Source organism: Silene latifolia, chromosome Y (assembly GCF_048544455.1).
Source record: "Silene latifolia isolate original U9 population chromosome Y, ASM4854445v1, whole genome shotgun sequence".
Taxonomy (NCBI): domain Eukaryota; kingdom Viridiplantae; phylum Streptophyta; class Magnoliopsida; order Caryophyllales; family Caryophyllaceae; genus Silene; species Silene latifolia.
The window spans coordinates 217897950-217970038 of record NC_133538.1 but is presented as its reverse complement, the minus strand read 5'-3'; the positions used below and the strand labels follow the sequence as shown (position 1 = coordinate 217970038).

The 72089-nt window shown below is 31.4% G+C and overlaps 1 protein-coding gene and 1 long non-coding RNA gene across 2 annotated transcripts; one reads left to right on the top strand and one right to left on the bottom strand.

Moving 5' to 3' along the window:
* Nucleotides 1-17233: 17233 nt before the first annotated feature.
* LOC141633470 (uncharacterized) lies at nucleotides 17234-19455 on the top strand. The gene is made up of 3 exons (XR_012538236.1): nucleotides 17234-17289; nucleotides 17403-17475; nucleotides 19283-19455. It is a non-coding gene; the product is annotated as an uncharacterized LOC141633470 (long non-coding RNA).
* Nucleotides 19456-21702: 2247 nt separating this feature from the next.
* On the bottom strand, nucleotides 21703-22194 carry LOC141630079 (uncharacterized). Its single transcript, XM_074442958.1, has one exon. The coding sequence runs from the start codon at nucleotides 22192-22194 to the stop codon at nucleotides 21703-21705; it is 492 nt and encodes a 163-aa protein (XP_074299059.1).
* Nucleotides 22195-72089: the final 49895 nt, after the last annotated feature.

Here is a 72089-nt window from a genome sequence, read left to right as displayed (position 1 = left end):
ACGAGCAACATGGGTCACAAAACCGACTTTGTAAAAAGATACCCATTTCGAAAATTCAACAAGAATAAGACTTTCTTACCTAGAAATGAGGAGGAAGAAGAGAGGAAGCTAAAGGTGCAAGAATTATGGAATTTGGTTAAGAAATAAGGGAGAGATCTTGGGTTGAATGTCACGCAAACAATGGAGTACGGAGGTGTGTGCTGTTGTGGTTGCTGCTATTTATTGTTGTTGTTTTACGCAGGAGAAAAGGAAGAAGAAAGGGGGGTGGGGACGGGTGATTTAAAGGTAGCCACACAACCTAATAATAATAATATATATATAGAAATAAGTATTAGTAATAATATATAATAATAATATATACATGTGGGGTGTGAGTGAGTAGTGTATGAGTGTTGTTGAATTTTGATTGGTCGAGGTTAAGGATAGTCTTACATACGAAAATGTGACGTTCTATAGCTAGACGGAATAAGGTCTCGAGTTTATTTTAACTTGAGACGGAAACTAATATTATTACTGTCACCATTATTATCCGACCAAAAATACGTATATATATATATTATTATATAAATCATGACTTAAAAATGTAATTTAATCGTACGTATTTTTATAAAAATGAGCTTTTATATAATACGTTTATAAAAATCGTGTTTGACATAAAATTAATTAAATCGAGTAATTCAAAAATATATAATAAAGTGATTAAACGGTTTAATAAATTTTAAATGTCAAAAAGGGAAATTCGCGGGTGTTACAATCACCCCACCTTTTAAAAAGTTTCGTCCTCGAAACTTGAAAGTAGAAATGAAAGGTTATATAAAACAAAACTGGAACTTTGGAATCGGTAACCAAAACATTTAAAAGGTTACTTATCGTAAGAATTTAAATTCTTTCAAAAGTTTCAAATAAAATTTTCCGACAGAACCAGATTCTCATCAAAGGAACGGAAGTGTTCTCGTTACGTATTCAAGAACATCACATTCCAAATCAAAGATAAGGTCAAAAAGGCAAATCATTTGTATAAATCAAAGATCAAAATACTTTCAAAAACATTAACGAAGGGTTTTCAAAAGTATAAGTCTCATTCATGGAACGAAATTGCCCTTGTCGTGCACACAAGAACGCTAACTTTCCAAGTCAAAGACAGATTTAAACCAAAAATCAATCGCCGACAAGCGTAGAACTAGTTATCAAACGTCTCCAATAACGAGTTCTAACATCCGATCAACGTCAAAATCAAAAGAAAAAGGCAATCCACTCAAATTTTCTCTTGTAAAAGCCAAAATAGAAATGAAGATTTCTCATTTAAACTCAGAAGGGAATCAAATTCCTGAAAATATAACATTATGCTTTGACAAAAATCATAAATAGATCAAAGTTTAACAGAAATTGGATAAAATTTTAAGAAATCACAAGTTTAGCAATTAAAGTCACGATAAATAAGTTTATACTCAAAGAACAAATCGGAATTAAATCAAATTTTCATTTTTTTCAATTTTTTTAAATAGGTAAAGTTTTGCAAAAGTAACATAAACCTCTAACAACGAATCAAGACTGGTAGCTTGGAAATTTAGAGGTTGTACAAAAGGAAGGTAACTTAGATAACATAGATACAAGGTACACTAAGAGGATTCAAACTTAACTAACAAAAGAGCTATGATGAATTTCATAGGGGTAAGAATTGAAGTAAGGTCAACAAGGATGTCAAACATAGAGCTCCACAGGTTACGAGTACCAAACTTAAAGAAGGAGCATGATGAAGCGAGAAGGAGAGGTATGAATGGCAACACTTATGATTAAGGAGAAAGAGAAATTAGGCAACAAGAAAACGCCAGATACTCGAATCTCAAACAACAACGCCATCCTAAACGGTTCCGAAAACTTCCTAACAACAAAACTCATAACCACATCACTCCCAAGGATTTCCTCAAAACTCTTATGTTACTTCATCCTAAGCTATTCCCTGAAACAAGGTACTCCACTATAAGTGCGATCTCATCACTCCAAACCCTCAAACATCTACAAACGACTTCCTTAAGATCCAGATCAAAACTACTAAAAGAGTTACACTCATAATCAATTATCGACCACTATGAGTTCTCACTATGGTAGAATCCTTAATCAAAGATCATAATCCCAAGCTCCTTATACTTCCTAATATTCCAAATAAAATCTTATTCACACTCGAATATACCATCACACTAGTCACATTCCCAAATTATAAAGACCACCAACCAAAAAGATAAATAGGTATTTCATACTACTTTTCCTACTCAACTTAACTCAAGTTCCATTAATCCAATTTCGACGAAAGCAAGGCTCACAAAGAATTCTCAAAGAGCATCTCACTCACTCTACAGTGTAGCCAACAATGCCATCACTCCACTAAGGAAACAAGAGTAATAACCAGGTCCGGAAATGGTAGGAAATTTCAAAGGGATACATGAACATGACGAGATGTGAGATTAAAGGAGTCAATTAATAAAGATATCTAGTTAACACCAGTAAGAGATATTAGAATTAGGGGGGTATTCAAGACAAGGAAATGGCAAGGGAACTTTTATACTTAAGAATTAAATCCAACCAAGATATGAATGAAGGGAAGGAAAACGATTAATGGTACGAAGGAGGATTTTAAGGCTTAAACTATACGCTTCCTAAGACTTAAGGTTCTCTCTAACAAGGTCACACTTATTAGGGTATTGTACCTTTACAACAAAACAACCAAATCCCAAAACAAGGGTCAAGGTAAAATTAACGCTCGCTTAAGGGTTGATAAATCGGTTAGATACCTCTTCCACCTATCTTATCACATATTAGGATTTCCCTAAAGCAAATCTACCACTCAAGTATAAAAGCATCTCTTTATCTCAAGTACTCGACACAACCTCAAGGTCTAAAAACCAAAGAATGAATTAACGAAGACTTCTCAACAAAATTCTTAAGGAACAACTAACATCAAATCACATCACCAATCTATACGGGATCATTAACATCTAAAAATGGGTTTTCTTCCAAATTCATATCCTAAACTTATCTCATGTTTACTCGTAAGGTAACGACGCTCAACCTACTAAGCTTTCAAATCCCAAACATAAACAGCAAGGCCAAGTTCTATAACTTTAATCACATAGGCAACTCATTCCTAACACAAAGAACCCACCCATCAATTATACTCACTTTGTCAAGGAACTAGGTATAAGAATCCCTAAGTGTGTCTCATCACATTACCTAAGTCTTTCTAACATCACGACCTCTCAAAACCAGGGTTAAGGGTCAAACACAAACAAACTCCACAAAAGTCAAATTATCCAGCTATGGTTAACATTCCACAAAGGAAAGAGTACTATAAAAAGGTGTTAAGGGAGGATAAACAAGGAACAAAGCACAAGTTAGGAGTACAAGAATAACTTTCAAAGTAGAATAGAAGAGAGTTTAGAAGAAGGATAAGCACCAAGAGATAAAGAATAAGGCAAGGTACACAAGGAATGAGAAACATCTTCGAGGAAGTAGAAGCATTCTTCAAAGTTGAACAAATCTTCAATTTCCGGCAATAGGCACCAAAACTTGATCTTCACGACGGTAGGTTTACGGTTATTGATCCAAGGCACAACAATTATTATATGACAATCAACAAACATGTTAGAACCTAACAAGGAGCGAACACACTACAGACTACCACCTTAGGTCCTTAAGTCTACCCATCTCTCATTCATTATTCAAGGTCAAGTTCAAATTTAAATTTGGGGTACACGTGTGTGCGTCGGGAGCAACATATGCTCTGATACCAACTGTGACACCCCGCGATAACGCGGAAATATAACTAATAAATTATAGCGGAAATTTGTGATATTTTAAAAACTTTTATTTTACTAGTTAAAGATTAACACGCGGGTGTCAAAAGCGAAATGAAACAGATACAATAATAGGCAACTTAGGTCATTACAACCCAAGTCTAGAAAGCGGGGAAAAGATATCCCACGAATAAACAAATTAAGGGTTTCTAAATTAGAAACTAAGGTCCAAGGGTTTAGTTCTCGCAAGCCCACACGTCTTCCCCACGTAAGCATCTTCACCACCTGTCATTCATGTAAACATGAACGCCACAGTCAGTGGGGAGTAACTCAAGGTTCTCCCAGCCACAATATGTCGAAAAGCAGATAACAAACAACACTTAATCAAACATATCAATCATGCAACATATGTAAGACATATACTTAGTATGAACTCAAACAAGACAACCCTCCTGACTCCAACCTCTTGGTAGGACGACGATCATAATACGGTCCTAGTCTAAACCTGGCCGACTCTCGGATGGACGACACCCGATTCGACACACGATACCAAATCGTATCCAAGACTCGAAACATGGTACACCTAACCGTGCCCGAAAGTCGAGTAACCTCAAATCGGAACCTTGTCACCTAACCGTGACCCCCGGTCCGAAGAGGCGGAAGGAAAAATAGCCCAACTCGGAAACAATGGCACCTAACCGTGACCCAATGTCCGAGGGCAAATAAATAAGGAATGTCAAGTAGTCACACAATGTAAAATGTCACACTTGAGTCACAATAGGAGTAAGAATGGTCATGCAAACATCATATGAAACGGGACCCTTAATGTCACATTCATACTCATGGCTTGCATCTCACCATGAGTACAGATGGGAACATTAATCCCAACGATCATATCGCAACTAGAGGGCTTATAGCTCACCCCTAGTATCCGATAGGACCAAGACTCTCACAATAGAACAATACAAGGCATTATCAAGAATATGACCCTTCACAAATGACTATTTAGTAATAATGACTCATACTTGTCTTATATTAAATATTTCATTTTATAAATCAACATGCCGGTTAAATAAAGTATAATAAGCGATAATGAATAATTTACGTTATATGAAATATACGGGATAAAAGGGTGAATCCAACAAGTGAAACATACCGAGTCTAATCAAATAAACCACACGAATCCAATTAATTTAACATAACCAAAATAGCGACTAATTTAACATGACAAACCCAATTAGATAAGCATTGCAAGCCCAACATTTCAAAACAAATGAGCCCACAAGAGAGGCCAAAGAAGCCCAACAAACCAAACTTAATGTATCCAACAATTAGAGCCAAAAGAGTCCATGTAGCCAAACCAAATGAACCCAACAACTAAATCAAGTGAGCACACAAAATAAATATGAGACGATTACATGAGCATATTTGAGACGGTAATTTAAACAATTAAATAATGGGATTTTATAAGTATAAACCATAAAAGGAAAGTATTCAAATGAACGGATTTAACGAATTGTTTTATAAAGACATGAGACGGAAACGGTATGATTTCGAATGGTCATCTTTTGCGCCAATGGCAAACTAAGGCCACGACACAGGGGTTGTTGCACAACCCCAAACCCGTCACCGACCAAATCACCCAAAAACATACGTGACTAGTCCCCGAGAGGCCCAACCAAACCATAGTTCGACCTCCATGAACGGCCTGGAACGCGACCACCAAACAGAGGCCAACCAATCCTTATCACGGTTCCCAAAACAGTCCCACAATCATCAATTCGACTCAAGATTTCGACGGGAACGAAAAACAAGGTTGAGACGGGAATGAACCTACTTAAAACCCAAAATACTCACACCCGAATCATTAGCAACAACACTCCAGAAATCAGAACATATGGTGACCATAGTACCCGCAAAAAGGACGCAAAGATACACGAAACTAAAGCATAGCCGAAATCTCTTAATGGCATTAAGCTATGAAAACAGTCAAATTAACATGTAAATTGCTTCCTAAACTCATGTAATCCACTATACTCAAGTAAAAGAACATAAAGGCTCAAACTTTACGACCAAAAGGGTGAAAACCGAATAAAAGGACGAAGATATCGACCCATTGTCGAGTAACCTATCACCGTTACCTTATCTCCTCGAATTCTCGGGTGAAAACGTCCAAGGCACGACCTTTACTTCAGTCTTCAACTAGAAATGAGGAAAAACGAGCAACATGGGTCACAAAACCGACTTTGTAAAAAGATACCCATTTCGAAAATTCAACAAGAATAAGACTTTCTTACCTAGAAATGAGGAGGAAGAAGAGAGGAAGCTAAAGGTGCAAGAATTATGGAATTTGGTTAAGAAATAAGGGAGAGATCTTGGGTTGAATGTCACGCAAACAATGGAGTACGGAGGTGTGTGCTGTTGTGGTTGCTGCTGTTTATTGTTGTTGTTTTACGCAGGAGAAAAGGAAGAAGAAAGGGGGGTGGGGACGGGTGATTTAAAGGTAGCCACACAACCTAATAATAATAATATATATATAGAAATAAGTATTAGTAATAATATATAATAATAATATATACATGTGGGGTGTGAGTGAGTAGTGTATGAGTGTTGTTGAATTTTGATTGGTCGAGGTTAAGGATAGTCTTACATACGAAAATGTGACGTTCTATAGCTAGACGGAATAAGGTCTCGAGTTTATTTTAACTTGAGACGGAAACTAATATTATTACTGTCACCATTATTATCCGACCAAAAATACGTATATATATATATATTATTATATAAATCATGACTTAAAAATGTAATTTAATCGTACGTATTTTTATAAAAATGAGCTTTTATATAATACGTTTATAAAAATCGTGTTTGACATAAAATTAATTAAATCGAGTAATTCAAAAATATATAATAAAGTGATTAAACGGTTTAATAAATTTTAAATGTCAAAAAGGGAAATTCGCGGGTGTTACAATATAAATCATTTTGAAATTTTAAAACACATCTGACTATGGCTAAAACTTCTTTAGCAACCGTTGCATAATTAGATTGTGCAGAATTCCATTTTCCTGAATAAAAACGGACTAAAAATTCCTGTTTATTATTAGGATCTATTTGTTTAAGAATCCCTCCATAACCAATGTCCGAAGCATCGCTTTCTACTATTTTTCCCAATGAGGGTTTGCCAAACTAAGGCATGGTAAAGATATAACTTTACTCTTAATTTTCCCGACTCTAGTGTGATCATTAGACCAAGCACGGATTTTTCTTCAACTTTGTCATATAAAATAGTCGTATCTTTTGCCAAGTCATCATAATAAGGTGAAATATAATTCAAACTTCCTAAGAATCTTTGAAGTTGAGTTTTGTCAATGATTTCATCTGGGAATTTAGACCCAAATTCAATACTTCTATTAATAGGAATAATTTGGCCTTTCTCAATATTATGACCTAAAAATCTGACTTTAGTCTGAAATAGAGACATTTTAGTTTTAGAAATTACTAAACCATTAGATATGACAATTTTTTTGAAAATATCTAGATGTTTAAAATGTTCTTCTATATTCATAGAGAAGATGAGAATGTCATCAATATAAACTATGATAAAATGACTATAATTGTTAAAAATATCATTCATAATTTTCTGAAATTCTGATGGAGCATTTTTTAAACCAAAAGGCATAACATGCCATTCATATTGTCCAAAAGGAACATTAAAAGCAGTTTTGTATCATCTGTCATTGGTCAATTTGAATCGCGATAACCAGATTTTAAATCAAATTTAGAGAATATGAGAGCTTTATACAAACGGTCTAATAAATCTTTTTTATTAGGTATTGGATATCTAATCCATTTTAAAACTTTATTTAAAGGTTTATAATTAATAACTAATCTAGGAACTCCTCGTTCCTTTTCAGCATTTTTGTTAACATAAAAAGCTGTGCAAGACCATGGTGATTTGGACGGTCCAATAAGCTTTTTCTCTAAAAGAGAACTTATTTCTTTTTTGCAAAATTCTAAATATTCTGAATTCATTTGACAAGGCCTAGCCTTAGTAGGAACATTATCTTCCCTGAAATCTTCTTCATAAGGAAGATTTACTATATGCTTTTTTCTGTTCCAAAAAGCATTAGGATGGTCATTGCAAATAGATAAAGAAAATTGGTTTTCAATATCAATAATTTTTTGTTTTAATCTAGGATTATTAAGTTTTTGATCTATAGTCAAAATGTTAACTTCATGTTTTAAAAAACTTAATTGATTTTATTTTAAAGAAATTCTATCATAAATCTCATTTATAGCTTTCATAAAGGGTTTCATGATGAAACTGAAAGTAATAGTTTTTCCTTGATAATTTGCAGTTAAATTCTTATTATCTGCAGTAAAAGGATAAATTTTTGTTATAAAAGGTGTTCCAAGAATAATAGGAACCGAGAGTTTATTTTTGACTAAAAGAAAACTTAAAGGTATGCAGGTGTTATTAACACATATATCAGCTTTTGGGAGTTTAAAATCAATATCTAATTTATCTCCTCCTGCTTGAGATAAACTATGAGTAGTTTTGACAAAATATCCGAGTCAATTTCTCCTTCTTGTATAACATTTAAATCGCTTCCAAAGATCAATTAAAGCAATAAATTCTTTAGAAAATTGATTATTAATTCTAAGAAGAATCTTAACATACCATTTTTGTCCAAAGAACCATATTTATGGTTTGGAGAAATTTTTTATTTTTCTCAAGTTTTGGGAGAGTATCAACAAGTTGCATAGCTTGATCCTTACCATCAGGGTTAAGAATAGGAATCTCATGGTTATCAACTTTTTTGTCATTAGATTCTTGATCATTATTTAGCAAATCATTTTGAAAAATAAAAAGTTGTTCAAGATTAGAAATTCTTGTATCATTTCTTTGTTCTTCAATTTTTAGAAGTTTAATCTCTGATTTTAAATTATCCATCTCTTTCAAAATATCTTGTAAAGAAGAAGGATTAGAAATCGTATTTTTATTTTGAAGACGTTTATAAACTTCATTTAAAGAATAAGGTTTTTCTTCTATAAAACTCATTTTCCATAATCAAAATTATTATGAGAAGTGCTAGGTATATTTTCAATAATTTGTGATCTTAAATCAGTACTTGGGATGGCTTTTAAAACATCCAACCAATCATTATTGGTGAGAACCTGTAATTTGACATCTTGAAAATTGGATAAAAGATTAAAGAAATCATCTTTTTGGGATTAATACAAGCTTTTCCCTGTCCACGGGTTCACATTCTGAATTAGCGATTTGGAACTGCAGAACTACATCGTCTGTAAAAAGAATCATTTTTAAGGATTTTAAGATTATTACTAGAACTACTAGAATTATCAGATATAGTTTCTGTTTCACTCTGTAGATCTAGTTCATTAAGAAATAATTTTGAAATCTTGTCTTTAAGATCATCATCTATATCAAGATTATTAATTTGTTTTTGGGTCCAAAGAATTGTTTGCCATATGACCCTTTTTATTGCATTTAAAACACCTTACTTCTTTTGAAGGTATATAACCCTTTTTTTTATAATGCTTTTTATGGAATTTTCTCTGGTTTTTTCGAAAAGTTTTTTCTTCAAGTTTAGCTTTAGAATATCTTTTCTTTTTATATCTAGGAGAATAAATTCTATCATTACTTTTGTTTTGTTTTCTACGAGAAGTAGAAGGCATATCCATACCAAATTGTTCACAAAATTCACCTAATTGGCTTCTTTCAATAATGTTAAATGTTTGAGTCTGGGTTTAATTTAATCTCATTACAAAGGTTTATTCCTTCACTTTGTACAAGCTTTAATAAGGTGACCATAATTATATTTTTCGTAATTAATAGAAGGATTTTCTCCACGAAGAATTTTTCTAATTCTTTCAAACAAATAAGTGTGGTAGACCATCAATAAATTTACCTTTCCAATGAGAGCTATTGCATTCCGGTAAAAGCATGACTCTGCTAAGGAAGGTGTCTTTGTACCACCTAAAATCAGTTAAAGTTTTACATCTAAAATTTTGTAAAAGAGTTCTTGTGGAATCATAATTATTCCCCAATTGACCAAAAAATGATCAAGTATATTGACAAGTAAAGTGTAAACCGCAGTTTCTGTAGGCACTTCATCTTTAATTTCTGTATTAGTAATAATAGCTGTTTTTTGTTCATTAGTGAGGTAATTATCCCACCATCCTTTAAGTTGACCGGTGAATCCTGATGCTATCATTTTAGCAACAGTGGAATCACTATTATTAGCATTTTTACAAACTTGAGAATACATAAGCATTCTATGGCAATGGTTATGAATTTGTTTTTCAAAGAAAATAATCTATATTCCATTCATAGATATGAGATCCACTATAACTATGTCCAATAATCTCAAAGATTTTCTTCCCGTCCAATATCAACAGGTGAAGGTCTTCTATTATAATATATAGTATTAATAGGTTTTTGACCCCATTTATTTTTTGAAACAACATTCAAATCATCTTTGAAATTCGGATTGATTTCTTCATTTAAAGTTTGCAACTTTAAATTTGCAACCTTATCAGCCAACTGACTTATAAGTTGTTCGTTTTTAATGTCAGATAAAAATTTAAAATTCTTTATTTCAGGAGGATTTTTGATTATAGGAGTTATTTCTTGCGAAGAAGAAGAAGGGTCTTCAGTCTTGGTATTTTGATGACTTGATTAAGAAGATTTATGACTTTATTAGCCTTATGGTGTAAATCTGTAACATGTTCACCAAGAATTTTTAAAGATAGATTAGCATAATTATTTTGTTCACTTAAATAATTTAAATGTTTAGTAGTCGTGGTAATAATTCCGTCTTCATAAATTTTTGAAAGGGGCATGTAAGAACACGTATCTAATTTAAATTTCTTAAGAGGAGGATAAACTCCCTTAACTTCATTACCATTGAGAAGTTCAAAATTTCTTTCAAGAATAATTAAATGATTATATAAATAAGTTGAACAATACCAAGGGACAAAATAAATAACTGCATTTACTGATTTGCAGTATTCATAAAACTCATCTTGCAAGATGTCTTGTTGTTTTTCATCAAAATTATGAAAAAACCAATTTCTAAATTTTTCCCAAATAGGAGATTGAAATTCATTACTAATTAGTTTTCTGGTTATTGAACCAGGAGAAAAATCTAGGAAGGCCTTCTTAATCATCAGTATAACTCATTTGGGACAATGTGTCCGCTTCCTTTTTAGAATGTCGTCTTAAAATTTTATCATAATGCATTCTTAAAACATCTTCATCTGTTTCAATAAAATCTTCATCTCTTAATTGAGAAGTTGAACACCTAGATGTACTAGGCATATCTAAATCTTGATCCTTAAATTTGGTATCAGAGCCATGGAAGTATATATAATTTATGATAGTTAAGTCATAATTCAACAGTGTCTCATCTTATGAGTTTACGCGTACTTAATACGGGTAAGTCTACTGTGAAAAACAGTATGACTGAAGAGGTTGAATATCCTCAGAATTTAGAGTTGCTAAACAAATGGACAATTCCAGAAGTTAGCAAAAGAACTATTTATAATTATGGGTTTTTTGAATATATCGGGTTAAAACACAGAGTTAAAACCACAGAGGAATCTATTTCTCTAAATAATGAAGAAATGTATCTTCAACTTTTAAACAATAGTGACTTAGAACCACTAAGAAAATCTAAGCACCAATTTATTCATATTGGTTTAGTCCAAGTGGCTTTTAAACCACTAACTCTGGAAGGATTACCAGAAAGTTTTGTTGCAGCCTTAAGAGATGGCAGAAACTTGAATTGGCAAAAGTCAATTATTGGAGTTGTTAAATCCAGTCTGGCTCATGGTCCAGTATATTTTGATGTTTACCCAAATTTACAATTATCTTTAACAGATGCTAATATATTAGATGCTTTAACTTTGAATGTTAAAACTCATGGTTACAATTATGCTAAAGGATCTGAATTAATTTGTATTTGCTACAGGATTTATTATAAACCTTTATATACTTTAAGTACTCACTGTAGATTAGCTGATAAAGCTATAAATGAGACTATTATTATTGAAACCAATAGTAACAGATCTAATATCACTACTAGAAAGGCTATTAAATGGGAAGAAATATCTTTCCCTGAAAATTGAACAATCACACAGGCTATGCCTCCTCAACCGATTATGGAGACTAATTTACTTGATGTACAACAAACTCCCGAAGGAGTCATGTTACTTTAAATTTTGGTAATAAACATATTCGACCAAAAAGTAGTACTTCAAAAATGACTAGATCTTTTTCTAATAGGACTTTTATTTCAGCCCTTGATCAAGATTTAGATATGCCTAGTACATCTAGGTGTTCAACTTCTCAATTAAGAGATGAAGATTTTATTGAAACAGATGAAGATGTTTTAAGAATGCATTCTGATAAAATTTTAAGACGACATTCTAAAAAGGAAGCGGACACATTGTCCCAAATGAGTTATACTGATGATTAAGAAGGCCTTCCTAGATTTTTCTCCTGGTTCAATAACCAGAAAACTAATTAGTAATGAATTTCAATCTCCTATTTGGGAAAAATTTAGAAATTGGTTTTTTCATAATTTTGATGAAAAACAACAAGACATCTTGCAAGATGAGTTTTATGAATACTCTAAATCGAGAAATGCGATTATTTATTTTGTCCCTTGGTATTGTTCAACTTATTTATATAATCATTTAACTATTCTTGAAAAAATTTTGAACTTCTCAATGGTAATGAAGTTAAGGGAGTTTATCCTCCTCTTAAGAAATTTAAATTAGATGGGTGTTCTTACATGCCCCTTTCAAAACTTTATGAAGACGGAATTATTACCACGACTACTAAACATTTAAATTATTTAAGTGAACAAAATAATTATGCTAATCTATCTTTAAAAATTCTTGGTGAACATGTTCTGATTTACACCATAAGGCTAATAAAGTCATAAATCTTCTTAATCAAGTCATTCAAAATACCAAGACTGAAGACCCTTCTTCTTCTTCGAAAGAAATAACTCCTATTATCAAAAATCCTCCTGAAATAAAGAATTTTAAATTTTTATCTGACATTAAAAACGAACAACTTATAAGTCAGTTGGCTGATAAGGTTGCAAATTTAAAGTTGCAAACTTTAAATGAAGAAATCAATCCGAATTTCAAAGATGATTTGAATGTTGTTTCAAAAAATAAATGGGGCCAAAAACCTATTAATACTATATATTATAATAGAAGACCTTCACCTTGATATTGGACAGAAGAAAATGCTTTGAGATTATTGGACATAGTTATAGTGGATCTCATATCTATGAATGGAATATAGATTATTTTGCTGAAAAACAAATTCATAACCATTGCCATAGAATGCTTATGTATTCTCAAGTTTGTAAAAATGCTAATAATAGTGATTCCACTGTTGCTAAAATGATAGCATCAGGATTCACCGGTCAACTTAAAGGATGGTGGGATAATTACCTCACTAATGAACAAAAAACAGCTATTATTACTAATACGGAAATTAAAGATGAAGTGCCTACGTAAACTGCGGTTTACACTTTACTTGTCAATATACTTGATCATTTTACTTTGGTCAATTGGGAATAATTATGATTCCACTAGAACTCTTTTACAAAATTTTAGATGTAAAACTTTAACTGATTTTAGGTGGTACAAAGACACCTTCCTTAGCAGAGTCATGCTTTTACCGGAATGCAATAGCTCTCATTGGAAAGGTAAATTTATTGATGGTCTACCACACTTATTTGCTGAAAGAATTAGAAAAATTCTTCGTGGAGAAAATCCTTCTATTAATTACGAAAAATATAATTATGGTCACCTTATTAAAGCTTGTACAGCTGAAGGAATAAACCTTTGTAATGAGATTAAATTAAACCAGCAGCTCAAACATCAGAACATTATTGAAAGAAACCAATTAGGTGAATTTTGTGAACAATTTGGTATGGATATGCCTTCTACTTCTCGTAGAAAACAAAACAAAAGTAATGATAGAATCTATTCTCCTAGATATAAAAAGAAAAGATATTCTAAAGCAAAACTTGAAGAAAAAACTTATCGAAAAAATCAGAGAAAATTCCATAAAAAGCATTATAGGAAAAAGGGTTATATACCTTCAAAAGAAATAAGGTGTTTTAAATGCAATAAAAAGGGTCATATGGCAAACAATTGTTGGACCCAAAAACAAATTAATAATCTTGATATAGATGATGATCTTAAAGACAAGATTTCAAAATTATTTCTTAATGAACTAGATCTACATAGTGAAACAGAAACTATGTCTGATAATTCTAGTAGTTCTAGTAATAATTTAAAAATCCTTAAAAATGATTCTTTTTACACGCATAGTTCTCAACTAATTCAGAATGTGAACCCTGTGGACAGGGAAAAGCTTGTATTAATCCCAAAAGAGATGAATTCTTTAATCTTTTATCCAATTTTCAAGATGCCAATTTACAAGTTCTCACCAATAATGATTGGTTAGATGTTTTAAAAGCCATCCCAAGTGCTGATTTAAGATCACAAATTATCGAAAATATACCGAGCACTTCTCATAATAATTTTGATTATGGAAAACAGAGTTTTACAGAAGAAAAACCTTATTCTTTAAATGAAGTTTATAAACGTCTTCAAAATAAAAACACAACTTCTAATCCTTCTTCTTTACAAGATATTTTGAAAGAGATGGATAATTTAAAATCTGAGATTAAACTTCTAAAAATTGAAGAAGAAAGAAGTGATACAAGAATTTCTAATCTTGAACAACTTTTTATTTTTCAAAATGATTTGCTAAATAATGATCAAGAATCTAATGGCAAAAAAGTTGATAACCATGAGATTCCTATTCTTAACCCTGATGGTAAGGATCAAGCTATGCAACTTGTTGATACTCTCCCAAAACTTGAGCAAAATAAAAAATTTCTCCAAACCATAAATATGGTTGCTGGACAAAAATGGTATGTTAAGATTCTTCTTAAAATTAATAATCAATTTTCTAAAGAATTTATTGCTTTAATTGATACTGGAGCAGATTTAAATGTTATACAAGAAGGAGAAATTGACTCCAGGTATTTTGTCAAAACTACTCATAGTTTATCTCAAGCAGGAGGAGATAAATTAGATATTGATTTTAAACTCCCAAAAGCTGATATATGTGTTAATAACACCTGCATACCTTTAAGTTTTCTTTTAGTCAAAAATAAACTCTCGGTTCCTATTATTCTTGGAACACCTTTTATAACAAAAATTTATCCTTTTACTGCAGATAATAAGAATTTAACTGCAAATTATCAAGGAAAAACTATTACTTTCAGTTTCATCATGAAACCCTTTATGAAAGCTATAAATGAGATTTATGATAGAATTTCTTTAAAAGAAAATCAATTAAGTTTTTTAAAACATGAAGTTAACATTTTGACTATAGATCAAAAACTTAATAATCCTAGATTAAAACAAAAAATTATTGATATTGAAAACCAATTTTCTTTATCTATTTGCAATGACCATCCTAATGCTTTTTGGAACAGAAAAAAGCATATAGTAAATCTTCCTTATGAAGAAGATTTCAGGGAAGATAATGTTCCTACTAAGGCTAGGCCTTGTCAAATGAATTCAGAATATTTAGAATTTTGCAAAAAAGAAATAAGTTCTCTTTTAGAGAAAAAGCTTATTGGACCGTCCAAATCACCATGGTCTTGCACAGCTTTTTATGTTAACAAAAATGCTGAAAAGGAACGAGGAGTTCCTAGATTAGTTATTAATTATAAACCTTTAAATAAAGTTTTAAAATGGATTAGATATCCAATACCTAATAAAAAAGATTTATTAGATCGTTTGTATAAAGCTCTCATATTCTCTAAATTTGATTTAAAATCAAGTTATTGCGATTCAAATTGACCCAGCAGACAGATACAAAACTGCTTTTAATGTTCCTTTTGGACAATATGAATGGCATGTTATGCCTTTTGGTTTGAAAAATGCTCCATCAGAATTCCAAAAGATTATGAATGACATTTTTAACAATTTTAGTCATTTTATCATAGTTTATATTGATGATATTCTTGTCTTCTCCACGAATATAGAAGAACATTTTAAACATCTAGATATCTTCAAAAAAATCGTCATATCTAATGGTTTAGTTATTTCCAAAAGTAAGATGTCCCTTTTTCAGACTAAAATAAGATTTTTAGGTCATAATATTGAGAAAGGTCAAATTATTCCAATCAATAGAAGTATTGAATTTGGATCTAAATTTCCCAATGAAATCACTGATAAAACTCAGCTTCAGAGATTTTTAGGAAGTTTGAATTATATTTCACCATATTATGATGATTTGGCAAAAGACACAGCTATTTTATATGACAGGTTAAAAAAGAATCCCTGTGCCTGGTCCAATGATCACACTAAAGCCGTCAGGAAAATTAAGAGTAAAGTTATATCTTTACCATGCCTTAGTTTGGCAAATCCTCATTGGGAAAAAATAGTAGAAACTGATGCTTCAGACATTGGTTATGGAGGGATTCTTAAACAAATAGATCCTAATAATAAACAGGAATTTTTAGTCCGTTTTTATTCAGGAAAATGGAATTCTGCACAATCTAATTATGCAACGGTTGCTAAAGAAGTTTTAGCCATAGTCAGATGTGTTTTAAAATTTCAAAATGATTTATATAACCAAAAATTTACAATAAGAACTGATTGTAGTTCTGCAAAATTTATGTTTCAAAAAGATTTTAAACATGATGTTTCCAAACAAATGTTTGCAAGGTGGCAAGCTCATTTAGCCCCTTTTGATTTTGAAATCCATTATAAAAAAGGATCTGATAATCATCTCCCTGATTTCTTAACAAGGGAGTATTTAACTCTATAAGAGTTTGTTATTTGTTTCAGGAATGGATTTTGGTCGAGGTCGTGGCCGTGGCCGCTTTATGCATCCTTCTAATAGAGGGAGAGGAAGACAATCTGTAACACCCGCGAATTTTCCATTTTGACATTTATAATTTAATTAACCATTCTATGGTCTTATTTATATTTTAAATTATTTAATTTAATTAATTTCATTATTAAACATGATTTTTATAAATATTATATTTTTAAAGCTTAAGTTATACAAAATAAATATTTTGGTCGGATAATAATGATAATAATAATAATATTCTCCGTCTTGAGTTGTAGTGGGCTTGAGACGTAAATTCATGTGTATATCGACTCAATTTTACTTATTGGGCCTAGTATGACCAATGGACTCACCTACTACTCCTTCCTCCTCATAAAAATAATGAGGGAAACCCTAACTACACCTCCCTCCTCAATTTTTCAGCATTCATCCTCAACAACAAACACCATTTTTACACTTTCCTCTTACAAATCTTCAAAACACCATAACTTGATCAATTCTTATCCGAATCAAGTGATTTTCGCGTCTATCTCTTCCTCTCATCGCCCTCCATCTTTCTAGGTAAGAAAGACACCGACTTTCCTCCTTATATAGGGCTGTCGAGCCGTTTTATACATGGTACCCCTTTTTCTAATTTTGATTCTTAGTCTTATTTTGTGTTTTCTTATGTTTAGGAGAAAGTTTAGTTGACCCGGAAGTGGATTCTTGAAAGGTAGACGAGTCTTTTGTGGATTTAAGTGCAAAAAGGTAACGGTGATGGGTTACTCGACATTATGTCAAATTTGTGTGTTTATATGTTGTAGTTTGTTCATATGTATGTTAAAGTTTGAATCTTTTCTTGTTTCACATGTTTGTTGTTGAATGAGTTTGTATGAGAAACCATCTCATGGTTAGTTGAAGGAATTTCCAATCCTTTGGGTTACATGAATGTTTATATGGATGAATTAGTAAAGAAACCGTCTTATTCATGCTTAATAATTGTGTTTAATTATGTCACGAATTTGTTAGTTTGGAATTGTTTGAATTTGAATCGAACCTTGTGTTTTAATCCCTCTTTTATGCTTTGATTTCACCCTTAATACTTGTATAAAGTTGCTTGGGTAATATATGGTGGAATTAGGATTGTAATGGCATGATAAAAAAATGATTTGGGGATGAAGGTGAATTGGTTGTGTCGTGCAAATCAGCACCACGGCGCAGGCTGCGCACCTCGGCGCAGGCTGCACACTCAGCCTGGACCAGTTTTCGTAAAATGGCCATAACTTCTTCGTTACTTGTTTGTTTGAGGTTTATGACCTACCGTTAGAACCGTAAGAGGATAAGCTATCACCTCCAACTGGTTTCACCTCATTATCATCTATAGAACTCAAGTTATGACCGTTTGAAGTTGACCCTTGTTGTAGTCGAATACTAAACTTGTTGTTATAGATTGGGTTTTGAGTTTCTTGTTGGGTATGCATCTTAAATTTGGTTCTAATGCTTGTGTATGATGTGTTGAGACTCTTTTATCATGGGAGTACTTGATATTTGTTATACTCTTATACTTATACATGCTTCACATGAATTGTTTACGTTATGTTCGTGCAATCATGGTTGCTCGTATTTGAGACCCAAGTGCGACGATTTACATTGTGTGACTACTTGACATTCCTTATTCATTTACCCTTCGGGCCTTTGGTACGAGTGCGTGCCATGTTCCCAGGTTGGGTTATCCTTCCGCCTTTCTTCGGACCTTGGGTTACGAGTGCGTGCCATGTCTCCGATTAGAGGTTACTCGGCCTTTGGATACGAGTGCGTGCCATTTTCCGAGTCTTGGATACGATTTGGTATCGTTTGTCGAATCGGGTGTCGCCCATCCCGAGAGTCTGGATCCAGGTTTAGACTAGGACCGTATTATGATCGTCGTCCTACCAAGAGGTTGGAGTCTAGGGGTCTGTCTTGTTTGAGTCAAAGCCTTTGTAAATGTCTTGCTGATTATGGTCATTGGCGTGTTCTTATATACGAGAGTGCACGTCTTCTATGATTGTTTGTGAGAGTCTTGGTCCTATCGGATACTAGTGGTGAGATGCAAGCCCCTAGTTGCGATATGATCGCCGGGATTGATGTTCCCATCCGTTCTTATGGTGAGATGCAAGCCATAAGTATGAATGTGACATTAGTAGCCACGTCCCGTGCTATGGTTGTTAAGAGGTTTTCAAGTAATGGCTATTGGTTTCCATCCATGTATTTTCTATTCAATTGATCCGTTGTTTACCTTCTTCATATGATTCGATGCCTAATCTCATATCCATGTTTTGGTTACCTTGAATGCATGTTTAATATAATGTACCATGCCTATCTCATTAAGAATGCAATGTGCCTATCTCATTAAGAATGCAATATGCCTATCTCGTTATGATTATCGTTATATTCCCTTGTTCATATTATTCAAGTATGATGCATGATCAATATGTTTAATTAAGTTCTTGCTTATGTGCATTTTGACATATTGTGGCTGGGAGAACCCTGAGTTACTCCCCACTGACTGTGGCGTTCATGTTTACATGAATGACAGGTTTGTGATGCAGATTATGGGGAAGACGTGTGAGCTAGCGAGAATGTTGAACCTTGGACCTTAGTTATAGTTTGCTTAGACTCACCTATCGTTAGACTTGTGTTTATTCGTGGGATATCTTTTCCCCAACGCACTTCGTTTTTAATTGTAAAACTTATTCATCTTACTTTTCATTTTCGTTTGATCACTTATAGTGGATTTCACACTTTAAACTTTAAAGGTTTTAAAAATCACTTATTTTTCCGCTTAGATTTAATAGTTCTTTTGATGCCTCATCGAGGGGTGTCCCACAATCATCCTCAATTATCAGATATGGGAATACCCATAACACAGGACAATTATCCTCAATTATTGGATATGGGAATAACCCAGGACAATCATCCGAAATTATCAAAACTGGGAATAACCCAGGACCAGGATCATCATCTGGTTATATAAGACCAAATAATATTTTGGCACAATATGGTGAAAAAAGGCTAATAACCAAAAAATTATGTGATAATATCACAAATGAAGAATTTGAAGAGTTTCAAATATGGAAACAAAAAGAACTTAATATAAGTTCTCCATCTTTCAAAAAAATTATGAAAGAATCTCTTGATGAAAAAGAGAAAATGGTGAAATCACCAGAAGAAAGGGAGATTATTATACTCCAAAATTCTGACAAGAAATGGGAAGATAATCCCTGGTTATTATATAACCGTTATTTAACAAATAATCAATATCCTATGGAGACTTATAAAAGTCGAAGTTTTTATGAAGGAATCCTTTCTGAAAATGATTGCAATTTTAATCATTGGGAGGATCCAGGAAATTTCTGGAGATTTTCAAAAATTAATATCAAAAGGATAATATCCATTGAAGAATGGGGAATAACTCCATCTACTTCTAAAACTTTGATAAACAAAAATAATATCAAAGTTGAATACAATTACTGGGATTATGTCCAGGCTTTTGATAAAGTTTTCTTATATGAAAATCCTACGAAGAGCCACACATGGCTAATAAAAATTTACCCGTTTTTTTGACCAAAATTTACAAAATTGGTTAATCAAATGGTGGCAATTTTATGGAACTAATGAAGACATTCTCACCACAAATGTTTAAAAGTCTTTATGACGAATGGAAAGATTTGCTTCCAAAACTGATCGTGATGATATTCCTGGAATTATTCAATTAAACTTCTTTATTGAATTTTCTATTCCCTGGATTTGGAAATTTATCCCCAAAACAGGATATAATGATCTCAAATTATTTTGTTTAAAACGAGAATCTTATTCTCGCTTTTGGGACGCAATGATGCGACAAGATAAAGAAACAAATGAGTTAAAGTGTATTTACACAATTAATTTAATTCAAGACAAAATTGATAGTATGATCATCTTCAATGCGGAAGAATCGCGAATTGGAAGAATACCAACTACCAAGAATTATTTCGCAAAAAATAAAACGAAGATGAAATTCTCGGTTATTATGCTAAATTGCGAAAAGGCTTTAGCTCAAAGACAAATGCAAGAGGATAATAAATCCCGGACAAGCGATGTATCAATGACAAAATCAACAAAGATCCAATAGCAAGAATAAATTTGAACTTCTTCAAGATGCTCAAGAAATGGAAGCGAAACAAAGTCCAATTATTAATAGAAGAAGAAATAATCAATAAAAGGGCCAAAGATGCCAAATCAAAAGACAAAGGGAAAATAGTGGAATAAAAACCACTCAGAAGACACGCATGCAATGACGCATGATAGCATGGACAATAATAAGCAACATGGGCAATAATGGGCACTAATAACAGTTCCCGCACTAATTTTGCAATAGTTTTTAAACACTAATAAAGTGTTTTGTAATAGTTGTGAATAGTTTTTATTTTGCCTATATAAACGGGCAAATGTTTTAGTTAGAGGCAGGCTTCTCCTACCCCTCTCTCTTAGCTCTCTCTCTCTCCCCCTTGTAAATCTGCTTTCTTAATTAATAAAATCTCGTCAACCGTTCGTCTTCTATTCTGAGCACAATCTAAGTTTGTAAGTTTTCTTGTTTTTATTTTTCTTGTTTTAAATTTATTTTACTCTAAGGATGAGCCTAATAGGCTAAATCCTTTGTTGAATTATGACGACACTTGATTAAGTTATATATTAAACCATGGATGTGTTATTATTTTAAGATGGTTTTATTACCTATCAACATAAAATAAGAAGGTTTAGTGAGGGTACACATTTTGTTCAAACTGAATTGATAACTGCGGAAGGAGAGACACCGTTTTGCCGTTATGCCGTGGATAGGCGCTAGGCGTTTTTTATCATCTCCGTACAGTTACCAGTTCAGATTAAACAATTTCGTGGTAATATCCCAATCACTTATAATGAGCACTTGGGTGTGCGTCCTCGTTCTTATACTATGTTGGTACCGTAAAAAGATCCTTAAATTTGGTTAGCATAATTGTAACCATGAGTTTTAACATTCAAAGTTAAAGCATCTAATATATTAGCATCTGTTAAAGATAATTGTAAATTTGGGTAAACATCAAAATATACTGGACCATGAGCCAGACTGAATTTAACAACTCCAATAATTGACTTTTGCCAATTCAAGTTTCTGCCATCTCTTAAGGCTGCAACAAAACTTTCTGGTAATCCTTCCAGAGTTAGTTGTTTAAAAGCCACTTGGACTAAACCAATATGAATAAATTGGTGCTTAGATTTTCTTAGTGGTTCTAAGTCACTATTGTTTAAAAGTTGAAGATACATTTCTTCATTATTTAGAGAAATAGATTCCTCTGTGTTTTTAACTCTGTGTTTTAACCCGATATATTCAAAAAACCCATACTTATAAATAGTTCTTTTGCTAACTTCTGGAATTGTCCATTTGTTTAGCAACTCTAAATTCTGAGGATATTCAACCTCTTGATCCATCTTTGTTTTTCACAAAGACTTACCCGTATTAAGTACGCGTAAACTCATAAGATGAGACACTGTTGAATTATGACTTAACTATCATAAATTATATATACTTAAGGATCTGAATTAATTTGTATTTGCTACAGGATTTATTATAAACCTTTATATACTTTAAATCCTCTCTGTAGATTAGCTGATAAAGCTATAAATGAGACTATTATTATTGAAACCAATTGTAACAGATCTAATATCACTACTAGAAAGGCTATTAAATGGGAAGAAATATCTTTCCCGAAAATTGGACAATCACCTGTGCTATGCCTCCTCAACCGATTATGGAGACTAATTTACTTGATGTACAACAAACTCCTGAAGGAGTCACATTTTTAAATTTTGGTAATAAACATATTCGACCAAAAAGTAGTACTTCAAAAATGACTAGATCTTTTTCTAATAGGACTTTTATTTCAGCCCTTGATCAAGATTTAGATATGCCTAGTACATCTAGGTGTTCAACTTCTCAATTAAGAGATGAAGATTTTATTGAAACAGATGAAGATGTTTTAAGAATGCATTCTGATAAAATTTTAAGACGACATTCTAAAAAAGAAGCGGACACATTGTCCCAAATAAGTTATACTGATGATTAAGAAAGCCTTACTAGATTTTTCTCCTGGTTCAATAACCAGAAAATTAATTAGTAATGAATTTCAATCTCCTATTTGGGAAAAATTTAGAAATTGGTTTTTTCATAATTTTGATGAAAAACAACTAGACATCTTGCAAGATGAGTTTTATGAATACTCGCAAATCGAGAAATGCGATTATTTATTTTGTCCCTTGGTATTGTTCAACTTATTTATATAATCATTTAACTATTCTTGAAAAAATTTTGAACTTCTCAATGGTAATGAAGTTAAGGGAGTTTATCCTCCTCTTAAGAAGTTTAAATTAGATAGGTGTTCTTACATGCCCCTTTCAAAAATTTATGAAGACGGAATTATTACCACGACTACTAAACATTTAAATTATTTAAGTGAACAAAATAATTATGCTAATCTATCTTTAAAAATTCTAGGTGAACATGTTACAGATTTACACCATAAGGCTAATAAAGTCATAAATCTTCTTAATCAAGTCATTCAAAATACCAAGACTGAAGACCCTTCTTCTTCTTCGCAAGAAATAACTCCTATTATCAAAAATCCTCCTGAAATAAAGAATTTTAAATTTTTATCGACATTAAAAATGAACAACTTATAAGTCAGGTTGGTGATAAGGTTGCAAATTTAAAGTTGCAAACTTTAAATGAAGAAATCAATCCGAATTTCAAAGATGATTTGAATGTTGTTTCAAAAAATAAATGGGGTCAAAAACCTATTAATACTCTATATTATAATAGAAGACCTTCACCTGTTGATATTGGACAGAAGAAAATGCTTTGAGATTATTGGACATAGTTATAGTGGATCTCATATCTATGAATGGAATATAGATTATTTTGTTGAAAAACAAATTCATAACCATTGCCATAGAATGCTTATGTATTCTCAAGTTTGTAAAAATGCTAATAATAGTGATTCCACTTTTTGCTAAAATGATAGCATCAGGATTCACCGGTCAACTTAAAGGATGGTGGGATAATTACCTCACTAATGAACAAAAAATAGCTATTATTACTAATACGGAAATTAAAGATGAAGTGCCTACAGAAACTGCGGTTTACACTTTACTTGTCAATATACTTGATCATTTTATCTTTCAATCGGGGAATAATTATGATTCCACAAGAACTCTTTTACAAAATTTTAGATGTAAAACTTTAACTGATTTTAGGTGGTACAAAGACACCTTCCTTAGCAGAGTCATGCTTTTACCTGAATGCAATAGCTCTCATTGGAAAGGTAAATTTATTGATGGTCTACCACACTTATTTGCTGAAAGAATTAGAAAAATTCTTCGTGGAGAAAATCCTTCTATTAATTACAAAAAATATAATTATGGTCACCTTATTAAAGCTTGTACAAAATGAAGGAATAAACCTTTGTAATGAGATTAAATTAAACCAACAGACTCAAACATCGAACATTATTGAAAGAAGCCAATTAGGTGAATTTTGTGAACAATTTGGTATGGATATGCCTTCTACTTCTCGTAGAAAACAAAACAAAAGTAATGATAGAATTTATTCTCCTAGATATAAAAAGAAAAGATATTCTAAAGCTAAACTTGAAGAAAAAACTTTTCGAAAAAATCAGAGAAAATTCCATAAAAAGCATTATAAGAAAAAGGGTTATATACCTTCAAAAGAAGTAAGGTGTTTTAAATGCAATAAAAAGGGTCATATGGCAAACAATTGCTGGACCCAAAAACAAATTAATAATCTTGATATAAATGATGATCTTAAAGACAAGATTTCAAAATTATTTCTTAATGAACCAGATCTACAGAGTGAAACAGAATCTATGTCTGATAATTCTAGTAATTCTAGTAATAATTTAAAAATCCTTAATAATGATTCTTTTTACAGACATGTAGTTCTACAACTACTAATTCTGAATGTGAACCTTGTGGACAGGGAAAAGCTTGTATTAATCCCGAAAAAGATGAATTCTTTAATCTTTTATCTAATTTTCAAGATGTTAAATTACAGGTTCTCACCAATAATGATTGGTTAGATGTTTTAAAGGCCATCCCAAGTGCTGATTTAAGATCACAAATTATTGAAAATATACCTAGCACTTCTCATAATAATTTTGATTATGGAAAACGAGTTTTACGAAAGAAATACCCTATTCTTTAAAAGAAGTTTATAAACGTCTTCAAAATAAAAACATAACTTCTAATCCTTCTTCTTTACAAGATATTTTGAAAGAGATGGATAATTTAAAATCTGAGATTAAACTTCTAAAAATTGAAGAACAAAGAAGTGATACAAGAATTTCTAATCTTGAACAACTTTTTATTTTTCAAAATGATTTACTAAATAATGATCAAGAATCTAATGGCAAAAAAGTTGATAACCATGAGATTCCTATTCTTAACCCTGATGGTAAGGATCAAGCTATGCAACTTGTTGATACTCTCCCAAAACTTGAGCAAAATAAAAATTTCTCCAAACCATAAATATGGTTCTTTGGACAAAAATGGTATGTTAAGATTCTTCTTAAAATTAATAATCAATTTTCTAAAGAATTTATTGCTTTAATTGATCTTTTGGAGCAGATTTAAATGTTATACAAGAAGGAGAAATTGACTCCAGGTATTTTGTCAAAACTACTCATAGTTTATCTCAAGCAGGAGGAGATAAATTAGATATTGATTTTAAACTCCCAAAAGTCGATATATGTGTTAATAACACCTGCATACCTTTAAGTTTTCTTTTAGTCAAAAATAAACTCTCGGTTCCTATTATTCTTGGAACACCTTTTATAACAAAAATTTATCCTTTTACTGCAGATAATAAGAATTTAACTGCAAATTATCAAGGAAAAACTATTACTTTCAGTTTCATTATGAAACCCTTTATGAAAGCTATAAATGAGATTTATGATAGAATTTCTTTAAAAGAAAATCAATTAAGTTTTTTAAAACATGAAGTTAACATTTTGACTATAGATCAAAAACTTAATAATCCTAGATTAAAACAAAAAATTATTGATATTGAAAACCAATTTTCTTTATCTATTTGCAATGACCATCCTAATGCTTTTTGGAACAGAAAAAAGCATATATTAAATCTTCCTTATGAAGAAGATTTCAGGGAAGATAATGTTCCTACTAAGGCTAGGCCTTGTCAAATGAATTCATAATATTTAGAATTTTGCAAAAAAGAAATAAGTTCTCTTTTAGAGAAAAAGCTTATTGGACCGTCCAAATCACCATGGTCTTGCACAGCTTTTTATGTTAACAAAAATGCTGAAAAGGAACGAGGAGTTCCTAGATTAGTTATTAATTATAAACCTTTAAATAAAGTTTTAAAATGGATTAGATATCCAATACCTAATAAAAAAGATTTATTAGATCGTTTGTATAAAGTTCTCATATTCTCTAAATTTGATTTAAAATCTGGTTATTGCGATTCAAATTGACCAAAACAGAGATACAAAATCGCTTTTAATGTTCCTTTTGGACAATATGAATGGCATGTTATGCCTTTTGGTTTGAAAAATGCTCCATCGAATTTAAAAATTTATGAATGATATTTTTAACAATTATAGTCATTTTATCATAATTTATATTGATGACAGTCTCATCTTTTCTATGAATATAGAAGAACATTTTAAACATCTAGATATTTTCAAAAAAAATTGTCATATCTAATGGTTTAGTAATTTCTAAAAGTAAAATGTCTCTATTTCAGACTAAAGTCAGATTTTTAGGTCATAATATTGAGAAAGGCCAAATTATTCCTATTAATAGAAGTATTGAATTTGGGTCTAAATTCCCAGATGAAATCATTGACAAAACTCAACTTCAAAGATTCTTAGGAAGTTTGAATTATATTTCACCTTATTATGATGACTTGGCAAAAGATACACTATTTTATATGACAAAGTTGAAGAAAAATCCTGTGCTTGGTCTAATGATCACACTAGAGTCATCGGAAAATTAAGAGTAAAGTTATATCTTTACCATGCCTTAGTTTGGCAAACCCTCATTGGGAAAAAATAGTAGAAACTGATGCTTCAAACATTGGTTATGGAGGGATTCTTAAACAAATAGATCCTAATAATAAACAGGAATTTTTAGTCCGTTTTTATTCAGGAAAATGGAATTCTGCACAATCTAATTATGCAACGGTTGCTAAAGAAGTTTTAGCCATAGTCAGATGTGTTTTAAAATATCCTATGGAGACTTATAAAAGTCGAAGTTTTTATGAAGGAATCCTTTCTGAAAATGATTGCAATTTTAATCATTGGGAGGATCCAGGAAATTTCTGGAGATTTTCAAAAATTAATATCAAAAGGATAATATCCATTGAAGAATGGGGAATAACTCCATCTACTTCTAAAACTTTGATAAACAAAAATAATATCAAAGTTGAATACAATTACTGGGATTATGTCCAGGCTTTTGATAAAGTTTTCTTATATGAAAATCCTACGAAGAGCCACACATGGCTAATAAAAATTTACCCAGAAGTTTTTGACCAAAATTTACCAAATTGGTTAATCAAATGGTGGCAATTTTATGGAACTAATGAAGACATTCTGCCACAAATGTTTAAAAGTCTTTATGACGAATGGAAAGATTTGCTTCCAAAAACTGATCAGGATGATATTCCTGGAATTATTCAATTAAACTTCTTTATTGAATTTTCTATTCCCTGGATTTGGAAATTTATCCCCAAAACAGGATATAATGATCTCAAATTATTTTGTTTAAAACGAGAATCTTATTATCGCTTTTGGGACGCAATGATGCGAAAAGATAAAGAAACAAATGAGTTAAAGTGTATTTACACAATTAATTTAATTCAAGACAAAATTGATAGTATGATCATCTTCAATGCGGAAGAATCTGGCGAATTGGAAGAATACCAAACTACCAAGAATTATTTCGGGCAAAAATAAACCTGAAGGTGAAATTCTCGGTTATTATGCTAAATTGGTAGAAAAGGCTTTAGCTCAAAGACAAATGCAAGAGGATAATAAATCCCAGGACAAGCGATGTATCAATGACAAAATCAACAAAGATCCAATAGCAAGAATAAATTTGAACTTCTTCAAGATGCTCAAGAAATGGAAGCGGAAACAGAAGTCCAATTATTAATAGAAGAAGAAATAAACAATAAAAGGGCCAAAGATGCCAAATCAAAAGACAAAGGGAAAATAGTGGAATAAAAACCACTCAGAAGACACGCATGCAATGACGCATGATAGCATGGACAATAATAAGCAACATGGGCAATAATGGGCACTAATAACAGTTCCCGCACTAATTTTGCAATAGTTTTTAAACACTAATAAATTGTTTTGTAATAGTTGTGAATAGTTTTTATTTTGCCTATATAAACGGGCAAATGTTTTAGTTAGAGGCAGGCTTCTCCTACCCCTCTCTCTTAGCTCTCTCTCTCTCCCCCTTGTAAATCTTCTTTCTTAATTAATAAAATCTCGTCAACCGTTCGTCTTCTATTCTGAGCACAATCTAAGTTTGTAAGTTTTCTTGTTTTTATTTTTCTTGTTTTAAATTTATTTTACTCTAAGGATGAGCCTAATAGGCTAAATCCTTTGTTGAATTATGACGACACTTGATTAAGTTATATATTAAACCATGGATGTGTTATTATTTTAAGATGGTTTTATTACCTATCAACATAAAATAAGAAGGTTTAGTGAGGGTACACATTTTGTTCAAACTGAATTGATAACTGCGGAAGGAGAGACACCGTTTTGCCGTTATGCCGTGGATAGGCGCTAGGCGTTTTTTGTCATCTCCGTACGCTTACCGCCTTCGATTAAACAATTTCGTGGTAATATCCCAATCACTTAGAATGAGCACTTGGGTGTGCGTCCTCGTTCTTATACTATGTTGGTACCGTAAAAAGATCCTTAAATTTGGTATCAGAGCCAGGTAAGTATATATAATTTATGATAGTTAAGTCATAATTCAACAGTGTCTCATCTTATGAGTTTACGCGTACTTAATACGGGTAAGTCTACTGTGAAAAACAGTATGACTGAAGAGGTTGAATATCCTCAGAATTTAGAGTTGCTAAACAAATGGACAATTCCAGAAGTTAGCAAAATAACTATTTATAATTATGGGTTTTTTTGAATATATCGGGTTAAAACACAGAGTTAAAACCACAGAGGAATCTATTTCTCTAAATAATGAAGAAATGTATCTTCAACTTTTAAACAATAGTGACTTAGAACCACTAAGAAAATCTAAGCACCAATTTATTCATATTGGTTTAGTCCAAGTGGCTTTTAAACCACTAACTCGAAGGATTACCGAAAAGTTTTGTTGCGACCTTAAGAGATGGCGAAAAACTTGAATTGGCAAAAGTCAATTATTGGAGTTGTTAAATCCATCGCTCATGGTCCAAGATATTTTGATGTTTACCCAAATTTACAATTATCTTTAACAGATGCTAATATATTAGATGCTTTAACTTTGAATGTTAAAACTCATGGTTACAATTATGCTAAAGGATCTGAATTAATTTGTATTTGCTACAGGATTTATTATAAACCTTTATATACTTTAAATCCTCACTGTAGATTAGCTGATAAAGCTATAAATGAGACTATTATTATTGAAACCAATTGTAACAGATCTAATATCACTACTAGAAAGGCTATTAAATGGGAAGAAATATCTTTCTCTGAAAATTGGACAATCACACTGTAACACCCCCATTTAGTCGGGAGCCTTTAGCAAGACATTCCCAAATAAATGAGAGCGTTACCATCTCGGTTTCCCGAGGCAGTGAGTACAAATTAAAACAGAACCAAAGTACTTTATTAAAACTTAATAATCAACACTTTTATTACAACTTATTAAAATAACTTAACTGAATAAATTACAAACTCGCAGCGGAAATAAATACAACTGAGTGATAAAATAACTAAGTGATCTAGACTTCAACTATGGTCCATGTCGAGCTCTCACCCCAATGCTCCCAAGTCAGCTAATCTTTAGTACCTGTCAAATCTGCTCCCCATAAAACGGTTCACCGCAGGTGTTCACGAATACACGGTCAACCGCGAGGTTGAGTAGGAATAAAAACTAACAACAAAAACATACGATAAATAATCCAATTTCCTTTTTCAATGCACAACCCCCAAACAACGTGCTCCTTTCTTTTACTTACTCATTATACTAATCATCCCGCAAATCCCTGGCCGGGGCAGCCTCGACCCGAAGGTGAGTAAAGACACACTACATTACCAAAAGGTAATGTCTGCCTCAACATATAGTTGAGTAATATCCACCAGATGGCCTGCAGACCAATTCTGGGGCCTGCCTCGAGTAAACACGATAAATATCGTCTGCCAGAATAAATCTGTTCAACCACTCCACATTACTATAAGTAATGTCTGCCAGAATAAATCTGCCAATACTACAACAATACTCCACTACAGTATAACCAACATATACAATATAAATCTCCCTTCCAACAATTACGATTATATCAACCAACACAATTTTCATACGATCAATTCACTTTAATGTAAACCATCCAACAAACATTATCGAGTAAAAGTTGAGTAGGATTTATCCCTACCTGGCAAGCGATTCCAAATAAGCAGCTCAAGCGATCCAAATAATTAAAGCAATCACAACCCGATTATAATTTCTTCACAAATTGACCTATCATAAATATTATACTTTAATTATTAATTATTCAATTCATTATATTAATTATTCAATTATAATTCAATTATATTAATTATTTTCTGTATAATTTATTTTTACGTAAAACCCGTCTTAATAAATAAAGAAAAGGTCAACCCAAATCACAAAACCCAAACCCGTTAATCATACGTGAAACACTCAAACCTTACACACCCATATACACGGTTACGGTTTTAAAACCATGTACACACCCTTCCTTCAATCCCCTTTTCCCGACACCACCGACCACCAATAACTCCACCACCGCCTGCCATCTCAAGCCCTCAACATGGTGCATCCCAACAACCACCAACCACTAGCTAAAACGCCACCAGTACCCTAAAATCTCACGCCTTAGCTGCTACTCTCACGACCCAACAACATCATTCGAGACCGACGCAACCTTATACAATTCACGGCTTTACTGCACTATTCACGGCCACCACCACTACCACGGACAAAAGGTGGTTCCAGGTGCCGTCCCTATTCATCTAGACCCATATGCAACGCCACAACGACCAGCAAAACCCGACAACAATAACAACTAAATCCCCTCCCCCTTGTTTCGCATATTCCTACGCCCCCACGCAAACCACCGCCTAAGGCCACCCACAACCACCCAGTACGGTCGACTACTACCCCTGGTACCAACCCTAACTCCGGCCAGGTATGGGTCAGACTACATGATGGTCAATTCCGTGCAACCGTGTTCTAACATAACTATAAACCCATATTCGAATTCCGTCCAACCACCGCCAAAATCACCACCCTTAACCACCCTTGACCAGCCATAGTGGTCTACTAACCACCTAGGAACCACCCAACCCAGGTCCAGGTCCAAACCAGCCACGAAAAGGGTAAAAATCCGTATAAGCATACAACCACATACCCTCTTCAACCACCCTCGAAAACACCAGCAAACCACCCCCTTCCCGTCGTTCAACGGTGGTCCAACACGGTTCCCGTCACTCCCTGGTGTCCCATGGTCAAGGTGTCGGTCTTAGTTTGTCATACGGTTGTCTAATTAACAAGTTATATTCGTCTTAAGGCGAGTATGTTAAGAGATGATTAAAAGTTACCTTGTGACGATCTTCTAGCTAGAATTCTTCTCCCTTTCCTCTTTAGATCTCCTTTGCTCTCTTCTTTATCAATTATTATGTTTATGATGGAATAAGATTCATTCTTTAGATTATGTCTTCTATTTATAGGGGTAGGATATGTTTTGGAACCAATTAGGAAACATATTATTATTATTATTATTATTATTATTATTATTATTATTATTATTATTATTATTATTATTATTATTATTATTATTATTATTATTATTATTATTATTATTATTATTATTATTATTAATTTCCTTATAATCAATTATGTAAATTAGTATACTAATGCTATTATTACTCCATATCACACATGCCCAAGTCGACACTAGCAATAAGCCCGTCTTACCCTATTATTTAATTCTTTTAATTACCGTCTCACAACAATTATTATTATAAATACGATCATTACTAATTAATTAATTATTTGAATTACATAAATTATTCACTTATCAACCTTTATAATTACGGGGTATTACAGTCTTCCCCCCTTAAAATGAACTTCGTCCCGAAGTTCACCCAGAAATGCTAACATACCAATCATATAAAACTCGTAACACAAGGTTACCACTTCAACCATCATTAATTGCAACAATTCAATTACTCAAAATGTATTACGAATTAAATCTCAAAATATATCACCATGAATTAAACTTAACACGAAAATCTATCTCGAAGTACTCAAAATATGAGGTGTCACATTCTACCCACCTAAGAATAAACTTCGTCCCGAAGTTTGCAAACAACTGCTATTAAGGTACCATAAATTTCTCCACTCAAACAAAATAAAATAAAATGAGATATAACTTCCTAAACCTCCTAATATCTAGGTCTTCTTTCCTCCACTCCCCTGCGTGGTAGTAGCTGCTGACTTCCCACCATTGCCTTGATCACCATGGTTGTTACGATTTTGATTAAAGTAGTTGTTGAAATTCCTTTGGTTACTCCAACCTCCTGGTTGTTGGTTGCTCCCATAGCCTGACCTAGGTGTATGATAACCCCCATTCTGATTCCCATTTCCAGAACCTCTCACATGTTCTCCCACTCTAGTTTTACACTCAAACCTCTTATGTCCAAATCCTCCACACTTGTGGCAAATCACTCCAGCCTTTGTACCAGCACCAGACCTCCCCTCAGTATCACGACCTACTCCTCCATAAAACGCACCACTTGAGAAATAAGATTGAAACTGGTTGGTAGTCTGCTTCTTGTTCCCCTCTTCACTCTCACTAACCGCCTCATTCTTCCTCTTTTCTCCCTTTCCTTTATTCTTTTCCTTCTCCTTCTTTTCCTCTTTTAACATATCAAAGAATTCTCTCAAATGTCTTGACTCTCTGTAAACATCATCCATGCTACTAGGTTGCCCAGCTGCCAGCCTCTTCTTAATGTTAGTGGTCAATCCCTTCTCAAATCTCATCGCTAAAATCTCCTCACTAAAGTTCAAATCGGATACATACTCAGCCAATTCCATAAATATATTGTGATAGGTCTCCACAGTCATCTCATCTGTCATTTTGTAAGAATCAAACTCAGCCCTCATTCTACTCCTAATATGCTCTGGTACAAAAACATCCCTCATAGTCCCCTTAAAACCCTTCCATGAGATAAAAGGTTCACCACTCTCCCTCCAAGCTTCCCTCAAGACTTCCTTATTACGGGTCCACCATAATCCTGCCTTTCCTCTCAAATAATAAGCGGCTTGATCAACTTGCATCTCCGCAGGACAGTTTAGTAACTCAAAAAGATTGTCAAACTCCCTATGCCACTCCCCTAGTAAAGATGGTTCACCTAACCCATTATACTGTGTTGGATTATGCCTTGCAATGTTAGCACTCACTTTAGAAGAATCTTGGGTTGATCCCTTAGCCTTAAGTGCATCAGTTAGGGCCTCATTCATAGCAATCAAACGGTCCACTTCCTCTTGTGACATGGTAGTGGGTACGGTCTTCTTTGGAGGCATGGTTCTAAAAGAAAAGAAAATAAAACAAAATGTAAGCTTCTCCTAAGGAATTCGGCATAAGGTTTTTAAACTAACATCCTCACAATAACAAACAAAATGTGATTCATGGCTCATCACGGCCTCCAACCACGCCGCCTCAACCTTCCTAAAACGGTCCATTAGTCCAATTAAACAACAAGCAAATTTAACAAACCCCTTTCTTACTATCATCGATCATCCTAAATGTCCCCAAACACAAGGTTTTTGCTTCCCATCCCCCTAAAGAAGGGTTACATCCTCGTAACCTCCTTACATAAGCAAAAGACCAAGACATACAAAAACAAACATGGTTTTCGGGGTCACAGAATCCGCATATCTCTAGACATATAAATTCTAATACACATTAACACACCATTTAAACATGTCAAAGCATCCAAGTCAAACAATTACTTCTCCCAATAAGATTTACAACTTCATGCTCAAAATAAAACAATTTGAAATTCTCAAAAATTTTCACAATTTAAAATTCACCCAATAATATTCACACTTCACAATTTATTCACAATTTCATGCTCTCAATCAAGTTATTCACCATCTACTACTTCTCAGTATCCATATCTTATAACTCCCAATACATTACTTACTTCAATTTACATCTTGCAACGAAATTAGAAATTCTATCTTATGACAACACTTGACCCTTCAAACACGAAAATACTTCTTAACTACCTCACTCATTTAATTTCTCTCGAGGTGTCCGGTTCAAAACTGAGAGGGCCATGGTACGAATTAAGGGATCCTTCTTAACCGCACGAAGAGGGGCTCCTAACAGTTTCTACCCGGGGTTCATTTTATTTAGACACATCCTAAGTTCATTATTATTCATTGGTTAGGCCTGAGGATCGTTTTGCTCTGATACCACTTTGTAACACCCCCATTTAGTCGGGAGCCTTTAGCAAGACATTCCCAAATAAATGAGAGCGTTACCATCTCGGTTTCCCGAGGCAGTGAGTACAAATTAAAACAGAACCAAAGTACTTTATTAAAACTTAATAATCAACACTTTTATTACAACTTATTAAAATAACTTAACTGAATAAATTACAAACTCGCAGCGGAAATAAATACAACTGAGTGATAAAATAACTAAGTGATCTAGACTTCAACTATGGTCCATGTCGAGCTCTCACCCCAATGCTCCCAAGTCGCTAATCTTTAGTACCACAAATCTGCTCCCATAAAACGGTTCACCGCAGGTGTTCACGAATACACGGTCAACCGCGAGGTTGAGTAGGAATAAAAACTAACAACAAAAACATACGATAAATAATCCAATTTCCTTTTTCAATGCACAACCCCCAAACAACGTGCTCCTTTCTTTTACTTACTCATTATACTAATCATCCCGCAAATCCCTGGCCGGGGCAGCCTCGACCCGAAGGTGAGTAAAGACACACTACATTACCAAAAGGTAATGTCCGCCTCAACATATAGTTGAGTAATATCCACTGGATGGCCTGCGACCAACTGGGCCTGCCTCGAGTAAACACGATAAATATCGTCTGCCAGAATAAATCTGTTCAACCACTCCACATTACTATAAGTAATGTCTGCCAGAATAAATCTGCCAATACTACAACAATACTCCACTACAGTATAACCAACATATACAATATAAATCTCCCTTCCAACAATTACGATTATATCAACCAACACAATTTTCATACGATCAATTCACTTTAATGTAAACCATCCAACAAACATTATCGAGTAAAAGTTGAGTAGGATTTATCCCTACCTGGCAAGCGATTCCAAATAAGCAAATTCAAGCGATCCAAATAATTAAAGCAATCACAACCCGATTATAATTTCTTCACAAATTGACCTATCATAAATATTATACTTTAATTATTAATTATTCAATTCATTATATTAATTATTCAATTATAATTCAATTATATTAATTATTTTCTGTATAATTTATTTTTACGTAAAACCCGTCTTAATAAATAAAGAAAAGGTCAACCCAAATCACAAAACCCAAACCCGTTAATCATACGTGAAACACTCAAACCTTACACACCCATATACACGGTTACGGTTTTAAAACCATGTACACACCCTTCCTTCAATCCCCTTTTCCCGACACCACCGACCACCAATAACTCCACCACCGCCTGCCATCTCAAGCCCTCAACATGGTGCATCCCAACAACCACCAACCACTAGCTAAAACGCCACCAAGACCCTAAAATCTCACGCCTTAGCCGCTACTCTCTCACGACCCAACAACATCATTCGAGACCGACGCAACCTTATACAATTCACGGCTTTACTGCACTATTCACGGCCACCACCACTACCACGGACAAAAGGTGGTTCCAGGTGCCGTCCCTATTCATCTAGACCCATATGCAACGCCACAACGACCAGCAAAACCCGACAACAATAACAACTAAATCCCCTCCCCTGTTTTCGCATATTCCGGCTGCCCCCACGCAAACCACCGCCTAAGGCCACCCACAACCACCCAGTACGGTCGACTACTACCCCTGGTACCAACCCTAACTCCGGCCAGGTATGGGTCAGACTACATGATGGTCAATTCCGTGCAACCGTGTTCTAACATAACTATAAACCCATATTCGAATTCCGTCCAACCACCGCCAAAATCACCACCCTTAACCACCCTTGACCAGCCATAGTGGTCTACTAACCACCTAGGAACCACCCAACCCAGGTCCAGGTCCAAACCAGCCACGAAAAGGGTAAAAATCCGTATAAGCATACAACCACATACCCTCTTCAACCACCCTCGAAAACACCAGCAAACCACCCCCTTCCCGTCGTTCAACGGTGGTCCAACACGGTTCCCGTCACTCCCTGGTGTCCCATGGTCAAGGTGTCGGTCTTAGTTTGTCATACGGTTGTCTAATTAACAAGTTATATTCGTCTTAAGGCGAGTATGTTAAGAGATGATTAAAAGTTACCTTGTGACGATCTTCTAGCTAGAATTCTTCTCCCTTTCCTCTTTAGATCTCCTTTGCTCTCTTCTTTATCAATTATTATGTTTATGATGGAATAAGATTCATTCTTTAGATTATGTCTTCTATTTATAGGGGTAGGATATGTTTTGGAACCAATTAGGAAACATATTATTATTATTATTATTATTATTATTATTATTATTATTATTATTATTATTATTATTATTATTATTATTATTATTATTATTATTATTATTATTATTATTATTATTATTATTATTATTATTATTATTATTATTATTATTATTATTATTATTATTATTATTATTATTTTCCTTATAATCAATTATGTAAATTAGTATACTAATGCTATTATTACTCCATATCACACATGCCCAAGTCGACACTAGCAATAAGCCCGTCTTACCCTATTATTTAATTCTTTTAATTACCGTCTCACAACAATTATTATTATAAATACGATCATTACTAATTAATTAATTATTTGAATTACATAAATTATTCACTTATCAACCTTTATAATTACGGGGTATTACACACACAGGCTATGCCTCCTCAACCGATTATGGAGACTAATTTACTTGATGTACAACAAACTCCTGAAGGAGCTGTTACTTTAAATTTTGGTAATAAACATATTCGACCAAAAAGTAGTACTTCAAAAATGACTAGATCTTTTTCTAATAGGACTTTTATTTCAGCCCTTGATCAAGATTTAGATATGCCTAGTACATCTAGGTGTTCAACTTCTCAATTAAGAGATGAAGATTTTATTGAAACAGATGAAGATGTTTTAAGAATGCATTCTGATAAAATTTTAAGACGACATTCTAAAAAGGAAGCGGACACATTGTCCCAAATGAGTTATACTGATGATTAAGAAGGCCTTCCTAGATTTTTCTCCTGGTTCAATAACCAGAAAACTAATTAGTAATGAATTTCAATCTCCTATTTGGGAAAAATTTAGAAATTGGTTTTTTCATAATTTTGATGAAAAACAACAAGACATCTTGCAAGATGAGTTTTATGAATACTGCAAATCAAGAAATGCGATTATTTATTTTGTCCCTTGGTATTGTTCAACTTATTTATATAATCATTTAACTATTCTTGAAAGAAATTTTGAACTTCTCAATGGTAATGAAGTTAAGGGAGTTTATCCTCCTCTTAAGAAGTTTAAATTAGATGGGTGTTCTTACATGCCCCTTTCAAAAATTTATGAAGACGGAATTATTACCACGACTACTAAACATTTAAATTATTTAAGTGAACAAAATAATTATGCTAATCTATCTTTAAAAATTCTTGGTGAACATGTTACAGATTTACACCATAAGGCTAATAAAGTCATAAATCTTCTTAATCAAGTCATTCAAAATACCAAGACTGAAGACCCTTCTTCTTCTTCGAAAGAAATAACTCCTATTATCAAAAATCCTCCTTAAATAAAGAATTTTAAATTTTTATCTGACATTAAAAACGAACAACTTATAAGTCAGTTGGCTGATAAAGTTGCAAATTTAAAGTTGCAAACTTTAAATGAAGAAATCAATCCGAAGTTCAAAGATGATTTGAATGTTGTTTCAAAAAATAAATGGGGTCAAAAACCTATTAATACTATATATTATAATAGAAGACCTTCACCTGTTGATATTGGACAGGAAGAAAATGCTGAGATTATTGGACATAGTTATAGTGGATCTTATATCTATGAATGGTATATAGATTATTTTGCTGAAAAACAAATTCATAACCATTGCCATAGAATGCTTATGTATTCTCAAGTTTGTAAAAATGCTAATAATAGTGATTCCACTGTTGCTAAAATGATAGCATCAGGATTCACCGGTCAACTTAAAGGATGGTGGGATAATTACCTCACTAATGAACAAAAAACATATTATTACTAATACGAAATTAAAGATGAAGTGCCTACTAAAACTCATGGTTTACACTTTACTTGTCAATATACTTGATCATTTTATCGGTCAATTGGGGAATAATTATGATTCCACAAGAACTCTTTTACAAAATTTTAGATGTAAAACTTTAACTGATTTTAGGTGGTACAAAGACACCTTCCTTAGCAGAGTCATGCTTTTACCGGAATGCAATAGCTCTCATTGGAAAGGTAAATTTATTGATGGTCTACCACACTTATTTGCTGAAAGAATTAGAAAAATTCTTCGTGGAGAAAATCCTTCTATTAATTACTTAAAAATATAATTATGGTCACCTTATTAAAGCTTGTACAACTGAAGGAATAAACCTTTGTAATGAGATTAAATTAAACCAAAGAAATTTCAAACATCGAACATTATTGAAAGAAGCCAATTAGGTGAATTTTGTGAACAATTTGGTATGGATATGCCTTCTACTTCTCGTAGAAAACAAAACAAAAGTAATGATAGAATTTATTCTCCTAGATATAAAAAGAAAAGATATTCTAAAGCTAAACTTGAAGAAAAACTTTTCAAAAAATCGAGAAAATTCCATAAAAAGCATTATAAGAAAAAGGGTTATATACCTTCAAAAGAAGTAAGGTGTTTTAAATGCAATAAAAAGGGTCATATGGCAAACAATTGCTGGACCCAAAAACAAATTAATAATCTTGATATAAATGATGATCTTAAAGACAAGATTTCAAAATTATTTCTTAATGAACCAGATCTACAGAGTGAAACAGAATCTATGTCTGATAATTCTAGTAATTCTAGTAATAATTTAAAAATCCTTAATAATGATTCTTTTTACACGCATGTAGTTCTACAACTACTAATTCTGAATGTGAACCTTGTGGACAGGGAAAAGCTTGTATTAATCCCGAAAAAGATGAATTCTTTAATCTTTTATCTAATTTTCAAGATGTCAAATTACAGGTTCTCACCAATAATGATTGGTTAGATGTTTTAAAGACCATCCCAAGTGCTGATTTAAGATCACAAATTATTGAAAATATACCTAGCACTTCTCATAATAATTTTGATTATGGAAAACAGAGTTTTACAGAAGAAAAACCTATTCTTTAAATGAAGTTTATAAACGTCTTCAAAATAAAAACATAACTTCTAATCCTTCTTCTTTACAAGATATTTTGAAAGAGATGGATAATTTAAAATCTGAGATTAAACTTCTAAAAATTGAAAAACAAAGAAGTGATACAAGAATTTCTAATCTTGAACAACTTTTTATTTTTCAAAATGATTTACTAAATAATGATCAAGAATCTAATGGCAAAAAAGTTGATAACCATGAGATTCCTATTCTTAACCCTGATGGTAAGGATCAAGCTATGCAACTTGTTGATACTCTCCCAAAACTTGAGAAAAATAAAAAATTTCTCCAAACCATAAATATGGTTGCTGGACAAAAATGGTATGTTAAGATTCTTCTTAGAATTAATAATCAATTTTCTAAAGAATTTATTGCTTTAATTGATACTGGAGCAGATTTAAATGTTATACAAGAAGGAGAAATTGACTCCAGATATTTTGTCAAAACTACTCATAGTTCATCTCAAGCAGGAGGAGATAAATTAGATATTGATTTTAAACTCCCAAAAGCTGATATATGTGTTAATAACACCTGCATACCTTTAAGTTTTCTTTTAGTCAAAAATAAACTCTCGGTTCCTATTATTCTTGGAACACCTTTTATAACAAAAATTTATCCTTTTACTGCAGATAATAAAAATTTAACTGCAAATTATCAAGGAAAAACTATTACTTTCAGTTTCATCATGAAACCCTTTATGAAAGCTATAAATGAGATTTATGATAGAATTTCTTTAAAAGAAAATCAATTAAGTTTTTTAAAACATGAAGTTAACATTTTGACTATAGATCAAAAACTTAATAATCCTAGATTAAAACAAAAAATTATTGATATTGAAAACCAATTTTCTTTATCTATTTGCAATGACCATCCTAATGCTTTTTGGAACAGAAAAAAGCATATAGTAAATCTTCCTTATGAAGAAGATTTCAGGGAAGATAATGTTCCTACTAAGGCTAGGCCTTGTCAAATGAATTCAGAATATTTAGAATTTTGCAAAAAAGAAATAAGTTCTCTTTTAGAGAAAAAGCTTATTGGACCGTCCAAATCACCATGGTCTTGCACATGACTTTTTATGTTAACAAAAATGCTTTAAAAGGAACGAGGAGTTCCTAGATTAGTTATTAATTATAAACCTTTAAATAAAGTTTTAAAATGGATTAGATATCCAATACCTAATAAAAAAGATTTATTAGATCGTTTGTATAAAGCTCTCATATTCTCTAAATTTGATTTAAAATCGGTTATCGCGATTCAAATTGACCAATGACAGATACAAAACTGCTTTTAATGTTCCTTTTGGACAATATGAATGGCATGTTATGCCTTTTGGTTTGAAAAATGCTCCATCAGAATTCCAAAAGATTATGAATGACATTTTTAACAATTTTAGTCATTTTATCATAGTTTATATTGATGATATTCTTGTCTTCTCCACGAATATAGAAGAACATTTTAAACATCTAGATATCTTAAAAAAAATCGTCATATCTAATGGTTTAGTTATTTCCAAAAGTAAGATGTCCCTTTTTCAGACTAAAATAAGATTTTTAGGTCATAATATTGAGAAAGGTCAAATTATTCCAATCAATAGAAGTATTGAATTTGGATCTAAATTTCCCAATGAAATCACTGATAAAACTCAGCTTCAGAGATTTTTAGGAAGTTTGAATTATATTTCACCATATTATGATGATTTGGCAAAAGACACAGCTATTTTATATGACAGGTTAAAAAAGAATCCCTGTGCCTGGTCCAATGATCACACTAAAGCCGTCAGGAAAATTAAGAGTAAAGTTATATCTTTACCATGCCTTAGTTTGGCAAATCCTCATTGGGAAAAAATAGTAGAAACTGATGCTTCAGACATTGGTTATGGAGGGATTCTTAAACAAATTGATCCTAATAATAAACAGGAATTTTTAGTCCGTTTTTATTCAGGAAAATGGAATTCTGCACAATCTAATTATGCAACGGTTGCTAAAGAAGTTTTAGCCATAGTCAGATGTGTTTTAAAATTTCAAAATGATTTATATAACCAAAAATTTACAATAAGAACTGATTGTAGTTCTGCAAAATTTATGTTTCAAAAAGATTTTAAACATGATGTTTCCAAACAAATGTTTGCAAGGTGGCAAGCTCATTTAGCCCCTTTTGATTTTGAAATCCATTATAAAAAAGGATCTGATAATCATCTCCCTGATTTCTTAACAAGGGAGTATTTAACTCTATAAGAGTTTGTTATTTGTTTCAGGAATGGATTTTGGTCGAGGCCGTGGCCGTGGCCGCTTTATGCATCCTTCTAATAGAGGGAGAGGAAGACAATCATCCTCAATTATCAGATATGGGAATACCCATAACACAAGACAATTATCCTCAATTATTGGATATGGGAATAACCCAGGACAATCATCCGAAATTATCAAAACTGGGAATAACCCAGGACCAGGATCATCATCTGGTTATATAAGACCAAATAATATTTTGGCACAATATGGTGAAAAAAGGCTAATAGCCAAAAAATTATGTGATAATATCACAAATGAAGAATTTGAAGAGTTTCAAATATGGAAACAAAAAGAACTTAATATAAGTTCTCCATCTTTCAAAAAAATTATGACAGAATCTCTTGATGAAAAAGAGAAAATGGTGAAATCACCAGAAGAAAGGGAGATTATTATACTCCAAAATTCTGACAAGAAATGGGAAGATAATCCCTGGTTATTATATAACCGTTATTTAACAAATAATCAATATCCTATGGAGACTTATAAAAGTCGAAGTTTTTATGAAGGAATCCTTTCAAAATGATTGCAATTTTAATCATTGGGAGGATCCAGAAATTTCTGAGATTTTCAAAAATTAATATCAAAAGGATAATATCCATTGAAGAATGGGGAATAACTCCATCTACTTCTAAAACTTTGATAAACAAAAATAATATCAAAGTTGAATACAATTACTGGGATTATGTCCAGGCTTTTGATAAAGTTTTCTTATATGAAAATACTACGAAGAGCCACACATGGCTAATAAAAATTTACCCAGAAGTTTTTGACCAAAATTTACCAAATTGGTTAATCAAATGGTGGCAATTTTATGGAACTAATGAAGACATTCTGCCACAAATGTTTAAAAGTCTTTATGACGAATGGAAAGATTTGCTTCAAAAAACGATCGATGATATTCCCGGAATTATTCAATTAAACTTCTTTATTGAATTTTCTATTCACTGGATTTGGAAATTTATCCCCAAAACAGGATATAATGATCTCAAATTATTTTGTTTAAAACGAGAATCTTATTCTCGCTTTTGGGACGCAATGATGCGACAAGATAAAGAAACAAATGAGTTAAAGTGTATTTACACAATTAATTTAATTCAAGACAAAATTGATAGTATGATCATCTTCAATGCGGAAGAATCGCGAATTGAAGAATACCAACTACCAAGAATTATTTCGTGCAAAAAATAAAACTGAAGCTGAAATTCTCAGTTATTATGCTAAATTGGCAGAAAAGGCTTTAGCTCAAAGACAAATGCAAGAGGATAATAAATCCCAGACAAGCGATGTATCAATGACAAAATCAACAGCATCCAATAGCAAGAATAAATTTGAACTTCTTCAAGATGCTCAAGAAATGGAAGCGAAAAGAAGTCCAATTATTAATAGAAGAAGAAATAATCAATAAAAGGGCCAAAGATGCCAAATCAAAAGACAAAGGGAAAATAGTGGAATAAAAACCACTCAGAAGACACGCATGCAATGACGCATGATAGCATGGACAATAATAAGCAACATGGGCAATAATGGGCACTAATAACAGTTCCCGCACTAATTTTGCAATAGTTTTTAAACACTAATAAAGTGTTTTGTAATAGTTGTGAATAGTTTTTATTTTGCCTATATAAACGGGCAAATGTTTTAGTTAGAGGCAGGCTTCTCCTACCCCTCTCTCTTAGCTCTCTCTCTCCCCCCCTTGTAAATCTTCTTTCTTAATTAATAAAATCTCGTCAACCGTTCGTCTTCTATTCTGAGCACAATCTAAGTTTGTAAGTTTTCTTGTTTTTATTTTTCTTGTTTTAAATTTATTTTACTCTAAGGATGAGCCTAATAGGCTAAATCCTTTGTTGAATTATGACGACACTTGATTAAGTTATATATTAAACCATGGATGTGTTATTATTTTAAGATGGTTTTATTACCTATCAACATAAAATAAGAAGGTTTAGTGAGGGTACACATTTTGTTCAAACAATTGATAATCTGCGGAAGGAGAGACACCGTTTTGCCGTTATGCCGTGGATAGGCGCTAGGCGTTTTTTGTCATCTCCGTACAGTTACCAGTTCAGATTAAACAATTTCGTGGTAATATCCCAATCACTTATAATGAGCACTTGGGTGTGCGTCCTCGTTCTTATACTATGTTGGTACCGTAAAAAGATCCGCCTTAAATTTGGTATCAGAGCCATGGAAGTATATATAATTTATGATAGTTAAGTCATAATTCAACAGTGTCTCATCTTATGAGTTTACGCGTCCAAATAGGAGATTGAAATTCATTACTAATTAGTTTTCTGGTTATTGAACCAGGAGAAAAATCTAGGAATTGGTTTTTTCATAATTTTGATGAAAAACAACAAGACATCTTGCAAGATGAGTTTTATGAATACTGCAAATCAGTAAATGCAGTTATTTATTTTGTCCCTTGGTATTGTTCAACTTATTTATATAATCATTTAACTATTCTTGAAAGAAATTTTGAACTTCTCAATGGTAATGAAGTTAAGGGAGTTTATCCTCCTCTTAAGAAGTTTAAATTAGATGGGTGTTCTTACATGCCCCTTTCAAAAATTTATGAAGACGGAATTATTACCACGACTACTAAACATTTAAATTATTTAAGTGAACAAAATAATTATGCTAATCTATCTTTAAAAATTCTTGGTGAACATGTTACAGATTTACACCATAAGGCTAATAAAGTCATAAATCTTCTTAATCAAGTCATTCAAAATACCAAGATCAAGACCCTTCTTCTTTTTCGAAAGAAATAACTCCTATTATCAAAAATCCTCCTGAAATAAAGAATTTTAAATTTTTATCGACATTAAAAACGAACAACTTATAAGTCGGTTGGTCGATAAAGTTGCAAATTTAAAGTTGCAAACTTTAAATGAAGAAATCAATCCGAATTTCAAAGATGATTTGAATGTTGTTTTAAAAAATAAATGGGGTCAAAAACCTATTAATACTTTATATTATAATAGAAGACCTTCACTTGTTGATATTGGACAGAAGAAAATGCTTTGAGATTATTGGACATAGTTATAGTGGATCTCATATCTATGAATGGAATATAGATTATTTTGTTGAAAAACAAATTCATAACCATTGCCATAGAATGCTTATGTATTCTCAAGTTTGTAAAAATGCTAATAATAGTGATTCCACTGTTGCTAAAATGATAGCATCAGGATTCACCGGTCAACTTAAAGGATGGTGGGATAATTACCTCACTAATGAACAAAAAACAATATTATTACTAATACGTAAATTAAAGATGAAGTGCCTACTGAAATCTGCGGTTTACACTTTACTTGTCAATATACTTGATCATTTTACTGGTCAATTGGGGAATAATTATGATTCCACAAGAACTCTTTTACAAAATTTTAGATGTAAAACTTTAACTGATTTTAGGTGGTACAAAGACACCTTCCTTAGCAGAGTCATGCTTTTACCGGAATGCAATAGCTCTCATTGGAAAGGTAAATTTATTGATGGTCTACCACACTTATTTGCTGAAAGAATTAGAAAAATTCTTCGTGGAGAAAATCCTTCTATTAATTACAAAAATATAATTATGGTCACCTTATTAAAGCTTGTACAAATTAAGGAATAAACATTTGTAATGAGATTAAATTAAACCAAAGACTCAAACATCGAACATTATTGAAAGAAGCCAATTAGGTGAATTTTGTGAACAATTTGGTATGGATATGCCTTCTACTTCTCGTAGAAAACAAAACAAAAGTAATGATAGAATTTATTCTCCTAGATATAAAAAGAAAAGATATTCTAAAGCTAAACTTGAAGAAAAAACTTTTCGAAAAACCAGAGAAAATTCCATAAAAAGCATTATAAGAAAAAGGGTTATATACCTTCAAAAGAAGTAAGGTGTTTTAAATGCAATTAAAAGGGTCATATGGCAAACAATTGCTGGACCCAAAAACAAATTAATAATCTTGATATAGATGATGATCTTAAAGACAAGATTTCAAAATTATTTCTTAATGAACTAGATCTACAGAGTGAAACAGAAACTATGTCTGATAATTCTAGTAATTCTAGTAATAATTTAAAAATCCTTAATAATGATTCTTTTTACACAGACAGTAGTTCTACAACTACTAATTCTGAATGTGAACCTTGTGGACAGGGAAAAGCTTGTATTAATCCCGAAAAAGATGAATTCTTTAATCTTTTATCTAATTTTCAAGATGTCAAATTACAGGTTCTCACCAATAATGATTGGTTAGATGTTTTAAAGGCCATCCCAAGTACTGATTTAAGATCACAAGTTATTGAAAATATACCTAGCACTTCTCATAATAATTTTGATTATGGAAAATAAAGTTTTGACGAAGAAAACCCTATTCTTTAAATGAAGTTTATAAACGTCTTCAAAATAAAAACATAACTTCTAATCCTTCTTCTTTACAAGATATTTTGAAAGAGATGGATAATTTAAAATCTGAGATTAAACTTCTAAAAATTGAAGAACAAAGAAGTGATACAAGAATTTCTAATCTTGAACAACTTTTTATTTTTCAAAATGATTTACTAAATAATGATCAAGAATCTAATGGCAAAAAAGTTGATAACCATGAGATTCCTATTCTTAACCCTGATGGTAAGGATCAAGCTATGCAACTTGTTGATACTCTCCCAAAACTTGAGCAAAATAAAAATTTCTCCAAACCATAAATATGGTTCTTTGGACAAAAAATGGTATGTTAAGATTCTTCTTAAAATTAATAATCAATTTTCTAAAGAATTTATTGCTTTAATTGATATTGGAGCAGATTTGAATGTTATACAAGAAGGAGAAATTGACTCCAGGTATTTTGTCAAAACTACTCATAGTTTATCTCAAGCAGGAGGAGATAAATTAGATATTGATTTTAAACTCCCAAAAGCTGATATATGTGTTAATAACACCTGCATACCTTTAAGTTTTCTTTTAGTCAAAAATAAACTCTCGGTTCCTATTATTCTTGGAACACCTTTTATAACAAAAATTTATCCTTTTACTGCAGATAATAAGAATTTAACTGCAAATTATCAAGGAAAAACTATTACTTTCAGTTTCATCATGAAACCCTTTATGAAAGCTATAAATGAGATTTATGATAGAATTTCTTTAAAAGAAAATCAATTAAGTTTTTTAAAACATGAAGTTAACATTTTGACTATAGATCAAAAACTTAATAATCCTTGATTAAAACAAAAAATTATTGATATTGAAAACCAATTTTCTTTATCTATTTGCAATGACCATCCTAATGCTTTTTGGAACAGAAAAAAGCATATAGTAAATCTTCCTTATGAAGAAGATTTCAGGGAAGATAATGTTCCTACTAAGGCTAGGCCTTGTCAAATGAATTCAGAATATTTAGAATTTTGCAAAAAAGAAATAAGTTCTCTTTTAGAGAAAAAGCTTATTGGACCATCAAAATCACCATGGTCTTGCACACTTTTTATGTTAACAAAAATCTTTGAAAAGGAACGAGGAGTTCCTAGATTAGTTATTAATTATAAACCTTTAAATAAAGTTTTAAAATGGATTAGATATCCAATACCTAATAAAAAAGATTTATTAGATCGTTTGTATAAAGCTCTCATATTCTCTAAATTTGATTTAAAATCAAGTTATTGCGATTCAAATTGACCAATGACAGAGATACAAAACTGCTTTTAAGGTTCCTTTTGGACAATATGAATGGCATGTTATGCCTTTTGGTTTAAAAAATGCTCATCAAATTTGAAAAATTATGAATGATATTTTTAACAATTATAGTCATTTTATCATAGTTTATATTGATGACATTCTCATCTTCTCTATGAATATAGAAGAACATTTTAAACATCTAGATATTTTCAAAAAAATTGTCATATCTAATGGTTTAGTAATTTCTAAAACTAAAATGTCTCTATTTCGGACTAAAGTCGATTTTTAGGTCATAATATTGAGAAAGGCCAAATTATTCCTATTAATAGAAGTATTGAATTTGGGTCTAAATTCCCAGATGAAATCATTGACAAAACTCAACTTCAAAGATTCTTAGGAAGTTTGAATTATATTTCACCTTATTATGATGACTTGGCAAAAGATACAGACTATTTTATATGACAGTTGAAGAAAAATCCCCGTGCTTGGTCTAATGATCACACTAGAGTCACAGAAAAATTAAGAGTAAAGTTATATCTTTACCATGCCTTAGTTTGGCAAACCCTCATTGGGAAAAAATAGTAGAAACTAATGCTTGGACATTGGTTATGGAGGGATTCTTAAACAAATAGATCCTAATAATAAACAGGAATTTTTAGTCCGTTTTTATTCAGGAAAATGGAATTCTGCACAATCTAATTATGCAACGGTTGCTAAAGAAGTTTTAGCCATAGTCTGATGTGTTTTAAAATTTCAAAATGATTTATATAACCAAAAATTTACAATAAGAACGATTGTAGTTCTCAAAATTTATGTTTCTAAAAGATTTTAAACATGATGTTTCCAAACAAATGTTTGCAAGGTGGCAAGCTCATTTAGCCCCTTTTGATTTTGAAATCCATTATAAAAAAGGATCTGATAATCATCTCCCTGATTTCTTAACAAGGGAGTATTTAACTCTATAAGAGTTTGTTATTTGTTTCAGAATGGATTTTGGTCGAGGCCGTGGCCGTGGCGCTTTATGCATCCTTCTAATAGAGGGAGAGGAAGACAATCATCCTCAATTATCAGATATGGGAATACCCATAACACAGGACAATTATCCTCAATTATTGGATATGGGAATAACCCAGGACAATCATTCGAAATTATCAAAACTGGGAATAACCCAGGACCAGGATCATCATCTGGTTATATAAGACCAAATAATATTTTGGCACAATATGGTGAAAAAAGGCTAATAGCCAAAAAATTATGTGATAATATCACAAATGAAGAATTTGAAGAGTTTCAAATATGGAAACAAAAAGAACTTAATATAAGTTCTCCATCTTTCAAAAAAATTATGAAAGAATCTCTTGATGAAAAAGAGAAAATGGTGAAATCACCAAAGAAAGGAGATTATTATACTCCAAAATTCTGACAAGAAATGGGAAGATAATCCCTGGTTATTATATAACCGTTATTTAATAAATAATCAATATCCTATGGAGACTTATAAAAGTCGAAGTTTTTATGAAGGAATCCTTTCTGAAAATGATTGCAATTTTAATCATTGGGAGGATCCAGGAAATTTCTGGAGATTTTCAAAAATTAATATCAAAAGGATAATATCCATTGAAGAATGGGGAATAACTCCATCTACTTCTAAAACTTTGATAAACAAAAATAATATCAAAGTTGAATACAATTACTGGGATTATGTCCAGGCTTTTGATAAAGTTTTCTTATATGAAAATTCTACGAAGAGCCACACATGGCTAATAAAAATTTACCCAGAAGTTTTTGACCAAAATTTACCAAATTGGTTAATCAAATGGTGGCAATTTTATGGAACTAATGAAGACATTCTGCCACAAATGTTTAAAAGTCTTTATGACGAATGGAAAGATTTGCTTCCAAAAACTGATCAGGATGATATTCCTGGAATTATTCAATTAAACTTCTTTATTGAATTTTCTATTCCCTGGATTTGGAAATTTATCCCCAAAACAGGATATAATGATCTCAAATTATTTTGTTTAAAACGAGAATCTTATTCTCGCTTTTGGGACACAATGATGCGACAAGATAAAGAAACAAATGAGTTAAAGTGTATTTACACAATTAATTTAATTCAAGACAAAATTGATAGTATGATCATCTTTAATGCGGAAGAATCTGGCGAATTGGAAGAATACCAGCTACCTGAAGAATTATTTCAGGCAAAAAATAAAACTGAAGCTGAAATTCTCAGTTATTATGCTAAATTGGCAGAAAAGGCTTTAGCTCAAAGACAAATGCAAGAGGATAATAAATCCCAGACAAGCGATGTATCAATGACAAAATCAACAGCATCCAATAGCAAGAATAAATTTGAACTTCTTCAAGATGCTCAAGAAATGGAAGCGAAAACAAAGTCCAATTATTAATAGAAGAAGAAATAATCAATAAAAGGGCCAAAGATGCCAAATCAAAAGACAAAGGGAAAATAGTGGAATAAAAACCACTCAGAAGACACGCATGCAATGACGCATGATAGCATGGACAATAATAAGCAACATGGGCAATAATGGGCACTAATAACAGTTCCCGCACTAATTTTGCAATAGTTTTTAAACACTAATAAAGTGTTTTGTAATAGTTGTGAATAGTTTTTATTTTGCCTATATAAACGGGCAAATGTTTTAGTTAGAGGCAGGCTTCTCCGACCCCTCTCTCTTAGCTCTCTCTCTCTCCCCCTTGTAAATCTTCTTTCTTACTTAATAAAATCTCGTCAACCGTACCTCTTCAATTCTGAGCACAACTTAAAGTTTGTAAGTTTTTCTTATTTTTATTTTTTTTCTTATTTAAATATTTTTACTCTAAGGATGAGCCTAATAGGCTAAATCCTTTGTTGAATTATGACGACACTTGATTAAGTTATATATTAAACCATGGATGTGTTATTATTTTAAGATGTTTTTATTACCTATCAACATAAAATAAGAAGGTTTAGTGAGGGTACACATTTTGTTCAAAACCGAATTGATAAGCTGGAAGGAGAGACACCGTTTTGCCGTTATGCCGTGGATAGGCGCTAGGCGTTTTGTCATCTCCGTACGATTACCGATTCCAGATTAAACAATTTCGTGGTAATATCCCAATCACTTATAATGAGCACTTGGGTGTGCGTCCTCGTTCTTATACTATGTTGGTACCGTAAAATAAATTTAAAACAAGAAAAATAAAAACAAGAAAACTTACAAACTTAGATTGTGCTCAGTATAGAAGACTAACGGTTGACGAGATTTTATTAATAAGAAAGAAGATTTACAAGGGGGAGAGAGAGAGAGCTAAGAGAGAGGGGTCGGAGAAGCCTGCCTCTAACTAAAACATTTGCCCGTTTATATAGGCAAAATAAAAACTATTCACAACTATTACAAAACACTTTATTAGTGTTTAAAAACTATTGAAAAATTAGTGCGGGAACTGTTATTAGTACCCATTATTGCCCATGTTGCTTATTATTGTCCATGCTATCATGCGTCATTGCATGCGTGTCTTCTGAGTGGTTTTTATTCCACTATTTTCCCTTTGTCTTTTGATTTGGCATCTTTGGCCCTTTTATTGATTATTTCTTCTTCTATTAATAATTGGACTTCTGTTTCCGCTTCCATTTCTTGAGCATCTTGAAGAAGTTCAAATTTATTCTTGCTATTGGATGCTGTTGATTTTGTCATTGATACATCGCTTGTCTGGGATTTATTATCCTCTTGCATTTGTCTTTGAGCTAAAACCTTTTCTCGCCAATTTAGCATAATAACCGAGAATTTCAAATTTTCGCTTTTATTTTTTGCCTGAAATAATTCTTCAGGTAGCTGGTATTCTTCCAATTCGCCAGATTCTTCCGCATTGAAGATGATCATACTATCAATTTTGTCTTGAATTAAATTAATTGTGTAAATACACTTTAACTCATTTGTTTCTTTATCTTGTCGCATCATTGCGTCCCAAAAGCGAGAATAAGATTCTCGTTTTAAACAAAATAATTTGAGATCATTATATCCTGTTTTGGGGATAAATTTCCAAATCCAGGGAATAGAAAATTCAATAAAGAAGTTTAATTGAATAATTCCAGGAATATCATCCTGATCAGTTTTTGGAAGCAAATCTTTCCATTCGTCATAAAGACTTTTAAACATTTGTGGCGAAATGTCTTCATTAGTTCCATAAAATTGCCACCATTTGATTAACCAATTTGGTAAATTTTGGTCAAAAACTTCTGGGTAAATTTTTATTAGCCATGTGTGGCTCTTCGTAGGATTTTCATATAAGAAAACTTTATCAAAAGCCTGGACATAATCCCAGTAATTGTATTCAACTTTGATATTATTTTTGTTTATCAAAGTTTTAGAAGTAGATGGAGTTATTCCCATTTCTTCAATGGATATTATCCTTTTGATATTAATTTTTGAAAATCTCCGTAAATTTCCGATCCTCCCAATGATTAAAATTGCAATCATTTTCAGAAAGGATTCCTTCATAAAAACTTCGACTTTTATAAGTCTCCATAGAATATTGATTATTTGTTAAATAACGGTTATATAATAACCAGGGATTATCTTCCCATTTCTTGTCAGAATTTTGGAGTATAATAATCTCCCTTTCTTCTGGTGATTTCACCATTTTCTCTTTTTCATCAAGAGATTCTTTCATAATTTTTTTGAAAGATGGAGAACTTATATTAAGTTCTTTTTGTTTCCATATTTGAAACTCTTCAAATTCTTCATTTGTGATATTATCACATAATTTTTTGGCTATTAGCCTTTTTTCACCATATTGTGCCAAAATATTATTTGGTCTTATATAACCAGATGATGATCCTGGTCCTGAGTTATTCCCAGTTTTGATAATTTCGGATGATTGTCCTGGGTTATTCCCATATCCAATAATTGAGGATAATTGTGCTGTGTTATGGGTATTCCCATATCTGATAATTGAGGATGATTGTCTTCCTCTCCCTCTATTAGAAGGATGCATAAAGCGGCCATGGCCTCGACCAAAATCCATTCCTGAAACAAATAACAAACTCTTATAGAGTTAAATACTCCCTTGTTAAGAAATCAGGGAGATGATTATCAGATCCTTTTTTATAATGGATTTCAAAATCAAAAGGGGCTAAATGAGCTTGCCACCTTGCAAACATTTGTTTGGAAACATCATGTTTAAAATCTTTTTGAAACATAAATTTCGCAGAACTACAATCAGTTCTTATTGTAAATTTTTGGTTATATAAATCATTTTGAAATTTTAAAACACATCTGACTATGGCTAAAACTTCTTTAGCAATCGTTGCATAATTAGATTGTGCAGAATTCCATTTTCCTGAATAAAAACGGACTAAAAATTCCTGTTTATTATTAGGATCTATTTGTTTAAGAATCCCTCCATAACCAATGTCCAAGCATCGTTTCTACTATTTTTTCCCAATGAGGGTTTGCCAAACTAAGGCATGGTAAAGATATAACTTTACTCTTAATTTTCCCGGACTCTAGTGTGATCATTAGACCAAGCACAGGGATTTTTCTTCAACTTTGTCATATAAAATAGTCAGTATCTTTTGCCAAGTCATCATAATAAGGTGAAATATAATTCAAACTTCCTAAGAATCTTTGAAGTTGAGTTTTGTCAATGATTTCATCTGGGAATTTAGACCCAAATTCAATACTTCTATTAATAGGAATAATTTGGCCTTTCTCAATATTATGACCTAAAAATCGACTTTAGTCCAAATAGAGACATTTTAGTTTTAGAAATTACTAAACCATTAGATATGACAATTTTTTTTGAAAATATCTAGATGTTTAAAATGTTCTTCTATATTCATAGAGAAGATGAGAATGTCATCAATATAAACTATGATAAAATGACTATAATTGTTAAAATTATCATTCATAATTTTCTGAAATTCTGATGGAGCATTTTTTAAACCAAAAGGCATAACATGTCATTCATATTTTCCAAAAGGAACATTAAAAACAGTTTTGTATCTGTCTGTCAATAATTTGAATCGCCAATAACCAGATTTTAAATCAAATTTAGAGAATATGAGAGCTTTATACAAACGATCTAATAAATCTTTTTTATTAGGTATTGGATATCTAATCCATTTTAAAACTTTATTTAAAGGTTTATAATTAATAACTAATCTAGGAACTCCTCGTTCCTTTTCAGCATTTTTGTTAACATAAAAAGCTGTGCAAGACCATGGTGATTTGGATGGTCCAATAAGCTTTTTCTCTAAAAGAGAACTTATTTCTTTTTTGCAAAATTCTAAATATTCTGAATTCATTTGACAAGGCCTAGCCTTAGTAGGAACATTATCTTCCCTGAAATCTTCTTCATAAGGAAGATTTACTATATGCTTTTTTCTGTTCCAAAAAGCATTAGGATGGTCATTGCAAATAGATAAAGAAAATTGGTTTTCAATATCAATAATTTTTTGTTTTAATCTAGGATTATTAAGTTTTTGATCTATAGTCAAAATGTTAACTTCATGTTTTAAAAAACTTAATTGATTTTCTTTTAAAGAAATTCTATCATAAATCTCATTTATAGCTTTCATAAAGGGTTTCATGATGAAACCGAAAGTAATAGTTTTTCCTTGATAATTTGCGCTTAAATTCTTATTATCTGCAGTAAAAGGATAAATTTTTGTTATAAAAGGTGTTCCAAGAATAATAGGAACCGAGAGTTTATTTTTGACTAAAAGAAAACTTAAAGGTATGCAGTGTTATTAACACATATATCGACTTTTGGGAGTTTAAAATCAATATCTAATTTATCTCCTCCTGTTTGAGATAAACTATGAGTAGTTTTGACAAAATACCGGAGTCAATTTCTCCTTCTTGTATAACATTTAAATCGCTCCAAAGATCAATTAAAGCAATAAATTCTTTAGAAAATTGATTATTAATTTTAAGAAGAATCTTAACATACCATTTTTGTCCAAAGAACCATATTTATGGTTTGGAGAAATTTTTTATTTTGCTCAAGTTTTGGGAGAGTATCAACAAGTTGCATAGCTTGATCCTTACCATCAGGGTTAAGAATAGGAATCTCATGGTTATCAACTTTTTTGCCATTAGATTCTTGATCATTATTTAGTAAATCATTTTGAAAAATAAAAAGTTGTTCAAGATTAGAAATTCTTGTATCACTTCTTTGTTCTTCAATTTTTAGAAGTTTAATCTCAGATTTTAAATTATCCATCTCTTTCAAAATATCTTGTAAAGAAGAAGGATTAGAAGTTATGTTTTTATTTTGAAGACGTTTATAAACTTCATTTAAAGAATAGGGTTTTTTTCTCAAAACTCTGCTTTTCCATAATCAAAATTATTATGAGAAGTGCTAGGTATATTTTCAATAACTTGTGATCTTAAATCAGTACTTGGGATGGCCTTTAAAACATCTAACCAATCATTATTGGTGAGAACCTGTAATTTGACATCTTGAAAATTAGATAAAAGATTAAAGAATTCATCTTTTTCGGGATTAATACAAGCTTTTCCCTGTCCACAAGGTTCACATTCAGAATTAGTAGTTGTAGAACTACTGTCTGTGTAAAAAGAATCATTATTAAGGATTTTTAAATTATTACTAGAATTACTAGAATTATCGGACATAGTTTCGCTTCACTCAGAGATCTAGTTCATTAAGAAATAATTTTGAAATCTTGTCTTTAAGATCATCATCTATATCAAGATTATTAATTTGTTTTTGGGTCCAACAATTGTTTGCCATATGACCCTTTTTATTGCATTTAAAACACCTTACTTCTTTTGAAGGTATATAACCCTTTTTCTTATAATGCTTTTTATGGAATTTTCTCTGGTTTTTTCGAAAAGTTTTTTCTTCAAGTTTAGCTTTAGAATATCTTTTCTTTTTATATCTAGGAGAATAAATTCTATCATTACTTTTGTTTTGTTTTCTACGAGAAGTAGAAGGCATATCCATACCAAATTGTTCACAAAATTCACCTAATTGGCTTCTTTCAATAATGTTCGATGTTTGAGTGCTTGGTTTAATATAATCTCATTACAAAGGTTTATTCCTTCACCGTACAAGCTTTAATAAGGTGACCATAATTATATTTTTCGTAATTAATAGAAGGATTTTCTCCACGAAGAATTTTTCTAATTCTTTCAAAGAAATAAGTGTGGTAGACCATCAATAAATTTACCTTTCCAATGAGAGCTATTGCATTCAGGTAAAAGCATGACTCTGCTAAGGAAGGTGTCTTTGTACCACCTAAAATCGATTTAAAGTTTTACATCTAAAATTTTGTAAAAGAGTTCTTGTGGAATCATAATTATTCCCCAATTGACCAAAAAATGATCAAGTATATTGACAAGTAAAGTGTAAAACCGCGATTTAGAGGCACTTCATCTTTAATTTCTGTATTAGTAATAATAGTTGTTTTTTGTTCATTAGTGAGGTAATTATCCCACCATCCTTTAAGTTGACCGGTGAATCCTGATGCTATCATTTTAGCAACAGTGGAATCACTATTATTAGCATTTTTACAAACTTGAGAATACATAAGCATTCTATGGCAATGGTTATGAATTTGTTTTTCAGCAAAATAATCTATATTCCATTCATAGATATGAGATCCACTATAACTATGTCCAATAATTTCACATTTTCTTCTGTCCAATATCAACAGGTGAAGGTCTTCTATTATAATATAGAGTATTAATAGGTTTTTGACCCCATTTATTTTTTGAAACAACATTCAAATCATCTTTGAAATTTGGATTGATTTCTTCATTTAAAGTTTGCAACTTTAAATTTGCAACCTTATCACCAACCGACTTATAAGTTGTTCGTTTTTAATGTCAGATAAAAATTTAAAATTCTTTATTTCAGGAGGGTTTTTGATAATAGGAGTTATTTCTTGCGAAGAAGAAGAAGGGTCTTGATCTTGGTATTTTGAATGACTTGATTAAGAAGATTTATGACTTTATTAGCCTTATGGTGTAAATCTGTAACATGTTCACCAAGAATTTTTAAAGATAGATTAGCATAATTATTTTGTTCACTTAAATAATTTAAATGTTTAGTAGTCGTGGTAATAATTCCGTCTTCATAAATTTTTGAAAGGGGCATGTAAGAACACCCATCTAATTTAAACTTCTTAAGAGGAGGATAAACTCCCTTAACTTCATTACCATTGAGAAGTTCAAAATTTCTTTCAAGAATAGTTAAATGATTATATAAATAAGTTGAACAATACCAAGGGACAAAATAAATAATCTGCATTTACTTGATTTGCGATTCATAAAACTCATCTTGCAAGATGTCTTGTTGTTTTTCATCAAAATTATGAAAAAAACCAATTTCTAAATTTTTCCCAAATAGAAGATTGAAATTCATTACTAATTAGTTTTCTCAGTTATTGAACCAGGAGAAAAATCTAGGAAGGCCTTCTTAATCATCAAGATAACTCATTTGGGACAATGTGTCCGCTTCCTTTTTAGAATGTCGTCTTAAAATTTTATCAGAATGCATTCTTAAAACATCTTCATCTGTTTCAATAAAATCTTCATCTCTTAATTGAGAAGTTGAACACCTAGATGTACTAGGCATATCTAAATCTTGATCAAGGGCTGAAATAAAAGTCCTATTAGAAAAAGATCTAGTCATTTTTGAAGTACTACTTTTTGGTCGAATATGTTTATTACCAAAATTTAAAGTAACAGCTCCTTCAGGAGTTTGTTTTACATCAAGTAAATTAGTCTCCATAATCGGTTGAGGAGGCATAGCCTGTGTGATTGTCCAATTTTTAGGGAAAGATATTTCTTCCCATTTAATAGCCTTTCTAGTAGTGATATTAGATCTGTTACAATTGGTTTCAATAATAATAGTCTCATTTATAGCTTTATCAGCTAATCTACAGTGAGGATTTAAAGTATATAAAGGTTTATAATAAATCCTGTAGCAAATACAAATTAATTCAGATCCTTTAGCATAATTGTAACCATGAGTTTTAACATTCAAAGTTAAAGCATCTAATATATTAGCATCTGTTAAAGATAATTGTAAATTTGGGTAAACATCAAAATATACTGGACCATGAGCCAGACTGGATTTAACAACTCCAATAATTGACTTTTGCCATTTCAAGTTTCTGCCATCTCTTAAGGCTGCAACAAAACTTTTTGGTAATCCTTCCAGAGTTAGTGGTTTAAAAGCCACTTGGACTAAACCAATATGAATAAATTGGTGCTTAGATTTTCTTAGTGGTTCTAAGTCACTATTGTTTAAAAGTTGAAGATACATTTCTTCATTATTTAGAGTATATATAATTTATGATAGTTAAGTCATAATTCAACATTTTCTCATCTTATGAGTTTACGCGTACTTAATACGGGTAAGTCTACTGTGAAAAACAGTATGACTGAAGAGGTTGAATATCCTCAGAATTTAGAGTTGCTAAACAAATGGACAATTCCAGAAGTTAGCAAAAGAACTATTTATAATTATGGGTTTTTTGAATATATCGGGTTAAAACACATAGTTAAAACCACAGAGAAATCTATTTCTCTAAATAATGAAGAAATGTATCTTCAACTTTTAAACAATAGTGACTTAGAACCACTAAGAAAATCTAAGCACCAATTTATTCATATTGGTTTAGTCCAAGTGGCTTTTAAACCACTAACTCAGGAAGGATTACCAGAAAGTTTTATTGCAGCCTTAAGAGATGGCAGAAATTTGAATTGGCAAAAATCAATTATTGGAGTTGTTAAATCCAGTCTGGCTCATGGTCCAGTATATTTTGACGTTTACCCAAATTTACAATTATCTTTAACAGATGCTAATATATTAGATGCTTTAACTTTGAATGTTAAAACTCATGGTTACAATTATGCTAAAGGATCTGAATTAATTTGTATTTGCTACAGGATTTATTATAAACCTTTATATACTTTAAATCCTCACTGTAGATTAGCTGATAAAGCTATAAATGAGACTATTACTATTGAAACCAATTGTAACAGATCTAATATCACTACTAGAAAGGCTATTAAATGGGAAGAAATATCTTTCCCGAAAATTGGACCATCACACAAAGCTATGCCTCCTCAACCGATTATGGAGACTAATTTACTTGATGTACAACAAACTCCTGAAGGAGTCACATTTTAAATTTTGGTAATAAACATATTCGACCAAAAAGTAGTACTTCAAAAATGACTAGATCTTTTTCTAATAGGACTTTTATTTCAGCCATTGATCAAGATTTAGATATGCCTAGTACATCTAGGTGTTCAACTTCTCAATTAAGAGATGAAGATTTTATTGAAACAGATGAAGATGTTTTAAGAATGCATTCTGATAAAATTTTAAGACGACATTCTAAAAAGGAAGCGGACACATTGTCCCAAATGAGTTATACTGATGATTAAGAAGGCCTTCCTAGATTTTTCTCCTGGTTCAATAACCAGAAAACTAATTAGTAATGAATTTCAATCTCCTATTTGGGAAAAATTTAGAAATTGGTTTTTTCATAATTTTGATGAAAAACAACAAGACATCTTGCAAGATGAGTTTTATGAATACTGCAAATCAGTAAATGCAGTTATTTATTTTGTCCCTTGGTATTGTTCAACTTATTTATATAATCATTTAATTATTCTTGAAAGAAATTTTGAACTTCTCAATGGTAATGAAGTTAAGGGAGTTTATCCTCCTCTTAAGAAATTTAAATTAGATGGGTGTTCTTACATGCCCCTTTCAAAAATTTATGAAGATGGAATTATTACCACGACTACTAAACATTTAAATTATTTAAGTGAACAAAATAATTATGCTAATCTATCTTTAAAAATTCTTGGTGAACATGTTACAGATTTACACCATAAGGCTAATAAAGTCATAAATCTTCTTAATCAAGTCATTCAAAATACCAAGACTGAAGACCCTTCTTCTTCTTCGAAAGAAATAACTCCTATTATCAAAAATCCTCCTGAAATAAAGAATTTTAAATTTTTATCTGACATTAAAAATGAACAACTTATAAGTCAGTTGGCGGAGAAGGTTGCAAATTTAAAGTTGCAAACTTTAAATGAAGAAATCAATCCGAATTTCAAAGATGATTTGAATGTTGTTTCAAAAAATAAATGGGGTCAAAAACCTATTAATACTATATATTATAATAGAAGACCTTCACCTGTTGATATTGGACAGGAAGAAAATGCTGAGATTATTGGACATAGTTATAGTGGATCTCATATCTATGAATGGACTATAGATTATTTTGCTGAAAAACAAATTCATAACCATTGCCATAGAATGCTTATGTATTCTCAAGTTTGTAAAAATGCTAATAATAGTGATTCCACTGTTGCTAAAATGATAGCATCAGGATTCACCGGTCAACTTAAAGGATGGTGGGATAATTACCTCACTAATGAACAAAAAACAGCTATTATTACTAATACAGAAATTAAAGATGAAGTGCCTAAAGAAACTGCGGTTTACACTTTACTTGTCAATATACTTGATCATTTTACTGGTCAATTGGGGAATAATTATGATTCCACAAGAACTCTTTTACAAAATTTTAGATGTAAAACTTTAACTGATTTTAGGTGGTACAAAGACACCTTCCTTAGCAGAGTCATGCTTTTACCGGAATGCAATAGCTCTCATTGGAAAGGTAAATTTATTGATGGTCTACCACACTTATTTGCTTTAAAGAATTAGAAAAATTCTTCGTGGAGAAAATCCTTCTATTAATTACGAAAAATATAATTATGGTCACCTTATTAAAGCTTGTACAGCTGAAGGAATAAACCTTTGTAATGAGATTAAATTAAACCAGCAGCTCAAACACCAGAACATTATTGAAAGAAGCCAATTAGGTGAATTTTGTGAACAATTTGGTATGGATATGCCTTCTACTTCTCGTAGAAAACAAAACAAAAGTAATGATAGAATTTATTCTCCTAGATATAAAAAGAAAAGATATTCTAAAGCTAAACTTGAAGAAAAAACTTTTCGAAAAAACCAGAGAAAATTCCATAAAAAGCATTATAAGAAAAAGGGTTATATACCTTCAAAAGAAGTAAGGTGTTTTAAATGCAATAAAAAGGGTCATATGGCAAACAATTGCTGGACCCAAAAACAAATTAATAATCTTGATATAGATGATGATCTTAAAGACAAGATTTCAAAATTATTTCTTAATGAACTAGATCTACAGAGTGAAACAGAAACTATGTCTGATAATTCTAGTAGTTCTAGTAATAATCTTAAAATCCTTAAAAATTATTCTTTTTACACGAGCATGAGTTCTCAAACGCTAATTCGAATGTGAACCCTGTGGACAGGGAAAAGCTTGTATTAATCCCAAAAAAGATGATTTCTTTAATCTTTTATCCAATTTTCAAGATGCCAAATTACAAGTTCTCACCAATAATGATTGGTTGGATGTTTTAAAAGCCATCCCAAGTCTTTGATTTAAGATCACAAATTATCGAAAATATACCAAGCACTTCTCATAATAATTTTGATTATGGAAAATAAAGTTTTCTGAAAGAAAAACCTTATTCTTTAAATGAAGTTTATAAACGTCTTCAAAATAAAAATACGATTTCTAATCCTTCTTCTTTACAAGATATTTTGAAAGAGATGGATAATTTAAAATCTGAGATTAAACTTCTAAAAATTGAAGAACAAAGAAATGATACAAGAATTTCTAATCTTGAACAACTTTTTATTTTTCAAAATGATTTGCTAAATAATGATCAAGAATCTAATGACAAAAAAGTTGATAACCATGAGATTCCTATTCTTAACCCTGATGGTAAGGATCAAGCTATGCAACTTGTTGATACTCTCCCAAAACTTGAGAAAAATAAAAAATTTCTCCAAACCATAAATATGGTTGCTGGACAAAAATGGTATGTTAAGATTCTTCTTAGAATTAATAATCAATTTTCTAAAGAATTTATTGCTTTAATTGATACTTTGAGCATTTAAATGTTATACAAGAAGGAGAAATTGACTCCAGATATTTTGTCAAAACTACTCATAGTTTATCTCAAGCAGGAGGAGATAAATTAGATATTGATTTTAAACTCCCAAAAGCTGATATATGTGTTAATAACACCTGCATACCTTTAAGTTTTCTTTTAGTCAAAAATAAACTCTCGGTTCCTATTATTCTTGGAACACCTTTTATAACAAAAATTTATCCTTTTACTGCAGATAATAAGAATTTAACTGCAAATTATCAAGGAAAAACTATTACTTTCAGTTTCATCATGAAACCCATTATGAAAGCTATAAATGAGATTTATGATAGAATTTCTTTAAAAGAAAATCAATTAAGTTTTTTAAAACATGAAGTTAACATTTTGACTATAGATCAAAAACTTAATAATCCTAGATTAAAACAAAAAATTATTGATATTGAAAACCAATTTTCTTTATCTATTTGCAATGACCATCCTAATGCTTTTTGGAACAGAAAAAAGCATATAGTAAATCTTCCTTATGAAGAAGATTTCAGGGAAGATAATGTTCCTACTAAGGCTAGGCCTTGTCAAATGAATTCAGAATATTTAGAATTTTGCAAAAAAGAAATAAGTTCTCTTTTAGAGAAAAAGCTTATTGGACCGTCCAAATCACCATGGTCTTGCACGACTTTTATGTTAACAAAAATCTTTGAAAAGGAACGAGGAGTTCCTAGATTAGTTATTAATTATAAACCTTTAAATAAAGTTTTAAAATGGATTAGATATCCAATACCTAATAAAAAAGATTTATTAGATCGTTTGTATAAAGCTCTCATATTCTCTAAATTTGATTTAAAATCAAGTTATCGCGATTCAAATTGACCAATGACAGATGATATACAAAACGCTTTTAATGTTCCTTTTGGACAATATGAATGGCATGTTATGCCTTTTGGTTTAAAAAATGCTCCATCGGAATTTTAAAAATTATGAATGATATTTTTAACAATTATAGTCATTTTATCATAGTTTATATTGATGACATTCTCATCTTCTCTATGAATATAGAAGAACATTTTAAGCATTTAGATATTTTCAAAAAATTGTCATATCTAATGGTTTAGTAATTTCTAAAACTAAAATGTCTCTATTTCGGACTAAAGTCGATTTTTAGGTCATAATATTGAGAAAGGCCAAATTATTCCTATTAATAGAAGTATTGAATTTGGGTCTAAATTCCCAGATGAAATCATTGACAAAACTCAACTTCAAAGATTCTTAGGAAGTTTGAATTATATTTCACCTTATTATGATGATTTGGCAAAAGATACGGCTATTTTATATGACAGGTTGAAGAAAAATCCATGTGCTTGGTCTAATGATCACACTAGAGTCATCGGAAAATTAAGAGTAAAGTTATATCTTTACCATGCCTTAGTTTGGCAAAACCCTCATTGGGAAAAAATAGTAGAAACCGATGCTTGGACATTGGTTATGGAGGGATTCTTAAACAAATAGATCCTAATAATAAACAAGAATTTTTAGTCCGTTTTTATTCAGGAAAATGGAATTCTGCACAATCTAATTATGCAACGGTTGCTAAAGAAGTTTTAGCCATAGTCAGATGTGTTTTAAAATTTCAAAATGATTTATATAACCAAAAATTTACAATAAGAACTGATTGTAGTTCTCGCAAAATTTATGTTTCTAAAAGATTTTAAACATGATGTTTCCAAACAAATGTTTGCAAGGTGGCAAGCTCATTTAGCCCCTTTTGATTTTGAAATCCATTATAAAAAAGGATCTGATAATCATCTCCCTGATTTCTTAACAAGGGAGTATTTAACTCTATAAGAGTTTGTTATTTGTTTCGTGAATGGATTTTGGTCGAGGCCGTGGCCGTGGCCGCTTTATGCATCCTTCTAATAGAGGGAGAGGAAGACAATCATCCTCAATTATCAGATATGGGAATACCCATAACACAGGACAATTATCCTCAATTATTGGGTATGGGAATAACCCAGGACAATCATCCGAAATTATCAAAACTGGGAATAACCCAGGACCAGGATCATCATCTGGTTATATAAGACCAAATAATATTTTGGCACAATATGGTGAAAAAAGGCTAATAGCCAAAAAATTATGTGATAATATCACAAATGAAGAATTTGAAGAGTTTCAAATATGGAAACAAAAAGAACTTAATATAAGTTCTCCATCTTTCAAAAAAATTATGAAAGAATCTCTTGATGAAAAAGAGAAAATGGTGAAATCACCGGAAAAAGGAGATTATTATACTCCAAAATTCTGACAAGAAATGGGAAGATAATCCCTGGTTATTATATAACCGTTATTTAACAAATAATCAATATCCTATGGAGACTTATAAAAGTCGAAGTTTTTATGAAGGAATCCTTTCAAAATGATTGCAATTTTAATCATTGGGAGGATCCAGAAAATTTCTGAGATTTTCAAAAATTAATATCAAAAGGATAATATCCATTGAAGAATGGGGAATAACTCCATCTACTTCTAAAACTTTGATAAACAAAAATAATATCAAAGTTGAATACAATTATTGGGATTATGTCCAGGCTTTTGATAAAGTTTTCTTATATGAAAATCCTACGAAGAGCCACACATGGCTAATAAAAATTTACCAGTTTTTTGACCAAAATTTACCAAATTGGTTAATCAAATGGTGGCAATTTTATGGAACTAATGAAGACATTCTGCCACAAATGTTTAAAAGTCTTTATGACGAATGGAAAGATTTGCTTCCAAAAACGATCGGGATGATATTCCTGGAATTATTCAATTAAACTTCTTTATTGAAATTTCTATTCCCTGGATTTGGAAATTTATCCCCAAAACAGGATATAATGATCTCAAATTATTTTGTTTAAAACGAGAATCTTATTCTCGCTTTTGGGACGCAATGATGCGACAAGATAAAGAAACAAATGAGTTAAAGTGTATTTACACAATTAATTTAATTCAAGACAAAATTGATAGTATGATCATCTTCAATGCGGAATAATCGCGAATTGGAAGAATACCAACTACACGAAGAATTATTTCGAGTGCAAAAATAAAACCGAAGTCTGAAATTCTCGATTATTATGCTAAATTGCGAGAAAAGGCTTTAGCTCAAAGACAAATGCAAGAGGATAATAAATCCCAGACAAGCGATGTATCAATGACAAAATCAACACCATCCAATAGCAAGGATAAATTTGAACTTCTTCAAGATGCTCAAGAAATGGAAGCGGAAAGCAAGTCCAATTATTAATAGAAGAAGAAATAATCAATAAAAGGGCCAAAGATGCCAAATCAAAAGACAAAGGGAAAATAGTGGAATAAAAACCACTCAGAAGACACGCATGCAATGACGCATGATAGCATGGACAATAATAAGCAACATGGGCAATAATGGGCACTAATAACAGTTCCCGCACTAATTTTGCAATAGTTTTTAAACACTAATAAAGTGTTTTGTAATAGTTTTGAATAGTTTTTATTTTGCCTATATAAACGGGCAAATGTTTTAGTTAGAGGCAGGCTTCTCCTACCCCTCTCTCTTAGCTCTCTCTCTCTCCCCCTTGTAAATCTTCTTTCTTAATTAATAAAATCTCGTCAACCGTTCGTCTTCTATTCTGAGCACAATCTAAGTTTGTAAGTTTTCTTGTTTTTATTTTTCTTGTTTTAAATTTATTTTACTCTAAGGATGAGCCTAATAGGCTAAATCCTTTGTTGAATTATTACGACACTTGATTAAGTTATATATTAAACCATGGATGTGTTATTATTTTAAGATGGTTTTATTACCTATCAACATAAAATAAGAAGGTTTAGTGAGGGTACACATTTTGTTCAAACTGAATTGATAACTGCGGAAGGAGAGACACCGTTTTGCCGTTATGCCGTGGATAGGCGCTAGGCGTTTTTTGTCATCTCCGTACAGTTACCAGTTCAGATTAAACAATTTCGTGGTAATATCCCAATCACTTATAATGAGCACTTGGGTGTGCGTCCTCGTTCTTATACTATGTTGGTACCGTAAAAAGATCCTTAAATTTGGTATCAGAGCCATGGAAGTATATATAATTTATGATAGTTAAGTCATCATTCAACAGTGTCTCATCTTATGAGTTTACGCGTACTTAATACGGGTAAGTCTACTGTGAAAAACAGTACGACTGAAGAGGTTGAATATCCTCAGAATTTAGAGTTGCTAAACAAATGGACAATTCCAGAAGTTAGCAAAAGAACTATTTATAATTATGGGTTTTTTGAATATATCGGGTTAAAACACAGAGTTAAAACTACAGAGGAATCTATTTCTCTAAATAATGAAGAAATGTATCTTCAACTTTTAAACAATAGTGACTTAGAACCACTAAGAAAATCTAAGCACCAATTTATTCATATTGGTTTAGTCCAAGTGGCTTTTAAACCACTAACTCGGAAGGATTACCGAAAAGTTTTGTTGCGACCTTAAGAGATGGCAGAAACTTGAAATGGCAAAAGTCAATTATTGGAGTTGTTAAATCCATCGGCTCATGGTCCAAGATATTTTGATGTTTACCCAAATTTACAATTATCTTTAACAGATGCTAATATATTAGATGCTTTAACTTTGAATGTTAAAACTCATGGTTACAATTATGCTAAAGGATCTGAATTAATTTGTATTTGCTACGATTTATTATAAACCTTTATATACTTTAAATCCTCACCGTAGATTAGCGATAAAGCTATAAATGAGACTATTATTATTGAAACCAATTGTAACAGATCTAATATCACTACTAGAAAGGCTATTAAATGGGAAGAAATATCTTTCCCTGAAAATTGGACAATCACACAGGCTATGCCTCCTCAACCGATTATGGAGACTAATTTACTTGATGTACAACAAACTCCTGAAGGAGTCATTTACTTTAAATTTTGGTAATAAACATATTCGAACAAAAAGTAGTACTTCAAAAATGACTAGATCTTTTTCTAATAGGACTTTTATTTCAGCCCTTGATCAAGATTTAGATATGCCTAGTACATCTAGGTGTTCTACTTCTCAATTAAGAGATGAAGATTTTATTGAAACAGATGAAGATGTTTTAAGAATGCATTCTGATAAAATTTTAAGACGACATTCTAAAAAGGAAGCGGAGACATTGTCCCAAATGAGTTATACTGATGATTAAGAAGGCCTTCCTAGATTTTTCTCCTGGTTCAATAACCAGAAAACTAATTAGTAATGAATTTCAATCTTCTATTTGGGAAAAATTTAGAAATTGGTTTTTTCATAATTTTGATGAAAAACAACAAGACATCTTGCAAGATGAGTTTTATGAATACTGCAAATTAGTAAATGCAGTTATTTATTTTGTCCCTTGGTATTGTTCAACTTATATATATAATCATTTAATAATTCTTGAAAGAAATTTTGAACTTCTCAATGGTAATGAAGTTAAGGGAGTTTATCCTCCTCTTAAGAAATTTAAATTAGATGGGTGTTCTTACATGCCCCTTTCAAAAATTTATGAAGATGGAATTATTACCACGACTACTAAACATTTAAATTATTTAAGTGAACAAAATAATTATGCTAATCTATCTTTAAAAATTCTTGGTGAACATGTTACATATTTACACCATAAGGCTAATAAAGTCATAAATCTTCTTAATCAAGTCATTCAAAATACCAAGACTGAAGACCCTTCTTCTTCTTCGAAAGAAATAACTCCTATTATCAAAAATCCTCATGAAATAAAGAACTTTAAATTTTTATCTGACATTAAAAATGAACAACTTATAAGTCAGTTGGCGGAGAAGGTTGCAAATTTAAAGTTGCAAACTTTAAATGAAGAAATCAATCCGAATTTCAAAGATGATTTGAATGTTGTTTCAAAAAATAAATGGGGTCAAAAACCTATTAATACTTTATATTATAATAGAAGATCTTCACCGTTGATATTGGACAGAAGAAAATCTTTGAGATTATTGGACATAGTTATAGTGGATCTCATATCTATGAATGGAATATAGATTATTTTCTTTGAAAAACAAATTCATAACCATTGCCATATAATGCTTATGTATTCTCAAGTTTGTAAAAATGCTAATAATAGTGATTTCCACTTTGTTGCTAAAATGATAGCATCAGGATTCACCGGTCAACTTAAAGGATGGTGGGATAATTACCTCACTAATGAACAAAAAACATTATTATTACTAATACGAGAAATTAAAGATGAAGTGCCTACGAAACTGGTTTACACTTTACTTGTCAATATACTTGATCATTTTACTGGTCAATTGGGGAATAATTATGATTCCACAAGAACTCTTTTACAAAATTTTAGATGTAAAACTTTAACTGATTTTAGGTGGTACAAAGACACCTTCCTTAGCAGAGTCATGCTTTTACCGGAATGCAATAGCTCTCATTGGAAAGTAAATTTATTGATGGTCTACCACACTTATTTGCTGAAAGAATTAGAAAAATTTTTCGTGGAGAAAATCCTTCTATTAATTACGAAAAATATAATTATGGTCACCTTATTAAAGCTTGTACAGCTGAAGGAATAAACCTTTGTAATGAGATTAAATTAAACCAGCAGCTCAAACACCAGAACATTATTGAAAGAAGCCAATTAGGTGAATTTTGTGAACAATTTGGTATGGATATGCCTTCTACTTCTCGTAGAAAACAAAACAAAAGTAATGATAGAATTTATTCTCCTAGATATAAAAAGAAAAGATATTCTAAAGCTAAACTTGAAGAAAAAACTTTTCGAAAAAACCAGAGAAAATTCCATAAAAAGCATTATAAGAAAAAGGGTTATATACCTTCAAAAGAAGTAAGGTGTTTTAAATGCAATAAAAAGGGTCATATGGCAAACAATTGCTGGACCCAAAAACAAATTAATAATCTTGATATAAATGATGATCTTAAAGACAAGATTTCAAAATTATTTCTTAATGAACCAGATCTACAGAGTGAAACAGAATCTATGTCTGATAATTCTAGTAATAATTTAAAAATCCTTAATAATGATTCTTTTTACACAGACAGTAGTTCTACAACTACTAATTCTGAATGTGAACCTTGTGGACAGGGAAAAGCTTGTATTAATCCCGAAAAAGATGAATTCTTTAATCTTTTATCTAATTTTCAAGATGTCAAATTACGTTTCTCACCAATAATGATTGGTTAGATGTTTTAAAGGCCATCCCAAGTCTTGATTTAAGATCACAAATTATTGAAAATATACCTAGCACTTCTCATAATAATTTTGATTATGGAAAACAGAGTTTTACAGAAGAAAAACCCTATTCTTTAAATGAAGTTTATAAACGTCTTCAAAATAAAAACATAACTTCTAATCCTTCTTCTTTACAAGATATTTTGAAAGAGATGGATAATTTTAAATCTGAGATTAAACTTCTAAAAATTGAAGAACAAAGAAGTGATACAAGAATTTCTAATCTTGAACAACTTTTTATTTTTCAAAATGATTTACTAAATAATGATCAAGAATCTAATGGCAAAAAAGTTGATAACCATGAGATTCCTATTCTTAACCCTGATGGTAAGGATCAAGCTATGCAACTTGTTGATACGCTCCCAAAACTTGAGAAAAATAAAGAATTTCTCCAAACCATAAATATGGTTGCTGGACAAAAATGGTATGTTAAGATTCTTCTTAGAATTAATAATCAATTTTCTAAAGAATTTATTGCTTTAATTGATACTGGAGCAGATTTAAATGTTATACAAGAAGGAGAAATTGACTCCAGATATTTTGTCAAAACTACTCATAGTTTATCTCAAGCAGGAGGAGATAAATTAGATATTGATTTTAAACTCCCAAAAACTGATATATGTGTTAATAACACCTGCATACCTTTAAGTTTTCTTTTAGTCAAAAATAAACTCTCGGTTCCTATTATTCTTGGAACACCTTTTATAACAAAAATTTATCCTTTTACTGCAGATAATAAGAATTTAACTGCAAATTATCAAGGAAAAACTATTACTTTCAGTTTCATCATGAAACCCTTTATGAAAGCTATAAATGAGATTTATGATAGAATTTCTTTAAAAGAAAATCAATTAAGTTTTTTAAAACATGAAGTTAACATTTTGACTATAGATCAAAAACTTAATAATCCTAGATTAAAACAAAAAATTATTGATATTGAAAACCAATTTTCTTTATCTATTTGCAATGACCATCCTAATGCTTTTTGGAACAGAAAAAATCATATAGTAAATCTTCCTTATGAAGAAGATTTCAGGGAAGATAATGTTCCTACTAAGGCTAGGCCTTGTCAAATGAATTCAGAATATTTAGAATTTTGCAAAAAAGAAATAAGTTCTCTTTTAGAGAAAAAGCTTATTGGACCATCCAAATCACCATGGTCTTGCACACTTTTTATGTTAACAAAAATCTTTGAAAAGGAACGAGGAGTTCCTAGATTAGTTATTAATTATAAACCTTTAAATAAAGTTTTAAAATGGATTAGATATCCAATACCTAATAAAAAAGATTTATTAGATCGTTTGTATAAAGCTCTCATATTCTTTAAATTTGATTTAAAATCTGGTTATTGGCAGATTCAAATTGACCCAGCAGACAGATACAAAACTGCTTTTAATGTTCCTTTTGGACAATATGAATGGCATGTTATGCCTTTTGGTTTAAAAAATGCTCCATAAGAATTCCAAAAGATTATGAATGACATTTTTAACAATTTTAGTCATTTTATCATAGTTTATATTGATAATATTCTTGTCTTCTCCACGAATATAGAAGAACATTTTAAACATCTAGATATCTTCAAAAAAATCGTCATATCTAATGGTTTAGTTATTTCCAAAAGTAAGATGTCCCTTTTTCAGACTAAAATAAGATTTTTAGGTCATAATATTGAGAAAGGTCAAATTATTCCAATCAATAGAAGTATTGAATTTGGATCTAAATTTCCCAATGAAATCACTGATAAAACTCAGCTTCAGAGATTTTTAGGAAGTTTGAATTATATTTCACCATATTATGATGATTTGGCAAAAGACACAGCTATTTTATATGACAGGTTAAAAAGAATCCTCGTGCCTGGTCCAATGATCACACTAAAGCCGTCAGGAAAATTAAGAGTAAAGTTATATCTTTACCATGCCTTAGTTTGGCAAATCCTCATTGGGAAAAAATAGTAGAAACCGATGCTTCAGGACATTGGTTATGGAGGGATTCTTAAACAAATAGATCCAAATAATAAACAGAATTTTTAGTCCGTTTTTATTCGGAAAATGGAATTACGCACAATATAATTATGCAACGGTTGCTAAAGAAGTTTTAGCCATAGTCAGATGTGTTTTAAAATTTCAAAATGATTTATATAACCAAAAATTTACAATAAGAACTGATTGTAGTTCTGCAAAATTTATGTTTCAAAAAGATTTTAAACATGATGTTTCCAAACAAATGTTTGCAAGGTGGCAAGCTCATTTAGCCCCTTTTGATTTTGAAATCCATTATAAAAAAGGATCTGATAATCATCTCCCTGATTTCTTAACAAGGGAGTATTTAACTCTATAAGAGTTTGTTATTTGTTTCAGGAATGGATTTTGGTCGAGGCCGTGGCCGTGGCCGCTTTATGCATCCTTCTAATAGAGGGAGAGAAAGACAATCATCCTCAATTATTAGATATGGGAATACCCATAACACAGGACAATTATCCTCAATTATTGGATATGGGAATAACCCAGGACAATCATCCGAAATTATCAAAACTGGGAATAACCCAGGACCAGGATCATCATCTGGTTATATAAGACCAAATAATATTTTGGCACAATATGGTGAAAAAAGGCTAATAGCCAAAAAATTATGTGATAATATCACAAATGAAGAATTTAAAGAGTTTCAAATATGGAAACAAAAAGAACTTAATATAAGTTCTCCATCTTTCAAAAAAATTATGAAAGAATCTCTTGATGAAAAAGAGAAAATGGTGAAATCTCCAGAAGAAAGGGAGATTATTATACTCCAAAATTCTGACAAGAAATGGGAAGATAATCCCTGGTTATTATATAACCGTTATTTAACAAATAATCAATATCCTATGGAGACTTATAAAAGTCGAAGTTTTTATGAAGGATTCCTTTCTGAAAATGATTGCAATTTTAATCATTGGGAGGATCCAGGAAATTTCTGGAGATTTTCAAAAATTAATATCAAAAGGATAATATCCATTGAAGAATGGGGAATAACTCCATCTACTTCTAAAACTTTGATAAACAAAAATAATATCAAAGTTGAATACAATTACTGGGATTATGTCCAGGCTTTTGATAAAGTTTTCTTATATGAAAATCCTACGAAGAGCCACACATGGCTAATAAAAATTTACCCAGAAGTTTTTGACCAAAATTTACCAAATTGGTTAATCAAATGGTGGCAATTTTATGGAACTAATGAAGACATTCTCACACAAA

Bases quoted from the DNA above. Each gene is read 5' to 3' on its own strand.
- LOC141630079 (XM_074442958.1), bottom strand. From the start codon at position 22,194: ATGGATCAAGAGGTTGAATATCCTCAGAATTTAGAGTTGCTAAACAAA.